Source organism: Oncorhynchus gorbuscha, linkage group LG04, assembly GCF_021184085.1.
Source record: "Oncorhynchus gorbuscha isolate QuinsamMale2020 ecotype Even-year linkage group LG04, OgorEven_v1.0, whole genome shotgun sequence".
In the NCBI taxonomy this organism is placed as follows: domain Eukaryota; kingdom Metazoa; phylum Chordata; class Actinopteri; order Salmoniformes; family Salmonidae; genus Oncorhynchus; species Oncorhynchus gorbuscha.
In genome coordinates this window covers 52,079,239-52,147,812 of record NC_060176.1, presented here as the reverse complement: position 1 = coordinate 52,147,812, position 68,574 = coordinate 52,079,239, and the positions used below count along the sequence as shown (strand labels likewise).

General features: G+C 43.0%; 2 protein-coding genes across 9 annotated transcripts; one reads left to right on the top strand and one right to left on the bottom strand.

Moving 5' to 3' along the window:
* The first annotated feature begins 14,810 nt into the window (after nt 1-14,810).
* Nucleotides 14,811-25,338, top strand: LOC124034251 (mitochondrial sodium/calcium exchanger protein-like). Of its 2 annotated transcripts, none has more exons than XM_046347169.1 (15): nt 14,811-15,357; nt 16,812-16,964; nt 17,513-17,565; nt 18,100-18,157; nt 18,495-18,600; nt 18,970-19,137; nt 19,347-19,481; nt 19,830-19,895; nt 19,995-20,125; nt 20,329-20,470; nt 20,570-20,691; nt 20,785-20,938; nt 21,060-21,140; nt 21,876-21,940; nt 24,807-25,338. In XM_046347169.1, the coding sequence occupies exons 1-15, from the start codon at nt 15,163-15,165 to the stop codon at nt 24,993-24,995; spliced, it is 1,818 nt and encodes a 605-aa protein (XP_046203125.1). In that variant the 5' UTR covers nt 14,811-15,162; the 3' UTR covers nt 24,996-25,338. The 2 variants fall into 2 exon arrangements, with proteins under 2 accessions (XP_046203125.1, XP_046203127.1); XM_046347171.1 differs by lacking the exon at nt 14,811-15,357 and adding an exon at nt 15,591-15,733.
* A 2,156-nt stretch (nt 25,339-27,494) lies between these two features.
* LOC124034250 (two pore channel protein 1-like) lies at nt 27,495-53,143 on the bottom strand. Of its 7 annotated transcripts, none has more exons than XM_046347163.1 (28): nt 52,465-53,143; nt 46,646-46,912; nt 46,278-46,414; nt 44,225-44,401; nt 43,993-44,106; nt 42,598-42,728; nt 42,270-42,358; nt 42,020-42,054; nt 41,847-41,905; nt 38,150-38,249; nt 37,825-37,941; nt 37,613-37,737; nt 37,480-37,528; nt 35,254-35,317; nt 35,101-35,145; nt 34,913-34,969; nt 34,682-34,735; nt 34,491-34,563; nt 34,263-34,370; nt 33,899-33,970; nt 32,656-32,745; nt 32,347-32,462; nt 32,185-32,231; nt 31,988-32,056; nt 31,807-31,903; nt 29,117-29,256; nt 28,884-28,964; nt 27,495-28,521 (listed from the first exon to the last, which is right to left on the bottom strand). In XM_046347163.1, the coding sequence occupies exons 2-28, from the start codon at nt 46,767-46,769 to the stop codon at nt 28,384-28,386; spliced, it is 2,508 nt and encodes an 835-aa protein (XP_046203119.1). In that variant the 5' UTR covers nt 46,770-46,912; nt 52,465-53,143; the 3' UTR covers nt 27,495-28,383. The 7 variants fall into 7 exon arrangements, with proteins under 7 accessions (XP_046203119.1, XP_046203118.1, XP_046203122.1 ...); XM_046347162.1 differs by having other exon boundaries at nt 46,646-47,491; nt 52,465-52,535; XM_046347166.1 differs by lacking the exon at nt 46,646-46,912.
* Between the last annotated feature and the right edge of the window lie 15,431 nt (nt 53,144-68,574).

Here is a 68,574-nt window from a genome sequence, read left to right as displayed (position 1 = left end):
CCTCTCACACCCTAGCCTCCTCTCACACCCTAGCCTCCTCTCACACCCTAGCCTCCTCTCACACCCTAGCCTCCTCTCACACCCTAGCCTCCTCTCACACCCTAGCCTCCTCTCTCTCTCTCACACACCCTAGCCTCTCTCTCTCTCTCTCACACCCTAGCCTCCTCTCTCTCTCTCACACACCCTAGCCTCCTCTCTCTCTCTCTCACACACCCTAGCCTCCTCTCTCTCTCACACCCTAGCCTCCTCTCTCTCTCACACCCTAGCCTCCTCTCTCTCTCTCTCACCCTAGCCACCCCTCTCTCTCTCACCCTTGCCTCCCCTCTCTCTCTCACCCTAGCCTCCCCCCTCTCTCTCACCCTAGCCTCCCCCTCTCTCACACCCTAGCCTCCCCTCTCTCTCACACCCTAGCCTCCTCTCTCTCACACCCTAGCCTCCTCTCTCTCTCACACCCTAGCCTCCTCTCACACCCTAGCTCTCGCTCTCTCACACCCGAGCCTCCTCTCGCTCTCTCACACCCGAGCCTCCTCTCGCTCTCTCACACCCGAGCCTCCTCTCGCTCTCTCACACCCGAGCCTCCTCTCGCTCTCTCACACCCGAGCCTCCTCTCTCTCTCACACCCGAGCCTCCTCTCTCTCTCTCACACCCGAGCCTCCTCTCTCTCTCTCTCTCACACCCGAGCCTCCTCTCTCTCTCTCACACCCGAGCCTCTCTCTCTCTCTCTCACACCCGAGCCTCCTCTCTCTCTCTCTCACACCCGAGCCTCCTCTCTCTCTCTCTCTCTCTCTCTCTCTCTCTCTCTCTCACACCCGAGCCTCTCTCTCTCACACCCGAGCCTCTCTCTCTCTCTCTCTCACACCCGAGCCTCTCTCTCTCTCTCTCTCTCTCTCTCTCACACCCGAGCCTCCTCTCTCTCTCTCTCACAACCGAGCCTCCTCAGCATGTTTGACCATGAATCTTGTTCTAGAGGCAGCTCTGTAGAGTGGTCACTAAGCTGGCACAGCCACCAAGTCATAAAATCTGATTTGACTCCTAACTTTAAATTAAAGCCAAAAAGCAAATTTGTTTTCATGAATTTTTACAATCTAGATCATTTTGACTTTGCAGCTGGCCCATCTAGCAGAAATCTTTCAGTTATGCCTCAAAGGCAAGTTTCATGACAGTAAACGTCAACATGCATCCTGTTCTCACAGTGTAGCCATGTGGTTTACCAGCCAGACTATTGAGGGTGTTTGGTCCTCCCAACGCCCTGGAGACTGAAGTACTTACTGGGTTTTATCAGTACGATTATCTCTTACGTCTCCTCAATACAACTATGTCCCTATTGTTTCTTCTTGCCATTGTGACATGATAGTTCAATGTTTTCATTTTGGTCTCAAAGGTGATTGAGTTCCTAGTTATCTAAAGTTCTCTGTTCATATTATTCAGTGGTCATGTTTCTTCTAATGGGTATTTTTAACATGTCAAGGAAACGTTTTATTAAATGGTGTATGTTATTGTCTGGTGTGTGTACTCTCATTTTTTTGTCTGTCTATATGGAGAAACAAATTGGGTTCCCAGACAACTGCACCGCTGGATTCAGAAATCATAGGCCCTGGGGCTTTTGATTTTTTTACATTTACATTTAAGTCATTTAGCAGACGCTCTTATCCAGAGCGACTTACAAATTGGTGCATTCACCTTATGACATCCAGTGGAACAGTCACTTTACAATAGTGCATCTAAATCTTAAAGGGGGGGGTGAGAGGGATTACTTATCCTATCCTAGGTATTCCTTAAAGAGGTGGGGTTTCAGGTGTCTCCGGAAGGTGGTGATTGACTCCGCTGTCCTGGCGTCGTGAGGGAGTTTGTTCCACCATTGGGGGGCCAGAGCTGCGAACAGTTTTGACTGGGCTGAGCGGGAGCTGTACTTCCTCAGTGGTAGGGAGGCGAGCAGGCCAGAGGTGGATGAACGCAGTGCCCTTGTTTGGGTGTAGGGCCTGATCAGAGCCTGGAGGTACTGAGGTGCCGTTCCCCTCACAGCTCCGTAGGCAAGCACCATGGTCTTGTAGTGGATGTGAGCTTCAACTGGAAGCCAGTGGAGAGAACGGAGGAGCGGGGTGACGTGAGAGAACTTGGGAAGGTTGAACACCAGACGGGCTGCGGCGTTCTGGATGAGTTGAAGGGGTTTAATGGCACAGGCAGGGAGCCCAGCCAACAGCGAGTTGCAGTAATCCAGACGGGAGATGACAAGTGCCTGGATTAGGACCTGCGCCACTTCCTGTGTGAGGCAGGGTCGTACTCTGCGGATGTTGTAGAGCATGAACCTACAGGAACGGGCCACCGCCTTGATGTCAGTTGAGAACGACAGGGTGTTGTCCAGGATCACGCCACGGTTCTTAGCGCTCTGGGAGGAGGACACAATGGAGTTGTCAACCGTGATGGCGAGATCATGGAATGGGCTGTCCTTCCCCGGGAGGAAGAGCAGCTCCGTCTTGCCGAGGTTCAGCTTGAGGTGGTGATCCGTCATCCACACTGATATGTCTGCCAGACATGCAGAGATGCGATTTGCCACCTGGTCATCAGAAGGGGGAAAGGAGAAGATTAATTGTGTGTCGTCTGCATAGCAATGATAGGAGAGACCATGTGAGGTTATGACAGAGCCAAGTGACTTGGTGTATAGCGAGAATAGGAGAGGGCCTAGAACAGAGCCCTGGGGGACACCAGTGGTGAGGGTGCGTGGTGAGGAGACAGATTCTCGCCACGCCACCTGGTAGGAACGACCTGTCAGGTAGGACGCAATCCAAGCGTGGGCCGCGCCGGAGATGCCCAACTCGGAGAGGGTGGAGAGGAGGATCTGATGGTTCACAGTATCGAAGGCAGCCGATAGGTCTAGAAGGATGAGAGCAGAGGAGAAAGAGTTAGCTTTAGCGGTGCGGAGCGCCTCCGTGATACAGAGAAGAGCAGTCTCAGTTGAATGACTAGTCTTGAAACCTGACTGATTTGGATCAAGAAGGTCATTCAGAGAGAGATAGCGGGAGAGCTGGCCAAGGACGGCACGTTCAAGAGTTTTGGAGAGAAAAGAAAGAAGGGATACTGGTCTGTAGTTGTTGACATCGGAGGGATCGAGTGTAGTTTTTTTCAGAAGGGGTGCATCTCTCTCTTTCTTGAAGACGGAAGGGACGTAGCCAGCGGTCAGGGATGAGTTGATGAGCGAGGTGAGGTAAGGGAGAAGGTCTCCGGAAATGGTCTGGAGAAGAGAGGAGGGGATAGGGTCAAGCGGGCAGGTTGTTGGGGTTGTTTTCTATTGGTTCTACAAGCATTAGTCTTTTTCAGCAATAGGCATTTGCTTTCCAAACTGCCTTTTTCCTGGCCACAATGCAACAAGCTGTAGGCTATATTTGGCAGGCATACTGCCCAAACGGCGTCCTTCCTGACTCTAGGCATACCGGTTACTGGCAAATGAAAGGAAACGAGGGATACAAAGTATACAGTTTATTCGGAAGGTATTCAGACCCCTAGACTTTTTCCACATTGTTACGTTACAGCCTTATTCTAAATATGTTTTTTATTTTTTTATTCCCCTGATCAATCTACACACTACCCCATAATAACACTTAAAACAGGATTTTAGAAATGTTTGTATATGTAAAAAAAAAAAAGTAATATCACATTTATATAACTATTCAGACCCTTTACGCAGTACTTTGAAGGACCTTTGGCGGCAATTACAGCCTCAAGGTTTTTTTTGGTATGATGCTACAAGCTTGGCAAACCTGTATTTTGGGAGTTTCTCCAATCATTCTCTGCAGATCCTCTCAAGCTCTGTCAGGTTGGATGGGGAGTGTTGCTGCACATCTATCCTGAGTGCACTGGAGTAGGTTTTCATGAAGGATCTCTGTACTTTGCTCTGTTCATCTTTCCCTTGATCTTGACTCGTCCCTGCTGCTGAAAATCATCCCCACAGCATGATGCTACTACCACCATGCTTCACTGTGCAAAGTTTCCTCCAGACGTGAAGGTTGGCATTCAGGCCAACGAGTTCAATCTTGGTTTCATCAGACCAGTGTCCTTTAGGTGCCGTATGGCAATTCCAAACGGCCTGTTATGTGTCTTTTACTGAGAAGTAGCTTCCGTCTAGACTCTACCATAAAGATCTGATTGGTGGAGTGTTCCAGAGATGGTTGTCCCTCTGGAAGGTTATCCCATCTCCACAGAGGAGCTCTGTCAGAGTGACTATCGGGTTCTTGACCAAGGGCCTTCTTCCCCGATTGCTCAGTTTGGCCAGATGGATGAGTCTTGGTGGTTACACACTTCTTCCATTTAAGAATGATGGAGGCCACTGTGTTCTTGGGGACCTTTAATGCAAAAAAAAAAAAAAAAGTGGTTCCCTTACACTGATCTGTGCCTCGTCACAATCTTGTTTCGGGGCTCTACAGACAATTCCTTCGACTTCATGGCTTGGTTTATGCTCTGACATGCACTGTCAGCTGTGGGAACTTTATATGTTGTACACAGGTGTGTGCATTTCCAAATCATGTCCTTTCAATTGAATTTACCACAGGTGGAATCCAATCAAGTTGTAGAAACATCTCAAGGATGATGAATGGAAACAATATGCACCTGAGCTCAATTTTGAATCTCATAGCAAAGGGTCTGAATTTATTTAAATATAAAAATGGTCATTATGGGATATTGTGTGTAGATTGATACTTTTTTGATAATCCATTTTAGAATAAGGCTGTAAAGTAACAAAATGTGTGGAAAGTCAAGGGGTCTGAATACTTTCCGAATGCACTGTATGTTATGGTGTGGGGTGCATTTTCCTGGCATGTTTAGGTATACTTGTAAAATATATATAATATAAAATATAAGGTGCATTGATGCTGTGCTTGCAACTCGTCGTAGCGCAACACCCTTTTAAGACAGTTTATGTTGGTGTTGATTTAATTTTGGCAGATACCTGTATGTGCTTGTGATAACTTCATCCACAGTTATTTTTTTATAAACTATTGAACATTGAGAGCGGGCTCCTGTGGTTTGGATAAATTATATATTAAAAAATGTTGCCTCCTGGGCCTGTCATGCCAAATAATGTCCCCCAGCCAAATAGTGTGCCCTTCTACGTCGTCATGGGATTCAAACTACTGGCATCCGTTACTATATCAACGGTGTGATGACCAAATGATTAGAATTTGAGATCATTACAGCCTAAATTACGTTATTTTCACCATCGCTATGCAAACAAGGCTTATTTCTGCTTTTGCTGTTTAAACAAGTTTTGTTTAGCTAATAAAATGAAAACGTTAATTGGGGAACTACTTTTGGATGCCTTGTTAACATTACAATTTGTTAACATTGTAAATGAGAACTTGTTCTCAACTGGCCTACCTGGTTAAATAAAGGTCAAATACATTTAAAAAAAACATGAAGTCCATGTCTTAAACATTGCTACGTTTCGGAAATACCTTGACTCAATTGACCAGTCACATGTATTTATTATACAGTTTATTGTAATTGTTTATATATATATATATATTACTGTTCAAAGAAGTTTGAGGTCACTTCCTTGTTTTTGAAAGAAAAATGCTTTTTTTGTCCATTTATAATAACAAATTGATCAGAAATACAGTGTAGATATTGTTATTGTTGTAAATGTCTATTGTAGTTGGAAACGGCTGAAGGGACCAAACAAGTCTTCTTATTATTGGTGTCCTTTAGTAGTGGTTTCTTTGCAGCAATTCAACCATGAAGGCCTGATTCACGCAGTCTCCTCTGAACAGTTGATGTCGAGATGTATCTGTTACTTGTACTTGTATCTGTTACTTGAACTTTGTGAAGCATTTATTTGGGCTGCAACTTCTGAGTTTGGTAACTCTAAAGAACTTATCCTCTGCAGCAGAGAACTCTTTCCTGTGGTGCTCCTCGTTATTTTCATTTTCCGCTTTGACTGACCACGTCTTAAAATAATGATGGACTGTCGTTTCTCTTTGCTTATTTGAGCTGTTCTTGCCATAATATGGACTTGGTCTTTTACCAAATAGGGCTATCTTCAGTATAATGCCCCTAACTTGTCACAACACAACTGAAGTTAAGAAATTCCACAAATTAACTTTGAACAAACACTGTTAATTGAAATGCATTCCAGATGACTACTTCATGAAGCTGGTTGAGAGATTGCCAAGAGTGTTGCAAAGCTGTCATCAAGGTAAAGGGTGGCTACTTTGAAGAATCACAAATAGAAAAAATATTCCGATTTTTTTAACACTTTGGTTACTACATGATTCCATATGTGTTATTTCATATTTTAAAATAAAGAAAAATCCTTGAATTATTAGGTGTCCAAACGTTTGATCAGTGGTGTAAAGTACTTAAGAAATAATACTTTAAAGTACTCCTTAAGTTGCTTTTTGTGGTATCTGTAATTTCCTTTCCTATTTATATTTTTGATTACTTTTACTTTTACTTCACTACATTCTTTTTTTAAAATGTTATTTTTACTCCATACTTTTTTCATTTTTGTTACATTTTGACAGGAAAATGGTCCAATTCACACACTTATCAAGAAAACATCCCTGATCTGGAGGACTCACTAAACACAAATGCTTAGTTTGTAAATGATGTCTCCGTGTTGGAGTGTGCCCCTGGCTATCTGCCAATAAATTGACAAATAAAATTGTGCTGTCTGGTTTGCTTAATATAAGGAATTTTAAATGGTTTATACCTGTACTTTTACTTTTCAACTTAAGTACATTTTAGCAATTATATTAACTTTAGATACTTAAGTATATTTAAAACCAAATACGTTTAGACTTTTACTCAAGTAGTATTTTACTGGGTGACTTTTACTTTTACTTGTCATTTTCTATTAAGATATCTTTACTTTTACTCAAGTATGACAATTAAGTACTTTTTCCACCACTGCTTTTGACTGGTACTGTATATGTTTGTTTTTTTGCTGCCTCTTGGGACACCCAGGGGCTTCAACCCCTGTAAGCCCCTGCATTAAACCGGCCCTGTGCACCACATGCATGGTTATTCATCAAGCTACACAAAGTCTAGAAGTCATAGGTATCCTGTGCCACATGTTGATTTTCATCTGAGAGATCTAGCTCTTTACTAGGGTAGACCGTCACTGTTATTTTATTTCATAAGCTATGTGTATTTTATGACCAAATGTAGTCTGGGCCTGCTTTTCTTCAGCAGGGACAGGGAAGATGGTTAAAATTGATGGGAAGATGGATGGAGCCAAATACAGGACCATTCTGGAAGAACCTGATGGAGTCTGCAAAAGACCTGAGACTGGGACGGAGATTTGTCTTCCAACAAGACAATGATCCAAAACATAAAGCAAAATCTACAATGGAATGGTTCAAAAATAAACATATCCAGGTGTTAGAATGGCCAAGTCAAAGTCCAGACCTGAATCCAATCGAGAATCTGTGGAAAGAACTGAAAACTGCTGTTCACAAATGCTCTCCATCCAACCTCACTGAGCTCGAGCTGTTTTGCAAGGAGGAATGGGAAAAAATTTCAGCCTTTCGATGTGCAAAACTGATAGAGACATACCCCAAGCGACTTACAGCTGTAATCGCAGCAAAAGGTGGCGCTACAAAGTATTAACTTAAGGGGGCTGAATAATTTTGCACGCCCAATTTTTCAGTTTTTGATTTGTTAAAAAAGTTTGAAATATCCAATAAATGTCGTTCCACTTCATGATTGTGTCCCACTTGTTGTTGATTCTTCACAAAAAAATACAGTTTTATATCTTTATGTTTGAAGCCTGAAATGTGGCAAAAGGTCGCAAAGTTCAAGGGGGCCGAATACCTTCGCAAGGCACTGTACTTACAGCCGTTTTTATCATTTAAATAATCATGTGTATATTCATTGATTCTTATAAATGTTGATCCTTAAACTTGAGTGTCGTTTCTCTACCTAGTTTTATAGCAAACCAAGTGCAAGGGCTGCCGTTTTGTTATTTTTCAAATCAAGGAGTAGGCCTTTAAATTTAACTAAAGAAATGCAGCTGCTGGTTTTGAAAATGATCAGTTTACTTGTCATATTTAGGCCAGTGACGTCTGAGCTCCTGGACCATGGCTTCGAGCCCACCAGACGCTGTTACCGGCTGTGTATTAGAATGTTTCGCTGCTGTCAAGCAGCAGTTCTGCAAGCTGGTTTAGCGGGGCCTGGCTTGGTCACCCCAAGATGTCACGGAGCAGAGGGGCAGCCAGAGTTCTCCCGTGCCTGGATAGGAGGGTTCTTCCAGGAGAGACCTGAACCCCTTCCTGGAGGACGCTCTGCTATAGGGATACCTGAGGAGACACCTGCCCAGTGAGGTGTGTGTGTATCCCATACTAATGTTTCAGAATGGATAAAACATTATGATGATGCTTTATCTGTTAGTCACTAATGTGATGGTGGTTTGTTCAGACATGTGTGTGTTTGGGGAGCAGTTGGTGCTTGGGTCGGGTTGGGAGTGAGGTCGGTTGGTGACCAATGATCCCTGGGGTTGCCATGTCGAATGCATCGTCACCTCCCCCGCCTGGCTACACATGAAGGACCTATCAGCACAGGAGGGGCTGGTCGCCATCAGATACGAGAGGACATACGTGGAGTGGTGTTGGGAGACACCTGACCCTTACACACCCTGAAACCTCACCTATTAACCCATCTTTTCCCAAACCTGTCCTGTGGACCCCAAGGGGTGAACATTTAGGTTTTTGTCCTCGCACTACACACCTGATTCCACTTATCAACTCCTCATCAAACCTTTATGGAATCAGGTATGCAATGCTAGGACAAAAACAAACATGCGTACCCCTTTGGGTCCTCAGGACAAGGATGAAGAAATGCTGCCCTCACTTGACGGTCACCAACACAGAGAATATGAAAACAGTAACCGTAATCTCAGAAGCTACTCATTGGAATTTTGTGACATGGCATTATGAAAATTCCATGCATAGAGAGTTACATATTCATAAACTAATGATGATGTTGTTCCAGTCAGGTATACCAGATGTGTAAGCTGTACCTGTACTCTCCCTCCTCTGGTCTCTACGCCTGTCCACTGACTATGACTGATGGAGCTGCCAAGGTTATACAGGTGTGTGTGTGTCTGTCTATCTTTTTGTCTGTCTGTCTGAATTTACTTTCATGGAACTGATTATTACTGCTCATGTTGGAATAGGTGATGTGGGTGTGAAATTGGGATTCATAAGCTTGTCTGTGTGTGGGGCAAGGCTACATCGAGGACACAGGACTACCTGCAATTCTCAGAGGTGCTCAGGTAGGTGATCACATGACACACATCTGTCTTTCTGAAGGCATACTTACTGGTTTACGTTATGGAGTAAATATGTTACTCTTAATGGATGAAGTGGTTTCCTACTCTCACTCTTTGTTACTCAACAACAACAGAGTGGCAATAGTAAATGTTAGTGTAAGAGTACCTTCTCTCTCTCTCTAGGTGTTGAGTATCTGGGAGGGGACCACTAATATTCTGTCTTTGGATGTGCGTCTCTCGGAGCTCAGGCCTCGTACTGCAGGCCTACGTCACACACATCCAGGTTAGGGGCCCTTAAAGGGATAAAGAGTCATTCAGAGCCATCTAAAATACATGTCTACTGAGTTTAGTTGTTAACTGACTATGACCATTGAAATCAGATTTTGGATAATTAAGTTAGTTTCCGCAGCCTTTGTCTAGTATCGTCTTCCTTGAACCAACAATGAATGGTAGCCAGGACAGACTGTTACTAGTAATACAATTATAAATGCCATTACAACCTCTGTTGATATAATTGCAAAACAAATTCTGACATTCTCCATCTAACTGCCCCCCCAGACCTTCCTGGCAGCAGCCTTCCTGTCTGTGAGATCAGTAGACCGCACCTTCTCTGGTCTGAGAAAGTTTGTTCAGGCCTCAGCTCTCAAACCACCTGGCATCACGAGACTGGCCATACAGCCTGGCACGCATCTATATGGGTACTATACACACAGCAGAGCAATTCATGATCATTTCTGAGCATTGGCATAACAGGAGTAGCACTTATAGCCCATCACCTGGCTTAACCATTGTCACAGTTAGCTTGCCCTGAGGATGTATTGTGACTCCTGCTGTGTGTGTTTTGGGTGCTCTGCTCATTGACCCTGCCTCATGGGAGGGAGCTTCTCACTCTGACATCTATGCTGCTCTCCGGTAAACAAAACAAAAACTTTCCTGGGCCAACACTTGCACCCGCCCCCCCCCCCCCACCACCTTCTAGCTCTGACTCTGCTGATAGCTACTTCATTGAGAAAAAGTGTACTTACTGGGACAGTGATATGTGCTTGTTCCACCTAACCATCTCAAGATTAATGCACTAACTGTAAGTCACCCTGGATAAAAGCATCTGCTAAATTACTAAAATGTAAATGTGAACACACATCAGTCCCCACTACCTGTCCTCACTAGTCCCTCGTCCTTACTTCTTGTAGGCTAATAGTTCTAGCAGTAACTGTGTGTGTGCAGTGTTAGGCGGATTACGTGAAAAATGTAATCCTTTACCGATTGTTATAGTTACATGAAAAATAATCTGTAAAGTAATAATTTACTCAAAAAGAGTAATGTAATCTGATTACTATTGGATTACTTTCATTTCTAATATTTAGGCTACTGATAGTTTGCCGTGTAATTAATATTAGTACATTTAAAGTCCTAAGCACCCACCTTGAATTGAAACCCTGACGTGAGTGCCCTTTGTTCAATATTTGTTGATAAATCCAATTCAGACCTACAGAAAGACCCTCTTCTCTTCTACAGTAAAATAGTGGTTCTTTAAAGACAGTGTTTTTTAAAATTTTGATTGAACCTTTATTTAACTAGGCAAGTCAGTTAAGAACAAATCCTTATTCACAATGATGGCCTAACAAAAGGCAAAAGGCTTCCTATGGGGACTGGGATTTAAAAAATAAATAAAATACAAAAATATAGGACAAAACACACATCACGACAAAAGAGACAACACAACACTACATAAAGAGAGACCTATGACAACAACATAGCAAGGCAGCAACACATGACAACACAGCATGGTAGCAACATGACAATAACAGTGTAGCAACACAACATGGCAGCAGCACAAAACATGGTAGCAGCACAAAACATGGTACAACCATTATTGGGCACAGACAACAGCACAAAGGGCAAGATGGTAGAGACAACAATACATCACGCAAAGCAGCCACAACTGTCAGTAAGTGTCCATGACTGAGTCTTTCAATGAAGAGATTGAGATAAAACTGTTCAGTCAGAGTGTTTGTTGCAGCTTGTTCCAGTTGCTAGTTGCAGCGAACTGAAAATACGAGCAACCCAGGGATGTGTGTGCTTTGGGAACCTTTAACATAATGTGACTGTGTTTTTCCCCTGGTTGCATTTCGTTTTTTATTGTGCAATCAGAAAGCATTTCTTCTTCTTCTTTTTTTACTATGGAGCACACAAAGAAGAGAGTGAAAGTGTACTGCTACAAAGCAGCAAGCAGGAACTCTGTGGAATACCAGAAGGCCAGGGGTAAATGTTTTGGAAGCCTTACCGTTTTGTTCAACCAGTTTGAATACAAAAGAAGCCATCCACACTTAATTGGCTATCAGGAGAACAATAGCATCTTAGAGAGCATGTGAGAGGACTTGAGGGTGAGCTAAATGACAGCAATGCTGACAAAGATATATCAGTTCTTCCTCTTTATATTAGATTAATTCGATCCCAAATGTAATCAACTGTTTAAGAATGTAATTTTAATCTAATTACAATCCTGGCTGATTACAGTTACTTCATATTTGTAATCTGTCTGTATCTGTGACTGTGTGTGCTGTGAGCAGGACTTGTGTTCAGTAAAGGGGGCCATAGGAGACTTTGCCCCTGGACACTGAGCCTACGAAAAGTCAATAAGGAAGTCTGCCATGCAGCCAGGGTCTTTGTGCCAATTTCAGAATGTGGTATGTGAACGTTTTTTTAATACGAGTGTCTTTATGTATTTGTACCTTGTAATTAGCCATTATGTATGAGTGCATGCTATGTCCTGACCTGTTGAAGAATAAAGACTTTCTGATGAAGAGATGAATCACCACCCAGACTCATTTCTGTTTGACCTGTAGCTGTCAGTGGGTTATCAGACAGTGAGAGCACACACACACACACACACACACACACACACACACACACACACACACACACACACACACACACACACACACACACACACACACACACACACACACACACACACACACACACACACACACACACACACACACACACACACACACACACACACACGGTGTCGGACTTACAGTACCATTAGGCAACTAATGCAATTGCCTGGGGCCTCATAACACAAGGGTGCCTTGTGAACTGGGCATCATTTTGTTTAATAATTCATTATTTTGGTTCTTCCTCCTTTGCTCCTCTGGCCCTCCTCCACTCGTGAGTCATCACCGATGACAAACCGATCTAATTTGTCTCTAGTTTTTGAACAGTTGGATCTATTAGTTATTACCCCATGCCGGAAAGCTATGACAAAACCGCAATAGAAAACGATGCAGATCTTTTTTCTACACACAATTATCTCCCTGATGTTTTCCCAAACTTTCCAATACCTTTCTGATGCAAATAAAAAAATAATTACACCTTTCCCATATTCAAGTCATTTGAAATATCTTATTAGTCTTATGAACATAGAAACCTGGTTGTAGTTTGTATCTGTGCTAGAATGGTTGAAAAGTTCATAAAATGAAATAATATATTAGTATTGGTCGATATTGCAAAGTCAATATCAGATAAAGGCCTGTATTGGCCCAGAATCCCTAAATCGAAAGTGTAAAAACGGATAGAAAATATGCAGGCTAGAAATGATAATGAACCTAGGACAAGGCTACAGTGCCTTGCGAAAGTATTCGGCCCCCTTGAACTTTGCGACCTTTTGCCACATTTCAGGCTTCAAACATAAAGATATAAAACTGTATTTTTTTTGTAAAGAATCAACAACAAGTGGGACACAATCATGAAGTGGAACGACATTTATTGGATATTTCAAACTTTTTTTAACAAATCAAAAACAGAAAAATTGGGCGTGCAAAATTATTCAGCCCCCTTAAGTTAATACTTTGTAGCGCCACATTTTGCTCTGATTACAGCTGTAAGTCGCTTGGGGTATGTCTCTATCAGTTTTGCACATCGAGAGACTGAAATTTTTTCCCATTCCTCCTTGCAAAACAGCTCGAGCTCAGTGAGGTTGTATGGAGAGCATTTGTGAACAGCAGTTTTCAGTTCTTTCCACAGATTCTCGATTGGATTCAGGTCTGGACTTTGACTTGACCATTCTAACACCTGGATATGTTTATTTTTGAACCATTCCATTGTAGATTTTGCTTTATGTTTTGGATCATTGTCTTGTTGGAAGACAAATCTCTGTCCCAGTCTCAGGTCTTTTGCAGACTCCATCAGGTTTTCTTCCAGAATGGTCCTGTATTTGGCTCCATCCATCTTCCCATCAATTCTAACCATCTTCCCTGTCCCTGCTGAAGAAAAGCAGGCCCAAACCATGATGCTGCCACCACCATGTTTGACAGTGGGGATGGTATGTTCAGGGTGATGGGCTGTGTTGCTTTTACGCCAAACATAACGTTTTGCATTGTTGCCAAAAAGTTCAATTTTGGTTTCATCTGACCAGAGCACCTTCTTCCACATGTTTGGTGTGTCTCCCAGGTGGCTTGTGGCAAACTTTAAACAACACTTTTTATGGACATCTTTAAGAAATGGCTTTCTTCTTGCCACTCTTCCAAAAAGGCCAGATTTGTGCAATATATGACTGGTTGTTGTCCTATGGACAGAGTGTCCCATCTCAGCTGTAGATCTCTGCAGTTCATCCAGAGTGATCATGGGCCTCTTGGCTGCATCTCTGATCAGTCTTCTCCTTGTATGAGCTGAAAGTTTAGAGGGACGGCCAGGTCTTGGTAGATTTGCAGTGGTCTGATACTCCTTCCATTTCAATATTATCGCTTGCTCAGAATAATTTTGCACGCCCAATTTTTCAGTTTTTGATTTGTTAAAAAAGTTTGAAATATCCAATAAATGTCATTCCACTTCATGATTGTGTCCCACTTGTTGTTGATTCTTCACAAAAAAATACAGTTTTATATCTTTATGTTTGAAGCCTGAAATGTGGCAAAAGGTTGCAAAGTTCAAGGGGGCCGAATACTTTCGCAAGGCACTGTATATATTTGAAAACAACTGAGCTTTTTCTGGCTCGCAAATTACTTTTGACTAAGAAATCTGTGTAGCTCTTCATTTAGTTTTAAAATCCCAATGTGGCCCTCAAGACGAAATTACATATATATATATATATTTTTTTTTACACTTTAGCAGATGCACTTACCTAGGGCAATTTCAGTAGTGAGTGAGTGCCTTATTGTACTTTTTCCCATACTGGTCCCCTGTGGGAACTAAACCCACAACCCTGACATTACAAGTGCCATGCTCTACCAACTGATCCACAGGGGACTCACCCCAATGCAAAGACCTTTACAAGTGTGATAATTTCAGTTAGTATTTTCATTCTTCTTTGTTCATCACAGAAAAGACCTGGCTCCGAACAGCTCTTCATTCAGTAGCCATGATTGCTTTAAATGGGTGGTTGTCTCACTGGCCTCTACCTGGGGCCTCCAAATCATCAAGTCCGCCCATTCACACACACACCCGAAGTCGTCTGTCTGGACGGCTCCTCATTAAAATAGTGGGATGGGTTTATATTTGGACGTCAGAGTTTAGTCTAACTGATGACGTACCCTTGGAGGAGTGACCGCGAGTCAGACGTTTTGGTACATATTGTTCACGGACGTTTCTGAAAACTAGAACTGATATAATGTCAACAACTAGAAAAAAACGAGCTTTCCGCGCTTATTTGTAGCGAGTAGCCTACAACATAAAGAGTTGGCTGTCACAAAGGGTTGGTCAAGCAAGCTCTGTTATGAATTATTGCTGATCAGGGTGCCTTCAATCTGTCATTGCAACATTTAGTTTACAGCAACAAGGAACACTTTCAATTCTCCAGTATTCTATTCTCAGGTCTAATCCAAACCACCAAACCGACCTCCCACCAGTCTGATGTGGCAAGGAATCGGAATGCATGTATTTCCTGGACGGAGTAAAATATGACATCTCGGGTTGTATTTATATCCGTGTTGCTGCTGTTGTGGTGTCACTGTCGCCATGTTTTGGGCTCCGGTGATTCTGGGACCGGGATAGTTCCGTCTCCAGACCGATCAGCCGACGGTGCTGATCTGCTCTCTATGGGGACCATGGTGGACACACACTCCGCGATGTTACGTCAGGGAAACACAGATGAGGTTAGACTGGTAACGAATTAGATTTCAACCTTGAATCTCAAGCTTTGTAACTCAATTTTCCCGACAGATGCACCCTGAAATATCTGATTTGCCACGTTTAGTGGTGTTGAGCAATAGCTGCACAACTGGCCAACTATTCAAGTAGGCAGGCATGCGCATGTTGTATCTGGTCTCGTGACCGTTGTTTGTGAGGTCAACCTTTTTGCTTTAAGTTCAATTTTATATTATTTTCCGAGTGTTTTAAATCCTTCTCTCATTTCCTTCATGTGCACTGCAATGAAATAACACATGACATCCACCATATTGTTATATTTCACGTTAACATTTGATATTTTAGTCATTTAGCAGACGCGCTTACCCAGAGCGATTTACAGTAGTGAGTGCAATCTTTTCATACTTTTTATTTTTTTCTCCGTACAAGTGTGTTCTGCTCAGTGCAGTAGATCATTGATGACGATGTATTTATTTGAAAGCTTCCCCTCTCTTCCAGTGTGATGTAGTAATTAAGTATTTGTGTGTGTGTCTTCCAGTGTGATGTAGTAATTAAGTATTTGTGTGTGTGTCTTTCAGTGTGATGTAGTAATTAAGTATTTGTGTGTGTGTCTTTCAGTGTGATGTAGTAATTAAGTATTTGTGTGTGTGTCTTTCAGTGTGATGTAGTAATTAAGTATTTGTGTGTGTGTCTTTCAGTGTGATGTAGTAATTAAGTATTTGTGTGTGTGTCTTCCAGTGTGATGTAGTAATTAAGTATTTGTGTGTGTGTCTTTCAGTGTGATGTAGTAATTAAGTATTTGTGTGTGTGTCTTTCAGTGTGATGTAGTAATTAAGTATTTGTGTGTGTGTCTTTCAGTGTGATGTAGTAATTAAGTATTTGTGTGTGTGTCTTTCAGTGTGATGTAGTAATTAAGTATTTGTGTGTGTGTCTTTCAGTGTGATGTAGTAATTAAGTATTTGTGTGTGTGTGTCTTCCAGTGTGATGTAGTAATTAAGTATGTGTGTGTGTCTTCCAGTGTGATGTAGTAATTAAGTATGTGTGTGTGTCTTCCAGTGTGATGTAGTAATTAAGTATTTGTGTGTGTCTTCCAGTGTGATGTAGTAATTAAGTATGTGTGTGTGTGTGTCTTCCAGTGTGATGTAGTAATTAAGTATTTGTGTGTGTCTTCCAGTGTGATGTAGTAATTAAGTATGTGTGTGTGTGTGTCTTCCAGTGTGATGTAGTAATTAAGTATGTGTGTGTGTGTGTCTTCCAGTGTGATGTAGTAATTAAGTATGTGTGTGTGTGTGTCTTCCAGTGTGATGTAGTAATTAAGTATGTGTGTGTGTGTGTCTTCCAGTGTGATGTAGTAATTAAGTATGTGTGTGTGTCTTCCAGTGTGATGTAGTAATTAAGTATGTGTGTGTGTGTCTTCCAGTGTGATGTAGTAATTAAGTATGTGTGTGTGTGTGTCTTCCAGTGTGACATTGTGATGAACCTGAGTGCTGCTGATCGATGTGCGTTTGTGAAGGCCACTCCAGACTGCAGTATGGAAGACAGCTTCATCAACTACCTCAAGATGGCCTTCTGTCTACTACCACCCAACCTAACACCCCTCACTATCACACTCTGCGTAAGCACACTGTGTGTGTTTTTGTGTGTGTGTGTGTGTGTGTGTGTGTGTGTGTGCGCGTGCGCGTAGACCATTATTACATGCGTTATTACAGGCATTATACACAAATTTGTCATTAGCAAGTGTTCTTAATCAGAATTACCTACATGCATTCAAATAAGGAATCTGAAGCAACCTCAATCGGGGCTAGTATCATGAACACGAATAAAAGCTGCCACTTCCCCTTGTTCTGAGTAGAGCTTCCTCAAACTGAGCCATGCAGTAAAACTCATGAGTCAGGGTTTAATTCAGGACTTCTTCTCACAGAGCTGAGTTAGTCTGGGTTACTTACTCCCCATAGGCCCATACTGTATTCACCTCATAGGCTCAATACTGCACACTTTACACTGTTCTTAGCCCATATACCTAGTCGTATATACTAGTGATTTTGGGGGGGAGAAAGAGACTCAATACCTGCTTGTCGATATGAAAGTTATTTTTATAAACACTGATATTTCAGCCATGTCAGAAAACTAATCTAACTAATCTCTTTCCCCACCTCTCTACAGATTATCTGGTTGTTAATCTTGTTCATAGTTCTCGGACTGACGGCGTCAAAGTTGTAAGTTTCTCTCACATGTTCTGTTTCCAACATATCTTTTCTGAACATGAGTTTTGTAACACTCTCTCTCGCTACCTGTACACTGGCTGTAAAGAGATAGGTATTGTTTGTAACTGTGTTCCGCTGACTGCAGTTACAACAGTGTTGTGTTCCGCTGACTGCAGTTACAACAGTGGTATCTCCAGCAGTTCACCCAGTAGTCACTTGACCACTAGAGATAAGTGTGTCATGGTTAAGGTGTGTGTGTGTCTTTTGTTTTCCTCTCAGGGACATAAGAGTTGCAGTGTTTCTGTTCACCTCTAATGTTTGTGATCAGGTCATGTGATTGATCACATGCATCACAGACAAAGCAGCTGCTCTTTGTGTTTGAACAGTGAAAGCAGAAGCAGTGGTATCAACCAATGAACAGAGCAGTGTTTGATTGAAAGTAAACGGCACAGAAATATTTGAACAGTGCTTGGACTCTGTCAGGGTGTGTTCTATGTTAGCTATTGATTGGTTGAAGGTGTATCTTTGTGTTTATTCTCTCTGCAGCTTCTGTCCCAACCTCTCAGCCATCTCCTCCAGCCTTCGACTCACACACAACGTGGCTGTATCCTTCTACAGGCCTCTCTCTCTCTCTCTCTCTCTCTCTCTCTCTCTCTCTCTCTCTCTCTCTCTCTCTCTCTCTCTCTCTCTCTCTCTCTCTCTCTCTCTCTCTCTCTCTCTCTCTCTCTCTCTCTCTCTCTCTCACACACACAACATATTTCCATGCAGTCTGCTTTAAATGTGCTTAAATTATCACCATTGTTACACACACACACACAACATATTTCCATGCAGTCTGCTTTAAATGTGCTTAAATAATCACCATTGTTACACAGACACACATACTCATGGACAAACTCTACTCCAGTACCAGAAGTGTTTTCCCTAAATGTGTGTGTCAGGGTGTGACGTTCCTGGCGCTAGGAAACGGAGCTCCAGATGTCTTCAGTGCCACTGTGGCCTTCTCCCGTCCACACACCGCTGGCCTGGCTATAGGAGCACTGTTTGGTACATGCACACACACACACTGCCTGGCTATAGGAGCACTGTTTGGTACATGCACACACACACACTGCCTGGCTATAGGAGCACTGTTTGGTACATGCACACACACACACACACACTGCCTGGCTATAGGAGCACTGTTTGGTACATGCACACACACACACTGCCTGGCTATAGGAGCACTGTTTGGTACATGCACACACACACACTGCCTGGCTATAGGAGCACTGTTTGGTACATGCACACACACTCACTGCCTGGCTATAGGAGCACTGTTTGGTACATGCACACACACACACACACTGCCTGGCTATAGGAGCACTGTTCCGTAAACACACACAGAGTTTAATCCCTCGCTCCCTTCATTCATAGGAGCGGGTATCTTTGTAACCACGGTGGTCGCCGGGTCTGTGTCATTGGTCAAACCCTTCACTGTAGCGTCCCGCCCCTTCCTGCGGGATGTCATCTTCTACATGGCTGCAGTCTTCTGGACCTTCATCATCCTCTACAGAGGAACTATATCACTGGGAGAGACACTAGGTACACAGACAGACAGACAGAGAGACACTAGGTACACAGACAGACAGTCAGTCAGTCAGTCAGTCCACATTCAACATTACCCTGGGAGCTAAACAACACCAGACGCTTCTTGATTCATAGACACTGTGTTCCGTGTACTTCAGAAGGTAGGAAGACTAGTCACGCTGATGGTTGGGGTGGAATAAGTGTTTGTCTGTTTCTCTCTGCAGGGTACCTTGGGCTGTATGTGGTGTATGTGGTAACAGTCATTGTGAGTGCCTACATCTATAGTCATCAGAAACACTCAGCAACTAGAAGTTCCATCCAGAGCTCAACACACGCACCAGCTGACACACACGTACCAGGTGACACACACACACATATTATGTTCTTATATCCACGTGGGGACCTAAATGTTATCCATTCAAAGTCCTATTTACCCTAACCCTTAAGCCTAACCCTTACCATAACTGTAGCCCTAACCCAAATGCTAACCCTAACCTGTAGTCCTAACCCTAACCTATCCCATAAGCTTAAAATAGCCTTTGTACTCATGGGGATGTGGGAAATGTTCCCCAGAGGGAGAATTTTCCTTGTTTTACTAACCTTGTGGGGACTTTGGGGGATTTTTAGGTCCCCACAAGTATAGCAGAACTAACACACACATACACACACCTACACCCTGTGTGTCTGACAGTTGATTCTCTCTGCAGAGCTCCAGACGTCTGAGTCAGACCAGGCTCCTCTTTTATCTAATGGCAGCATCCAGGAGGGCTATGGTAACAACCACAGTCACTGTGCACATTCCACTAAGTTATACATCTGGGGTGTGCTACGAGAACCAATTCAGTCGAGTGTGTGTGTGTGTGCGTATATAGACAGTGAGTACCGTCCCCTGCTCCCCTACTGTGAGTCGACCAGTTCCATCCTGCTGAATTCTCTAAACCCTGTGGACAACAGGACCTGGAGGAGGAAGACCTGGCGCTGGAGGACTGTGAAAATACTGAAGGTGTGTGTGCATGAATGTATGTGTGCGATTTGCTGGTTGCAGATCTGAATGTGTGTCTTTGCACTTTTCATTTGCAGATCTGTAGGAATGAGGGTTAAGGGTAAGGGGAATGGACAAGGGTTGGAAACAGAGCTAGAGCTTGACAGGAGCATCAGTGTGTGTTTGAGTGCGAGTGGTTTGCTGAGCTGCAGTTCCCCCCATAGATGCCACTGGAGTTGCTGCTGCTGCTGACTGTTCCAGTGGTGGATCCTGACAAAGAAGACAGGAACTGGAGAAGACCATTAAACTGCCTCCACCTGATCACTGCGCCGCTGGTTTGTGTGCTCACCTTCAGCTCCGGAGAGTGTGAGTCTGCACGCCTGTGGGGGTCAAAGAACCTTCATCTCTATTCCTCTCCAGAGGAAGTGTGTTAACTGACTGGACTGGTGTTCTCTCTCTCTGTAGACGGTTTGTATCTGATCGAGGGTCAGTTTCCTGTCTGGGCGTTGACTTTGCTCTTTGGCCTCTTCCTCTCCGCCATAGTCTTCCTCACCACTTCTAATGACCAGCCACCGGCATACCACTTAGTAAGACACACGGACTCATTCGTTCACTCTGTCAATGTTTTTGTTTCTGCTAGGTGTTGTGGTGTTTGTATAATGTGTGTTTCTTTTCAATAGGTGTTCTCTCTGTTGGGCTTTGTGGTGAGTGCGATGTGGATCAGTGCTGCAGCCTCGGAGGTGGTCAGTATCCTGCACATGCTCGGTGTGGTCCTTAGTCTTTCCAACAATTTACTGGGTCTCACACTGCTGGCCTGGGGAAATAGCATTGGGGGTGAGACACACGCACACTGCGGTTACCGCTGCCCTCACCTACTAAATATACAAAAGATATACAAAAGACAAACAGACTGCTTACTTATTGTGGTGTTGAATCTGTTTGTTTCGGTTCCTAGATTGTTTTTCTGACATCACCATCGCCCGCCAGGGCTACCCACGGATGGCATTATCAGCCTGCTTTGGGGGAATCATCTTTAGTATCCTTTTGTGTGCCTGCTGTGCAAGTTAAAAGCGAGTGTGTGTATGTGTCTACTGGATGTGTGTTTGTGCAAGTTAAAAGCGAGTGTGTGTGTTTGTGTCTGCTGGATGTGTTTGTGCAAGTTAAAAGCGAGTGTGTGTGTTTGTGTCTGCTGGATGTGTTTGTGCAAGTTAAAAGCGAGTGTGTGTGTGTCTGCTGGATGTGTTTGTGCAAGTTAAAAGCGAGTGTGTGTGTGTCTGCTGGATGTGTTTGTGCAAGTTAAAAGCGAGTGTGTGTGTGTCTGCTGGATGTGTTTGTGCAAGTTAAAAGCGAGTGTGTGTGTGTGTGTCTGCTGGATGTGTTTGTGCAAGTTAAAAGCGAGTGTGTGTGTGTCTGCTGGATGTGTGTTTGTGCAAGCGTGTGTGTCTGCTGGATGTGTGTTTGTGCAAGTTGCAAAAGCGAGTGTGTGTGTGTCTGCTGGATGTGTTTGTGCAAGTTAAAAGCGAGTGTGTGTGTGTGTGTGTTGTGCTGCGAGTGTGTGTGTGTCTGATGATGTGTTTGTGCAAGTTAAAAGCGCGAGTGTGTGTGTGTGTGTCTGCTGGATGTGTGTTTGTGCAAGTTAAAAGCGAGTGTGTGTGTGTCTGCTGGATGTGTGTTTGTGCAAGTTAAAAGCGAGTGCGTGTGTGTCTGCTACGTGTAGGTCTATGCAGTCATTTGTGCATCATGTTTCTGCCCTTGATCATGTTCCTTTCAGACATGCTGATTGGAGTGGGCATTGGCTGTCTGATACAGATGTTTAACAACGAGCCAGTGGTGACGGTACGTCTGCTCTTAGCTTCAGTACCATTCACCTCATATATGAACAAAAATATAAACGCAACATGCAACAATTTCTAATATTTGACTGAGTTCATATAAGGAAATCAGTAAATTTAAATACATTAATTAGGCCCTAATCTATGGATTTCACATGACTGGGAATACAGATATGCATCTGTTGGTCACAGATACCTTTATAAAAACAGTCAGTATCTGGTGTGATCACCATTTGCCTCATGCAGCACGACACATCTCATTCGTGTAGTGTTGATCAGGCTGTTGATTGTGGAATGTTGTCTCACTCCTATTCAATGGCTGTGCGAAGTTGCTGGATTTTGGCAGGAACTGGAACACGCTGTCGTACACGCCGACCCAGAGCATCCCAAACATGCTCAATGGCTGACATGTCTGATGAGTATGCAGGCCATGGAGGAACTGGGACATTTTCAGCTTCCAGGAATTGTGTACAGATCCTTGGGACATGGAGCCGTGCATTATCATGCTGAAACATGAGCAGTGGAGGCTGCTGAGGGGAGAACGGCACATAATAATGGCCAGAAGGGAGCAAATGGATACCATTCCACTGATTCCGCACCAGTCATTACCACGAGCCCATTCCCCAATTAAGGTGCCACGAACCTCCTGTCGGATGAATGGCATGGCAATGGGCCTCAGGATCTCGTCACAGTATCTCTGTGCATTCAAATGACCATCAATAAAATGCAATTATGTTCGTTGTCTGCCCATACCATAACCCTACCATCGAGCACCCTGTTCACAATGTATACATCAGCAAACCGCTCGCCCACACGCCGCCGTACACGTGGTCTGCGGTTGAGGCCGGTTGGCCAAATTCTCTAAAACAACGTCGGAGGCGGCTTATGGTAGAGAAATAAACATTAAAGTCTCTGGCAACAGCGCTGGTGGACATTCCTGCAGTCAGCATGCCAATTGCACACTCCCTCAAAACTTGAAATATCTGTGACATTGTGGTTTGTGACAAAACTGCACATTTTAGTGGCCTTTTATTGTCCCCAGCACAAGGCGCACCGTGTAATGATCATGCTGTTTAATCAGATTCATGATATACCACACCTATCAGGTGGATGGATTATCTTGGCAAAGGAGAAATGTTCAGTAACAGGGATGTAAACAAATTTGTGCAAAAAAAATGTGAGCAAAATTAGTACGTATGAAAAAATGTTGGGATCTTTTAGTTCAGCTCATGAAACATTGGACAAACATTACATATTGCTTTTATTTTTGTTATATTCTTGTTCAGTGTATATATACACAGTACCAGTCAAAAGTGTGGACACACCTACCCATTTAAGGGGTTTTCTTTCATTTGACTATTTTCTACACTGTAGAACAATAGTAAAGACATCAAAACTATGAAATAACACATATGGAATCATGTTGTAACCAAAAAAGTGTTAAACTAATCAAAAAATATTTAAGATTCTTCAAAGTAGCCACCCTTTGCCTTGATGACAGTTTTGCACACTCTTGGAATTTTCTCAACCAGCTTCACCTGGAATGCTTTTCCAACAGTCTAGAAGGATTTTCCACATATCCTGAGCAGTTGTTGGCTGCTTTTCATTCACTCTTCGGTCCAACTCATCCCAAACCATTTAATTTCATTTGGGTTGAGGTAGGGTGATTGTGGAGGCCAGGTCATCTGATGCAGCACTCCATCATTCTCCTTGGTCAAATAACCCTAACACAGCCTATAGGTGTGTTGGGTCATTGTCCTGTTAAAAAACAAATGATAGTCCCACTAAGCGCAAACCAGATGGGATGGCGTATCGCTGCAGAATGCTGTGGTAGCCATGCTGGTTAAGTGTGTCTTGAATTCTAAATAAATCACTGACAGTGTCACCAGCAAAGCATCCTGAAACCATCACACTTCCTCCATGCTTCACGGTGGGAACCACACATTCGTAGATCATCCGTTCACCTACTGCGTCTCTCAAAGACACAGTCTTTCGAACCTAAAATCTAAAATATTGTACTCATCAGACCAAATTACAGATTTCCACCTGTCTACAGTCTCCTCTGAACAGTTGATGTTGAGATGTGTCTGTTACTTGAACTCTGAAGCATTTATTTGGGCTGCAATTTCTGAGGCTGGTAACTAATGAACTTGTCCTCTGCAGCAGAGGTAACTCTGGCTCTTCCTTTCCTGTGGCTGTCCTCAAATTTTCCAGATTGTCTGACCATCATGTCTTAAAGTAATGATCAACTGTCGTTTCTCTTTGCTTATTTGATTTTTTCTTGCCATAATGCGATACCAAATAGGGCTATCTTCTGTATACCACCTCTACCTTGTCACAACACAACTGTTTGGCTCAAGTGCCTTAAGGAAAGTAAGAAATTCCACTAACTTTTAACAAGGCACACCTGTTAATTGAAATGCATTTCAGGTGACTACCTCATGCAGCTGGTTGAGAGAATGCCAAGTGTGCAAAGCTGTCATCAAGGCAAAGGGTGTCTACTTTGAAGAATCTCAAATATAAAATATATTTTGATTTGTTTTACAATTTTTTTGGTTACTACATAATTCCATGTGTTATTTCATAGTTTTGATGTATTCGCTATTATTCTACGATGTAGAAAATACAAATAAAGAAAAACCCTTGAATGAGTAGGTGTGTCCAAACTTTTGACTGGTACTGTATATAAGCTGTTTGTAACTGTCTGAAATAAGCATTTTGTAGAGGTAGTGACCAGAGAATTGAACTGATACTCCCCTCTTGCAACAGCTTGATTTTATTTGTGTGTTAAAATGTGCCAAAGGTTAGTTTCTAATTTATTTTCTCCACCCCCCCTCTCGCTCTAACCCCCACCCCTTTACACCACCCAGTTGGAACCAGAGGGTTTGTTGACCTGGGTTCTAGCAGGTTCTCTGGGTCTCTCTCTGGTCTTCTCCTTCATCCTAGTTCCTCTGCGTTGTTTCCACCTGGGCCGGGCCTATGGAATCTTCCTCCTGCTCTTCTATGCAGTCTTCCTCCTGATTGCGCTGCTCACAGAGTTCGGCTTTATCCACACCTGAAGCCTGTACGAGATGGTTTGGACCAGTCTGATAGAGCCACCTGTGAACACTGACCAGACGGGTTTGAGACCTGAGAGACTTTCCTCTTCCTGGGAGAGATGGAGTCACAGCCAATCACACTGTGCCTTAACGGAGTTGGAACCAATCAGACTGTGATTTAACTTTTGTCTGTTTACACTGACTATATTTTTTATATTTAGATCGCCATTAGCTGTTAAATAAGGACCAGCTTCTCTTACTGGGGTCCACACAAAACAATTACACACATATACAGAAATAACAGTAACACACAGTTTTAAAGTAACCCATGTACTGACAAGGAGTAAAAAAAATGAAAAAAAGATGCAGTAGCACTTTAAGGGAATTTTCTCCTTTCAATCAATGTGAATGTAGTGTCTCGTAGTGAGAAACACTGCTGTTTGGAATGGTTGATGTGAGTCAATTGTATAAAATGTGCTCTTTTGTGGGCCTCCCGAGTGACACAGTAGTGCTACCTGTGCCACTAGAGATTCTGGGTTCGAGTCCAGTTTCTTTCGCAGTCGGCCACAACCCGAGAGACCCATGGGGCGGCGCACAATTGGCAGGAATGTCCTTGTCCCACCGCGCACCAGTGACTCCTGTGGCAGGACGGGCGCAGTGCACACGGAGAAGGTCCCCAGGTGTACAGTGTTTCCTCTGACACATTGATGTGGCTGGCTTCCGGGTTATGTGGGCATTATTGTGTCAAGAAACAGTGCAGTTTGGTCGTGTTTCAGAGGACGCACTGTTCTCGACCTTCGCCTCTCCTGAGTCCGTACGGGAGTTACAGCGATGGGACAAGACTAAACTACCAATTGGGAAAATATTCCCCCCCCCCCTTCTTTAAAAAAAAAAAAATGCTATTTGCAACACATTAGATCATTTTGATTTCCTACTGAATTTTAAATAATATGGCTTAGAAACACCTACAGTGGGGCAAAAAAATATTTAGTCAGCCACCAATTGTGAAAGTTCTCCCACTTAAAAAGATGCGAGAGGCCTGTAATTTTCATCATAGGTATACTTCAACTATGACACAAAAGGAGAGAAAAAATCCAGAAAAATCACATTGTAGGATTTTTTATGAATTTATTTGCAAATTATGGTGGAAAATAAGTATTTGGTCACCTACAAACAAGCAAGATTTCTGCCTCTCACAGACCTGTAACTTCTTCTTTAAGAGGTTCCTCTGTCCTCCACTCGTTACCTGTATTAATGGCACCTGTTTGAACTTGTTATCAGTATAAAAGACACCTGTCCACAACCTCAAACAGTCACACTCCAAACTCCACTATGGCCAAGACCAAAGAGCTGTCAAAGGACACCAGAAACAAAATTGTAGACCTGCACCAGGCTGGGAAGACTGAATCTGCAATAGGTAAGCAGCTTGGTTTGAAGAAATCAACTATGGGAGCAATTATTAGGAAATGGAAGACATAAGACCACTGATAATCTCCCTCGATCTGGGGCTCCACGCAAGATCTCACCCCGTGGGGTCAAAATGATCACAAGACCGGTGAGCAAAAATCCCAGAACCACACGGAGGGACCTAGTGAATGACCTGCAGAGAGCTGGGACCAAAGTAACAAAGCCTACCATCAGTAACACACTACGCCGCCAGAGACTCAAATCCTGCAGTGCCAGACGTGGGCCAAAATACCAGCAACAGTTTGTGAAAACCTTGTGAAGACTTACAGAAAACATTTGACCTCTGTCATTGCCAACAAAGGGTATATAACAAAGTATTGAGAAACTTTTGTTATTGACCAAATACTTCTTTTCCACTATCATTTGCAAATAAATTCATTAAAAATCCTACAATGTGATTTTCTGGATTTTTTTTTCTCATTTTGTCTGTCATAGTTTAAGTGTAACTATGATGAAAATTACAGGCCTCTCATCTTTTTAAGTGGGAGAACTTGCACAATTAGTGGCTGACTAAATACTTTTTTGCCCCACTGTATATAGTTCCAACTTCTGAGAAGGGGAACCAATCGTGAAACAGCAAGGCACAGCTATTTAAATCATTTGAAGATGGCCCTAAACAAGCTACTTTATGCAGTTGCATCAAACAATGTTATACATTTTTATCAAGGAATTGCATTATTTTACTACTACAGATGTACGATAGCTATAGAGGTAGTACATTATCGTCCCTGATAGATATTTGCAGCTGAAATTGTTGCATATAAAAAGCACCTTTGGTAAAGGATTCTCTTGTTGAAGCTGTCTGGGCTGTGTGTGTATGCGGTGATATCAGGGTAAAAAGCACTTATGCATAGACTCATGTCTAGGTTCTGAGATGATGATTATTGTGTATTGTACTCGTTTAAGATATAAATTAAAACATACAAAATCCTTCCTGTAACATCCACACAGAGAATATGGTTAAAATACCATAGGTGTCTATAGCCATGTCTCAGGGCTAGTCTGAGCCCTGCCACTTTAAAGTAAAGGTAGCTACACAAATACAATGAACAATGTATTTAAATGATTCCTCATTTAATACACCAAATACATTATAATACACTTACAGAATAACAAGTTATAAAAGTAAAGTCTTCTCTTAGGTTTGTTCAAACGCTGGCTAGGAGATATAGCTGTAGGTTACTGGACATGTGCAGGGGTTTGAGGTGTGTGTTGGGTGGGTGGGTGGGGGGGGTGGGCATAGTGGCTGTTGAGGGGGGCTTAGCCTAGTGCTGGCAGACGGAGCTGGATCGTGTGAGTTTGTACGTATCTACAGGCAGCCTGGTATTCACCTACAGGTATGTGTCCTTTCACTGTCCAGACATGTGTCCTCTCTGTGGTCAGAGCAGTGAAGAAAAGCAGTGTGAAATTCCAAATTCTAGTGGCTCCTCGTACTCCGGTGTTGGCCTTGAACATTAGCTCTGTCTCACAGCTAGAGGGCCTAACTCTGACCCTTAAAACCCTGCCCGTTAACCCCTAAATCGATGCTCTGCTTCGACTGTCAATGCATCGGCAAACTAAGGTCCTGTCAGGGTTGGGGTTAGATAATGATGTTAAACCTGTTTGAACACAGATCCATTCAGATAGAGAACATGATTCATATCAACATAAATCCCTGCTGCATCTCAACAGGTCCAGGATCCAGGCTCTAGTTCAGTGACACCATCACATCTGTCCACATCACAACTGTCCGACCAAGCTGCTGGAGTACACTTCCTCAGGATGGGAGGAGGGGGAAGAAGGGAAGGAGACAGACAGAGACTTGAGGGGTTCTCGGTCTTGTCATTGTGGAAGACAATCACCATTAAGTTCACAGAGTGCTCTTTGACATGATGACTGAAGTTAAAGAGGTGTGTGTGTGTGTGTGTGTGTAAGAGAGAGAGAGCGAAACAGTGAGTGAGTGTTAGTTAATACTAAGTGGTCCTTGTGAGTTGGGTTGAGGTTCAGGGTCAGGACAGGGAGGAGGGATTTCCAGCTCACTTTCTCCGAGGCTTCGGTCTGACTGGGGTAGGTTCTCTCTGGAGTACTCAGCATACCACTCCTGTACACACACCAATAACACATTAATCATACAATCTTTCTTGTCACAGCTGACATCAGAAATATACAAATTTGTAATCCAATTTGCTAGACAGCAGAAGAAGCTGGTAGGAGGCACTATAGGTGGACCTGCTCATTGTAATGGAACAAAGTATATGTTTGATACGGGTCCATTCATTCCATTCCAGTCTTTACACTGAACCTGTCTTCCTAGTAATCGTTCCACCAGCCTCCTCTGATAAAAAGGCAAGATTAACATCACCTTTATAGCTAGGTCACGTTAGCTAAAGTCTTATTTAAAGTGACAAATCTAGCATTGAGCAGTCAGCAGGATTCTGGTTGTCATGGCAGCACGAGGCTCACCTGGATCTCTTCCTCATACATCTTCATGCTGAGGTCACTCTTGGTCCGCGACCTCCGACCCAGGTACACCAGAAACGAGCTCTACACACACACACACACACACACACACACACACACACACACACACACCAGTCTATATTTTTGAGAGTATAGGACGGGAAAGGTTTGTGAAGCTGTGTGAGTGAGTGTGTGTGTCTGTCTATTTGTGAGTGTAGGTCTGTGTGTGTTCCCACCCCGCTGCGGTCCATGGCCACCAGTACTCCCTGTAGAGAGTTGAGTGAGGAGAGTCCAGGGCACGTCTGCTTATAAAGCTCCAGAGTAGCCAACGCCTCGTCACGACTCACCTCTGCCTCAAACACTATACCGTTCTCATCTACAACACACAAACACACATCTCAAACACTATACCGTTCTCATCTACAACACACAAACACACATCTCAAACACTATACCGTTCTCATCTACAACACACAAACACACATCTCAAACACTATACCGTTCTCATCTACAACACACAAACACACATCTCAAACACTATACCGTTCTCATCTACAACACACAAACACACATCTCAAACACTATACCGTTCTCATCTACAACACACAAACACTATACCGTTCTCATCTACAACACACAAACACACATCTCAAACACTACACCGTTCTCATCTACAACACACAAACACACATCTCAAACACTATACCGTTTTCATCTACAACACACAAACACACATCTCAAACACTATACCGTTCTCATCTACAACACACAAACACACATCTCAAACACTATACCGTTCTCATCTACAACACACAAACACACATCTCAAACACTATACCGTTTTCATCTACAACACACAAAACACTATACCGTTCTCATCTACAACACACAAACACACATCTCAAACACTATACCGTTCTCATCTACAACACACAAACACACATCTCAAACACTACACCGTTCTCATCTACAACACACAAACACACATCTCAAACACTATACCGTTCTCATCTACAACACACAAACACTATACCGTTCTCATCTACAACACACAAACACACATCTCAAACACTACACCGTTCTCATCTACAACACACAAACACACATCTCAAACACTATACCGTTCTCATCTACAACACACAAACACACATCTCAAACACTACACCGTTCTCATCTACAACACACATCTCAAACACTATACCGTTCTCATCTACAACACACAAACACACATCTCAAACACTATACCGTTCTCATCTACAACACACAAACATACATCTCAAACACTATACCGTTCTCATCTACAACACACAAACACTATACCATTCTCATCTACAACACACAAACACACATCTCAAACACTATACCGTTCTCATCTACAACACACAAACACTATACCATTCTCATCTACAACACACAAACACACATCTCAAACACTATACCATTTTCATCTACAACACACAAACACACATCTCAAACACTATACCGTTCTCATCTACAACACACAAACACACATCTCAAACACTATACCGTTCTCATCTACAACACACAAACACTATACCGTTCTCATCTACAACACACAAACACACATCTCAAACACTATACCGTTTTCATCTACAACACACAAACACACATCTCAAACACTATACCGTTCTCATCTACAACACACAAACACTACACCGTTCTCATCTACAACACACAAACACACATCTCAAACACTATACCGTTCTCATCTACAACACACAAACACTATACCGTTCTCATCTACAACACACAAACACACATCTCAAACACTATACCGTTCTCATCTACAACACACAAACACACATCTCAAACACTATACCGTTCTCATCTACAACACACAAACACACATCTCAAACACTATACCGTTCTCATCTACAACACACAAACACACATCTCAAACACTATACCGTTCTCATCTACAACACACAAACACTATACCGTTCTCATCTACAACACACAAACACACATCTCAAACACTACACCGTTCTCATCTACAACACACAAACACACATCTCAAACACTATACCGTTCTCATCTACAACACACAAACACTATACCGTTCTCATCTACAACACACAAACACACATCTCAAACACTACACCGTTCTCATCTACAACACACAAACACACATCTCAAACACTATACCGTTTTCATCTACAACACACAAACACTATACCGTTCTCATCTACAACACACAAACACACATCTCAAACACTATACCGTTTTCATCTACAACACACAAACACACATCTCAAACACTACACCGTACTCATCTACAACACACAAACACACATCTCAAACACTACACCGTTCTCATCTACAACACACAAACACACATCTCAAACACTATACCGTTTTCATCTACAACACACAAACACTATACCGTTCTCATCTACAACACACAAACACACATCTCAAACACTACACCGTTCTCATCTACAACACACAAACACACATCTCAAACACTATACCGTTTTCATCTACAACACACAAACACACATCTCAAACACTACACCGTACTCATCTACAACACACAAACACACATCTCAAACACTATACCGTTCTCATCTACAACACACAAACACACATCTCAAACACTACACCGTTCTCATCTACAACACACAAACACACATCTCAAAACACTATACCGTTCTCATCTACAACACAAACACACCATCGTTACATCTCAAACACCATACCGTTCTCATCTACACCACACAAACACACCATCGTTACACACATCTCAAACACTACCGTTCTCATCTACACCACACAAACACACCATCGTTACACACATCTCAAACACTACCGTTCTCATCTACACCACACAAACATCGTTACATCTCAAACACTATACCGTTCTCATTTTACAAACATTTTTCATTGCACGCATGCACACACTTACCCTCAGGATCTAACAGTGGTTCTTTGTTCTTCCGGCTGTAGTTCATACGGAACACAAACGCATCCAGGATGAAGGCAACGATGATGGTCATCACCACCTAGAGGACAGAGAAAATTACACACACGCACGCACGCACACGCACGCACGCACACACGCAGGCACACACACACACAACTCTCACCATGGTGACAATGTAGAAGGTCATGAAGTAGAGGCGGCTCCAGTGAGTTGTCATGGAGGTCACTCCTTCCTGTTGGGTAGGGGACAGCAGCTGTGAATCAACCTCAGTAACTTGGACAAGCTTGACAGTCAGGCAGCAGCAGAAGTTTAATCAGACAGGTGACAGGCAGCATACAGTGTGAGAAGGAAGAGTCTTACCATGGTGATGTACCAGTTGTTTACCACAGTCAGCTCAAACAGAGTCACTGCAGAGAGAGAGAGAGAGAGATGCTGAATCCCACATCAAAATATATCCGTTTATTATATAACAAAATAGTATATAGGGAACTGCCTAGTATTGACGACTGTGTGTGTGTTTACCAAAGCTGCTGAGAATGTTGTCGAAGTTGTTGAGATAGTAGTAACCTTCATCCAGCATCGTCCTATTGCCTATGGTTACATTGATCTGCCTGTATGAATCTGCTACTGTACTGGTACTGTGAGTACGAGAGATAGAAGAGAGACAAACTGAAACCCACCCTGACCAAGGTGGCCGTCATATTACTGGAGCACCAATATCTTTTCTAGTATTCTTAGTCTGTGGTAGGCTCTGCTTCGAACAAAGTGTCAGGTTAGACTGACACGTTAGTGTGTGAGTGAACTGGGTGTAAGAGTATATGTGTGACTCACTTGCAGCAGTTAGGGTAAACTACATCAGCGAAGAACTCCATCCCCACAATGGCAAAGGAGTAGTAGAAGATGATCAATGTCAGCCCCAGGCTGAGAACACATACAAGTTTTTATTAAGTAGGTTCTTACACAAGGTTCATAGAGTTGAAGGTGGAAGTTCACATGCCAAATACATTTAAACTCATTTTTTCACAATTCCTGACATTTAATCCTTGTAAAAAAAGTCCCTGTTTTAGGATCACCACTTTATTTTAAGAATGTGAAATGTCAGAATAATAGTAGAGAGAAAGATTTATTTGAGCTTTTATTTCTTTCATCACATTCCCAGTGGGTCAGAAGTGTACATACACTTAATTAGTATTTGGAAGCATTGCCTTTAAATTGTTTAACTTGGGTCAAACGTTTCGGGTAGCCTTCCACAAGCATCCCACAATAAGTTGGGTGAATTTTGGCCCCATTCCTCCTGACAGAGCTGGTGTAACTGAGTCAGGTTTCTAGGCATCCTTGCTCGCACACGTCTTTTCAGTTCTGCCCACACATTCTCTATAAGATTGAGGTCAGGGCTTTGTGATGGCCACTCCAATACCTTGACTTTGTTGTCCTTAAGCCATTTTGCAACAACTTTGGAACTTCCTTCCTGAGCAGTATGACGGCTGCGTGGTCCCATGGTGTTTAGACTTGCATACTATTGTTTGCAGAGATGAACATACCTTCAGGCGTTTGGAAATTGCTCCCAAGGATGAACCAGACTAGGTCTACAATTTTTTTCTGAGGTCTTGGCTGATTTCTTTTGATTTTCCTATGTCAATCAAAGAGGCACTGAGTTTGAAGGTAGGCCTTGAAATACATCCACAGGTACTTCTCCAATTGACTCAAATGGTGTCAATTAGCCAATCAGAAGCTTCTAAAGCCATGACATTATTTTCTGTAATTTTCCAAGCTGTTTAAAGGCACAGTCAACTTAGTGTATGTAAACTTCTGAACCACTGGAATTGTGATACAGTGAGTTATAAGTGAAATAATCTGTCTGTAAACAATTGTTGGAAATATTACTTGTGTCAGGCACAAAGTAGATGTCCTAACCGACTTGACAAAACTATAGTTTGTTAATAAGAAATGTATGGAGTGGTTGAAAAATGAGTTTTAATGACTCCAACCTAAATGTATGTAAACTTCATACTTCAACTGTACATGTGTTGTATGTAAATATGGTGGGTTATCATTCAGGGGGAAAAGTTGTTACCTTGCCATCCTCGGGAAGAGTTCAAACATGGTGTCCAACACGTTACGATACCTCTGCTTTATCTTAAACAACCTAAGAGATAGTACACACACACACACACACACACACACACACACACACACACACACACACACACACACACACACACACACACACACACACACACACACACACACACACACACACACACACACACACACACACACACACACACACACACACACACACACTAATAGACGTGATGATCAACACAATATTTATGAATCTACATACCGGTAACACACATATATGCACCTAAACAAAATACCCACACAAACAAATTGCCCCGCTGACAAAATACGTGCGTGTTTTCGTGGTAACCCACCTGAGTAGCTGCAGTGGTCTGAGCACCACAATGAAGTAGAAGGGCTCCATGTCGAAGGCCAGAGCAATCAATCCCAGAAAGGCAAACACCGTCACAAAGAAGTCAAACCTGGTGAGGCGAACACAGAGACACTGATGGCTGTTATGCTACTGAATAAACTCATTGGACAAGTTAAGGGTTGAGGGTTAGGGTTAAGGCTTTATTAAGGGTTTAATGGTCAGTACTCACAGGTTCCAGCCGGAGCTGAAGTAGGCCAACGGTCCCATGCCTGTTACCTTCAACAACACCTCCACCCCATAGACTAGAGATTGAAAAAGAGCGAGACAGAGAAAAAGAGAGCGAGCGGAGTAAAAATGTGTGTTCTCACTAGTGACGAAAAGGATGTGGCTCTCTGTGTATCTGTATCTGCGTGATCTTACTGGTGAGGAAGACAATGTAGCTCCAGGGGACTATTCTGGACGAGGAGAATCCACCTGCAGAGGGAGGGGACAGAGATCAGAAACAACCTTACTGTTCAACTTTTTGGCCTCTACTTGACACTTAGGGACGATTTCCTGAACCCAGATTAAGCCTAGTCCTGAATTAAAAATCATGCAAAATAGGGAATCTGCATTAAAAGTACTTAATAGTCTGGGAATAGGTTTAGTTACTATTCAACATGTAGGTTTCTACGAGGATCCACACTCCGTTGACGGCCACCACCACATCTACAGAGGAGAGAGAGGAGAGTTAAATGTGTCCTAGGGTTAGTCCCGTCCAAGAGTTAGGTTTGGTCCTAGGTTTACAACCCAGATGATAGTACTATAGCTAATACTACTAATAATGGATGTCCACTTACACATGGTGTACTGGAAGGATTTAGACTTGACCAGCAGGTTGATGCCTGGTAGAGACAGAAACAGAAGGATGTCAGTCAGTCTGAGTCACCTTAGATAAGAGGAGAGGACCACAGCAGTGGATGCGATGGAAGAAAGGGAAAAATACAAGTCACCTTTGAAGATAAGAAAAGTAGTGTGTGGAAGATCATCAAACCAGTGTTCCCCGCTCCGCCGTGCCTACAGAGTACAATCACACGCACGCAGGCACATATCAGTGAGGTGTATATTTACATACACATATATACATATATATACACACACTCCCCTACATATTTATTTGGACAATGGAGCTAAAACTTTTCATTTGGCTCTATATTCCAGCATTTTGGATTGGAGACCAAAAGTTTCATACATACAGTTGGAGGTGGAAGTTTACATACACCTTAGCCAAATACATTTAAACTCAGTTTTTCACAATTCCTGACATTTAATCCTGGTAAAAAATTCCCTGTCTTCGGTGAGTTAGGATCACCACTTTATTTTAAGAATGTGAAATGTCAGAATAATAGTAGAGAGAGATTTATTTCAGCTTTGATTTCTTTCATCACATTCCCAGTGGGTCAGAAGTTTACATACACTCAATTAGTATCGGTAGCATTGCCTTTAAAATGGTTTAACTTGGGTCCAACGTTTCGGGTAGCCTTCCACAAGCTTCCCACAATAAGTTGGGTGAATTTTGGCCCATTCCTCCTGACAGAGCTGGTGTAACTGAGTCAAGTTTGGAGGCCTTCTTGCTCGCACAAGCTTTTTCAGTTCTGCCCACACATTTTCTATGGGATTGAGGTCAGGGCTTTGTGATGGCCACTCCAATACCTTTACTTTGTTGTCCTTAAGCCATTTTGTCACAACTTTGGAAGTATGCTTGGTGTCATTGTTCATTTGGAAGACCCATTTGTGACCAAGCTTTAACTTTCTGACTGATGTCTTGAGATGTTGCTACAATATATCCACATTACTTTCCTTCCTCATGATGCCATCTATTTTGTGAAGTGCACCGGTACCTCCTGCAGCAAAGCACCGTGCTTCATGGTTGGGATGGTGTTCTTCGGCTTGCAAGCCTCCCCCTTTTTCTTCCAAACATAACGATGGTCATTATGGCCAAACAGTTCTATTTTTGTTTCATCAGACCACAGGACATTGTTCCAAAAAGTATGATCTTTGTCCCCATGTGCAGTTGCAAACCGTAGTCTGGCTTTTTTATGGCGGTTTTGGAGCAGTGGCTTCTTCCTTGCTGAGCGGCCTTTCAGGTTGTGTCGATATAGGACTCATTTTACTGTGGATATAGATACTTTTGTACCCGTTTCCTCCAGCATCTTCACAAGGTCCATTTCTGTTGTTCTGGGATTGATTTGCACTTTTCGCACCAAAGTACGTTCATCTCTAGGAGACAGAACGCGTCTCCTCCCTGAGCAGTATGACGGCTGCATGGTCCTATGGTGTTTATACTTGCATACTATTGTTTGTACAGATGAACGTGGTACCTTCAGGTGTTTGGAAATTACTCCCAAGGATGAACCAGACTTGTGGAGGTCTACAATTTTTTTCCCTGAGGTCTTGGCTGATTTCTTTTCATTTTCCTAGGATGTCAAGCAAAGAGGCACTGAGTTTGAAGGTTGGCCTTGAAATACATCCACATGTACACCTCCAATTGACTCAAATGATGTCAATTAGCCTATCAGACACTTCTAAAGCCATGAAATAATTTTCTGGAATTTCCCAAGATGTTTAAAGGCACAGTCAACCTAGTGTATGTAAACTTCTGACCCACTGGAATTGTGATACAGTTAATTATAAGTGAAATAATCTGTCTGTAAACAATTTTTGGAAAAATTACTTGCGTCAGGCACAAAGTAGATGTCCTAACCAACTTGCTGACCTCAACCCCATCGAACACTTTTAGGATGAATTGGAACACCGACTGCGAGCCAGGCAAAATCACCCAAAATCAGTGCCAACCTCACTAATGCTCTTGTGGCTGAATGGACGCAAGTCCTTGCAGCAATGTTCCGACATCTAGTGGAAAGCCTTCCCAGAAGAGTGGAGGCTGTTATAGCAGCAAAGGGGGGACCAACTCCATATTAATGCCAATGATTTTGGAATGAGATGTTCGACGAGCAGGTGTCCACGTACCTTTGGTCATGTGGTGCATGTATGAAAACACCCCAGAATAAAAGGAGAAATTCATTTGAAACATTTGATCTCAAATCCAAAATGCTGGAGTATAAAGCCAAATGTAAAAATGTTTACTTCACTGTCCAAATAAATAGGGGAGAATAGATATAGGTAAATCCACACAGAGACATATGCGAACTGTGTATTTGTGTGTGTGTTAGGCTTACCTTCCATTTGAGGCCAATTACTTCATAGAATTTATAGAAGTCATCTAGGCTGCAACAGAACATCACACACACCTCTTTAAAAAAAAATACTTCTAGTATGTGTGTGCTCATACACTATGTGTGTGTGTGTTACCTGAGCATGGGTGCTCCTGCAGTGTTTAGGGCCTTGTATGTGAGGAAGCGGTCTCTGGCAGACATACGGGGTCTGTAGAAACGCATTAGACCATCAAACTGCTTCAGAGACAGACCCATTGGCCTCTAAGGAGCAAACACACATGCACGAAATGCAACAGTTATACATAAGTTACAACAGCTTACCGACACTACCTGGGTGTGTGTATGTACCTGTCTGCTGACCAGCAGTTGGAAGGCATGGTCGATAGCGGAGCGTTTGTGGAGCATCAGAGATTTAAACTTCATCTTCTCAACACCGTTAAACGTATCGAACACCACTGCCAGAAGCTGCAACACAAACACACTATCAAACCATGGCCAAAGGGTAGACAGGGAGGAAACAACAGCGTGTGTGTGTGTGTGTGTGTGTGTGTGTGTGTGTGTGTGTGTGTGTGTGTGTGTGTGTGTGTGTGTGTGTGTGTGTGTGTGTGTGTGTGTGTGTGTGTGTGTGTGTGTGTGTGTGTGTGTGTGTGTGTGTGTGTGTGTGTGTGTGTACCAGGTTCATGATGAAATAGAGTTCAATGGAAAGGTAGACAATGAAGAAGACACAGGACCAGCGGTTCCTCGAGTATGCTGGCATCATCACGTCTGGGAAGCTAGAGGAAACAGGACACCAGCAATCTCATTAGGTACTATACTGTCTTGAGAGTAATACAATCTCAGCAAGCACTATGCTGTTCAGTGGTGTAAAGTACTTAAAAGGAAAGGTTCACCCATTTTGAGTGATGTTCTATCGATGCCCTGGGTCATTTCATGTTTTCATGAGTATCTGAGTTATTGCCATTCAAACAGGCAGAAATCCGGCTGGTATGACATAGCACCGTGATAAAGTTGCTCTCACTACACTGGAAGTTAATAGGAATATGACTTTTAGATTGCAAAAACGTCTATCATACATGTCAGATTTCAATACTGACTCATGTCATAACTCTGATGTCTTTTCTCGAATGAGCCATTGATCATATTTTTGTGATATTCCTACCTCGAGAAATGTGTCATTTAATGGAGTCCAGGATGCATTGCATGATGCCATTGCCAAAGATATTAAAGAAAGAAGATAGGAATCTAATGGCTGAAGGAACGTATAACGCCCCAACCAGTAGACTGTCGACCAATCGCACTCACATTGTCATGCTGTGCCACGCGGTTGCTAAGCTCATCGTCAAGCAATCCCTTCTCAAAGTTAGTCTATATGTTGAGAAACGTGGCTATTTTCCTTGAAAGTACATAATGTCACAATTCCAAAGCTATAAGATACTACAGATAGCAAGTTAATTATCTCACATCTCTTTGCAATGTCTTACATTATGTTGACGAAATTTGTGCTAATGTTGTGTTTTTGAGCTAGCGCCCATAGACTCCCATTCACTCTGAAGGAGAGAGCTCCTTTATGGGATCAATATTAGAGGTCGACCGATTATGATTTTTTTCAATGCCGATACCAATACCGATTATTGGAGGACCAAAAAAAGCCGATACCGATTAATCGTCCGACTTTTTACAATTATTTGTAATAATGACAATTACAACAATACTGAATGAACACTTATTTTAACTTAATAACAATAAAATCAATTTAGCCTCAAATAAATAATGAAACATGTTCAATTTGGTTTAAATGATGCAAAAACAAAGTGTTGGAGAAGAAAGTAAAAGTGCAGATGAAAGCTGGTGGTTCCTTTTAACACGAGTCTTCAATATTCCTAGGTAAGAAGTTTTAGGTGGTAGTTGTTATAGGAATTATAGGACCATTTCTCTCTATACGATTTGTATTTCATATACTTTTGGACTATTGGATGCTCTTATAGGCACTTTAGTATTGCCAGTGTAACAGTATAGCTTCCATCCCTCTCCTCGCTCCAAACCTGAGCTCGAACCAGGAACACATCGACAACAGCCACCCTCGAAGCATTGTAAGAGCAAGGGGAGCAACTAAGCCAAGTCTCAGAGTGAGTGACGTTTGAAACGCTATCAGCGCACACCCCGCTAACTAGCTAGGCATTTCACATCGTTTACACCAGCATAATCTCGGGAGTTGATAGGCTTGAAGTCATAAACAGCGCAGTGCTTGAAGCACAGCGAAGAACTGCTGGCAAAACGCACGAAAGTGCTGTTTGAATGAATGCTTACGAGCCTGCTGCTGCCTACCATCGCTCAGTCAGACTGCTCTATCAAATCATAGACTTAGTTATAACATAACACACAGAAATATGAGCCTTAGGTCATTAATCTGGTCGAATACGGAAACTATCATTTCAAAAACAAAACGTTAATTCTTTCAGTGAAATACGGAACCGTTCCGTATATTATCTAACGGGTGGTATCCCTAAGTCTAAATATTGCTGTTGCATTGCACAAAGGAATTTGAAAATGTATATACTCTTATTTTTATACTATATAGGAAGTTTATTTCAAACCAAATACTTTGAGACTTTTACTCAAGTAGTATTTTACTGGGTGACTCATTTTCTTTTAAGGTATCTTAACTTTTACTCAAGTATGACAACTGGGTACTTTTTCCACCACTGATTCTGTCTGGAGAGAGTATTACAATCTCAACAGTCACTATGCTGTCTTGAGAGAGTATTACAATCACAACAGTCACTATGCTGTCTTGAGAGAGCATTACAATCACAACAGTCACTATGCTGTCTTGAGAGAGCATTACAATCACAACAGTCACTATGCTGTCTTGAGAGAGTATTACAATCTCAACAGTCACTATGCTGTCTTGAGAGAGCATTACAATCACAACAGTCACTATGCTGTCTTGAGAGAGCATTACAATCACAACAGTCACTATGCTGTCTTGAGAGAGCATTACAACCACAACAGTCACTATGCTGTCTTGAGAGAGCATTACAACCACAACAGTCACTATGCTGTCTTGAGAGAGTATTACAACCACAACAGTCACTATGCTGTCTTGAGAGAGCATTACAACCACAACAGTCACTATGCTGTCTTGAGAAAGCATTACAACCACAACAGTCACTATGCTGTCTTGAGAGAGCATTACAATCACAACAGTCACTATGCTGTCTTGAGAGAGCATTACAACCACAACAGTCACTATGCTGTCTTGAGAGAGCATTACAATCACAACAGTCACTATGCTGTCTTGAGAGAGCATTACAATCACAACAGTCACTATGCTGTCTTGAGAGAGCATTACAACCACAACAGTCACTATGCTGTCTTGAGAGAGCATTACAATCACAACAGTCACTATGCTGTCTTGAGAGAGCATTACAACCACAACAGTCACTATGCTGTCTTGAGAGAGCATTACAACCACAACAGTCACTATGCTGTCTTGAGAGAGCATTACAACCACAACAGTCACTATGCTGTCTTGAGAGAGCATTACAACCACAACAGTCACTATGCTGTCTTGAGAGAGCATTACAATCACAACAGTCACTATGCTGTCTTGAGAGAGCATTACAATCTCAACAGTCTCTATGCTGTCTTGAGAGAGCATTACAATCTCAACAGTCACTATGCTGTCTTGAGAGAGTATTACAATCTCAACAGTCTCTATGCTGTCTTGAGAGAGTATTACAACCACAACAGTCACTATGCTGTCTTGAGAGAGTATTACAATCTCAACAGTCACTATGCTGTCTTGAGAGATATCTACTGGGTGAAATTCCACAGTGTGCCATCACAGCAGCAAGATTTGTGACCTGTTGCCATGAGAAAAGGGCAACCAGTGAAGAACAAACACCATTGTAAATACAACCCATATTTATGCTTATTTATTTTATCTTGTGTCCCTTAACTATTTGTACATTGTGTATATATATATATATATATATATATATATATATAATATGACATTTGTAATGTCTTTACTGTTTTGAAACGGTTGTATGTGTAATGTTTACTGTTAATTTTTGTTGTTTTTCACTTTATATATTCACTTTGTATGTTGTCTACCTCACTTGCTTTGGCAATGTTAACACATGTTTCCCATGCCAATAAAGCCCTTGAATTGAATTGAATTGAGTATTACAATCTCAACAGTCACTATGCTGTCTTGAGAGAGCATTACAATCACAACAGTCACTATGCTGTCTTGAGAGAGCATTACAATCACAACAGTCAAAGAGCATGAAACATTTCAGATTATTAGAGACACAGGTGTATAAAGTAGGAGTTATGGTGTGTGGTAGATGAGCAAGTCTTACTTTGCGGTGGTCAGTAGTACAAAAAGACTAACGATGCTGTTCTCCAGAGTGTTGAAGTACTGAGAAGAGAAAAGCCAGACAAAACAGTATGAGACAGTCCCCTTCAGTTAGCACAACTAGCAGTCTTCAGAGGCACAACATACTGAAAATGTCAGTCAAACTGTTTCACTTACTGGATCAGAAGTGTTAGGGGAGAACAGACAGAAGCCTGTAAAGAGAGAGAACAGATCCATACTCAGACAGGCATAATAGAACATCATTGAATTTAGATTTTGTTTTAGATTTCAAGGTACAGTTGTTTGTAAGATCATAGAATTTCCACTGTTGTCCAATGTTTTTGGAGGCTCTTCGAGGATTGTAATTTAGGATCAATGTCATTATTAACTTCGATGAACAGCCAAGATGTGTGTTTGTGTGTCTCACCCAGGATGGCGAAGATGACCATGAAGAAGAGCAGCAGCAGCAGGATATCTATAAAAGGGGGAAGGGACTGGAAGATTTGACGCAGGTTTCTGATTGGACAAGAGGGTGACAACAACAGTTATTCATACTTTGGAAACAACAAAGCAGTGCGAGGTAATACAGGTAAAGGTGTGTATGTGATGTATCTGCGGTGTGTGTGTGTGTGTGTGTGTGTGTGTGTGTGTGTGTGTGTGTGTGTGTGTGTGTGTGTGTGTGTGTGTGTGTGTGTGTGTGTGTGTGTGTGTGTGTGTGTGTGTGTGTGTGTGTGTGTGTGTGTGTGTGTGTGTACCTGCGAACGGCACCACAGTATCTGCAGTCCACCAGGAAAATGGGTCTGAGAGCTCTGGTCACACGCAAGTGTGACGTCTGCCGGATCAGAACCACTATGGCCTCCACAAACTGGAGCAGCAACACACACGTCTACACACAGGAGAGACCAGCTGTCAGTCATACGAAATGGTGAAACTATAACTGTTTGTAAACCATCTAACTGACAGGCAATAATGTGTCACTCTTGTGAGTATGCAGGGTCTCACGGGGTCCCTCTGGGACCACTCTTGTTTGCAATCTATATGCACTGCTTGGGATGCTCCTATACAGTTGTGTGTATGTACTAGAGGTTGACCGATTATGATTTTTCAACGCCGAAACCGATACCGATTATTGGAGGACCAAAAAACCCGCTACCGATTAATCGGCCGAGTTTTTAAAAATGTCTTTGTAATAATGACAATTACAACAATACTGAATGAACACTTATTTTAACTTAATATAATACCTCAATAAAATCATTTTAGCCTCAAATAAATGATGAAACCTGTTCAATTTGGTTTAAACAATGCAAAAACAAAGTGTTGCAGAAGAAAGTAAAAGTGCAATATGTGCCATGTAAAAAAGCTAACGTTTAAGTTCCTTGCTCAGAACATGAGAACATATCAAAGCTGGTGGTTCCTTTTAACATGAGTCTTCAATATTCCCAGGTAAGAAGTTTTAGGTTGTAGTTATTATAGGAATTGTAGGACTATTTCTCTCTATAACAATTGTATTTAATATACCTTTGACTATTGGATGTTCTTATAGGCACTTTGGTATTGCCAGTGGAACAGTATAGCTTCCGTCCCTCTCCTTGCCCCTACCTGGGCTCGAACCAGGAACACCCTCGAAGCATCGTTACCCATCACTCCTCAAAAGCTGCGGCTCTTGCAGAGCAAGGGGTACAACTACTCCAAGTCTCAGAGCGAGTGATGTTTGAAACGCTATTAGCGCGCACCCTGTTAACTAGCTAGCCATTGGCTTCTTGCTGCCCTCACGTAACAGGTTGTCAGCCTGCTACGCAGGCGCCTCGTGGAGTTTAATGTAAGGCAGGTGGTTAGAGCGTTGGGCTAGTGACCGAAAGGTTGCAAAAACGAATCCCCGAGCTGACAAGGTAAAAATCTGTCGTTCTGCCCATGAACAAGGCAGTTAACCCACCGTTCCTAGGCCGTCATTGAAAATAAGAATGTGTTCTTTAACTGACTTGCCTAGTTAAATAAAGGTGTAAAAATAAATATATAAATAAATATATATATTTTTTAATTGCCCACATTCGGTGTCCAAAAATACAGATTACTGATTGTTATGAAAACTTGAAATCGGCCCTAATTAATCGGCCATTCCGATGAATCGGTCGACCTCTAGTGTGTACCTTCACCATGGTCCTCTTGTGTCTGATGAATGTGTGGAAGCCGAGCCAGCGCAGCTTCATGCAGAGTTCAAACGCCACCATAACCAGAGCCAATAACTCCAGAGTGGCGTGGACCTACAGAGACAGAACACATCCTTTAGCCTTTCACCCCTAACCTCTGACCCCTAACCCAGCAGGTCCAGAGTGGTGTGGATCCGTGGCAGTGTGTGTGGCAATGGCAGTGTGTACGTACATAAACATCCAGGCGTAGTGATGGTACAGCGGGAGCCTCAGAGAGAGAGAGCACCATCAGTAGGAGTCCTGTTAGCAGCTCCATCATGTAGAACAGGTGGTTGTGAGCAAACAAGTATGCTGCCAGCGCCTTTGGATTCCGAGGATGTGTGAAGAACTTATCATTGTTCTCTCCTTCCTATGGACCGACCACACACACACTTGCATCTGAATTCTGTTTAATAATACAAGTGTGAAAATAATACATTTGTTCTACAGCTCTCTACCATTCACCTGAGCTATACCTATAGCTACAAATAAAATGTACTGTCATAACTCTCCTGTGACCATCTGAAGAATCAGTTTACAGTGGGTCTGCTCTACAGCGTGCTCTCTCTCTTAGAGGGGGAAGTTGGCTGTTTTATGGTCGGTCATAAAATACGCTGCCCCCATGCTCCGTAGTGTTCGAGATTGGAATGTAAACTGTGGAACACAGAGAGACACTTGGACATCGAAAGTTTGAGTAATTAAATAATATTTATATATATTTGAGAGAAGGTGGGAGTGGTCCGTGGACAATTAAAAGAGAGTCATGACAAGTGTGTTTCATTTGGTAATCTCATGAAGACAGGAAACACACATAACTGTATCTCTTAGTGTACATTTCCCAGCTATCAGGTTTACATCTAAATATTGTGAAACGTATGTGATTAAACATTAAACTATTTGTGAAGAGATGTAATGTGATGTTAACCTTCTAAATGAGAAAACATGGGTTTTTATATCAAGTTAATTAAATCAATGGCCACGCCCCCATGAGCATAGACATTACGTCAGCATCATGGTCTGCCTTTTTCTCAGAAGTTTATAAAACCCACTCCTGACTAAATGTACATTTGAACATTTGACCAGAAAATATGAAGCTGACGCTACATGTTGAAATGGTTAAGAACTACAACGCTATAGGCCACAGAGACCATACAGATGTAGTTTTGCCTACACGGCTGGAAATGGTTAAGCTCTGAGACTATCAATCACTACAGAATAAGAGTAAGTCCTAGACGTATAATTACTAGTCTGCAGCTGGAAATGACGAAAGTCTAGTATGAGAATACCGACAACCGCGGAAACATCTTTACTATGCAACGACCATCTGTAGGCCTGACGTATCCATTACAACAGACACTATCCAGAGCCGCGGAGAAAGCTACAACCACAAAGGACATTATGACTTCTGGAGAAGTTAACCAGACTCTGATGAACTGACTCTCCAGCAGATGGACCGGTGAAATATATACATTGCAATTATGTGCAAAGGATTAGCATTTCAATGAATATTATAATTATCAACTGTGTGGAGTGAATCCATTTTGTCTTTCCCGCTCTTTCTCAGTCTCCACCCCTTTGTCTAACAAGCTGTCATATCGGCTTCGTCCGCTAGGGACTTTTTATTTGTGTCACGTAGTAACCCAAATATCTACTCTTTGTTTGTTATATATTTCTGTAATTATTTAGTTAGTTCGTAAATAAATAATTAAGCAAATTTGTATATCACTGATTCATCATTTAGGCTAGGGTTCGTGCAGATATCCAAGGGTTTGCGACGTTCAGTAATGAGAACTGATGAGGTAATATTAATTCATTAATAAGCGACTGTTTTGATAAGATATGAAAATATCTGAAGAGTCGATTCGGGAAATAGAGACTCTAAACATTTTCCCGTGGTGCCCCGACTTCCTAGTTAATTAAAGATGACCTGATTAGCTTAATCACATAATAATAATTACACATAGAGAATTGATTTGATAAAATAACAGTCTTCACATTTAATGGTAGTCATAGACATGACAGTACACAAAAGGTTTAGCACACAAACTCACATGATCTACCTGTCACAAGATGCTGATGTGTCCCACCATAGCTAGGCTTTCTTACAGTCAGCTTACAACTCATAACATTACAATGTAGCTCATCATTACCATCTAACTTTTAAAGTAAATACCAAGCAGACTGTAATATAGTCTAGCTAGCCAACATGCCAAAATGGCTGTGTGTGTGTGTGTGTGTGTGTGTACCTGTAGATAGATGGCTGCTTCCTGGTAGTTAATCTCCCAGCTTTGTTGAAGTGAGGCATTGTGTGAACTGTAGTTTGGTGGTGGCCCCGGTGTTGGTATCACCTGGTTATTCACTATGTCATACCCTCCTCCTCCATCTACACAGAAGAAACAACCACAACATTATTAATTTGTTAATACAAAATAATTAAAGAGCCTCCAAAACCTGACAGATATATTTAGTCATTTCCTATACTATTACGGAGCTAATACACACTAGAGTAGACAAACTGGTGGGACAACTTCAACAGCACTGTATCCTGCATGTTCACAACATATCCTACACGCAAGCACACACACACAACACACCCACACATACCCACACATACCCACGCTATCTAGCTGTAGCTCGGTGCAGAATGAGGAGATGAGGACCGGACTCTCCTCCAGGGTCAACTCTGCACTGTTGTCATGGATACCAGGAGTCTCCGTCTGCACTGCCGAACACTCCATGGCTCTGCTAGCTACCAGTGGTCCAGGAGTTTGAGTGTGTTTGGGTGTGGGGACGTGGTCCACTAAAGCAGTGTGTGTGTCATTCACAGTTCACAGGTCCAGCGTCCTCGCGCCTCCAGGGACACGCACGGGCTAACATTCCACTGCACACGGACACACGTCAGAGAGACAATGTAAAAACAGATCCCCCACAGGGATCCCCAGACAGAAGTTCACCACAGCTCAGAGTTCCAGACACGCGCAGAGAGGGGGTTCACCCTGTGTTCTTAGAGACAGGTATGTCCTCTGTCCCAGGAACAAACAAACCATTCAATGAAAAACAAATGTTGCTGGAGCGTCCGATGACAACTGGTGGACAGATGAACCATCCAGAGTGTCTCTCTTCAGTCAAAGGGCTAGGGTAGGATCCCACAGCCTCTGTCAGCAGCCTACCTCAGCCTGGGAGACTAGGCAGTCCAGAATGCAGTCACACTCTCTGCAGTTACAACTTCTCTTACCCTCTTTCGCTTCTCTTAACCTCGTTTTCCCTTCCTCTCTCCCTCTCTGGGCTCCTCCCTCTCTCCGCTCAGTGCAGTTTCACCTTTGAACTCAGTTCTGCTCTCTGTGCACATGGCTCACTTTTATAACCGGCAACGCCGCTCTTCACTGATGTTAGATTGAGGAGTGGCCTTCAAGTTATAGGCAGGAAGTTGGGTCACCTCCTAATGATGAGAGACACCAGACTGAGAATGAAGAAGGTCCTGATTAGATCCGTGCGATGTCTGGTTTGACTGTCTGGAGCAGGCTGAGGAAAATCTAAACTACCGTCTTAAACTTACCCTAAGTACTTACAATATCACTTCAGTCTCAGACACAACGATATAAATAATCATTCAAATCAACCCAACCCATATTTGAATCCAACTTTAAGTCATGCTTACTAAAGATAATATACAACCAGCTAACCATTGACTCTAAAAAAAATCTTCATAAAACCAAGCAGTAATGTCTCCTCCTCTCTTTAGGAATTACAGACAGACATCTGTGATCACTGGATCTAAGTGCCAAGTAGGCAGGAGTCATCGATATTATGCCAGCCAGCTGTCAGCCAGTCGGATCCTGCACACCGAAGCCAATTCAGGTACTGTGACAGTAGCGTGTTCTGAGCTCAGTCTGCTGCTGTGTAGGGATCAAACTCCAGTTGAGTGATAATAATCCTGGTGAGGCTCCTGTTCTCTCAGGCCTCTGGCTACGTGGTGATAATGAAGTGGCCTAGTATCTGCTGTTGTTCTAATAGCACTGTGTCTGTCTGTGGGTAAAGTCCCAGCCACTCGTTTGTTTTTCAGAACAATAAAACATTCAGAGCTCCCGTCAACAACGAACTGAGGTCAGGCCCCGTGCCTGCCTGTGGCTCCACAGGCCCATACAAACACACACAGGGCAGTCCTGATCAGTCCTCTGGGCTAAGAGGAAAATAGTACAGAAATACTCTCTTTCCTCCACAGTGGCTTCTCCAACTAGGCTAAATCACAAGAACAAAGCCAGCAGCTGGATCATGTCCTGTCGTGAGCCTGAGTGACGGTCTGCTCAAGGCTGTGTGTTTTAGAGCAGGCCTCCTTTTGCTGTGTCCTGCTCTCTACTGCCTGTGGAACAATCTTCTCCTCCCAGGCCTCAGGGTAGTCAGCCGTCCTCCCACTCCAGATATCCTGGAAAAACACCAGTCCTTTTCCTGTCCACTTCCAGAGGAGCTCACACACACACACACACACACACACACACACACACACACACACACACACACACACACACACACACACACACACACACACACACACACACACACACACACACACACACACACACACACACACACACACACACACACACACACAGAGAGAGGCCCGGGGGGGCCCTAGAGAGGAGACACACACACTGCCCCGCGTGCGCTGTGGGTGGGCGGAGGGGGGGGGGGGGCACACGCAGAAGTATCTGCCTTTGCTGATGCTGCTGTTTCCAGTGTGTATGTGAGAGGCAGTCTGCAATGTGTGTGTGTGTGTGTGTGTGTGTGTGTGTGTGTGTGTGTGTGTGTGTGTGTGTGTGTGTGTGTGTGTGTGTGTGTGTGTGTGTGTGTGTGTGTGTGTGTGTGTGTGTGTGTGTGTGTGTGTGTGTGTGTGTGTGTGTGAGGTACAAAGGCTACAGGATTACTGAAGTGGAGACGCACACAAACACGATCTCTGGGTCAGGGGGACACATCTCTCTTCTAATTTAAAGCGACAGAGGAGCAAGCCAGCTCTGCGTTTATCTGCTCTGATGACAATCAGCAGAACCTCCCAAACTACTGTACCCTCAAACTGTACCGCCGTCAGCCAAAACCTAACCTCAGCGTGCAGAGAAGCTGCCTCTCTGGTGAGTGTCCTAGAAGGGGTTATGATATTTTATCTTCAAATAATGTACAGTCACTGTTCAAGTAGATGCCTTTGGATGTACTCTTTGGTTCATGGTCGTTGCATATGATTTAAATCACTTTCTTACTGCACACCTTTATATATGAATGAATCCTTTCATACATGTTTGCCCATGGTAAGTGGTCAGAAAGAGATTTTGCTCAAAGTACATCCATTTTGCATACCCCACCCCACATCCATGTCTTCATCACTGAAAAAGATAAACGTTTGAGTTTGAATTCATTTGAAAGCTTACAAACAGGGTTGTCAAACAATTTGATAATTTCTTCAAAATGTTTTTATTTTATAGCCATTTTAATGCCAATTACCTAAAAACATGTGAACTCAGATTGTTCTTATTTTCACATGTTAGATCATGAGGTGATTTTGTTGTGCCCTTATCGGTTGAGACACAGCATATTCTTAAATACAAGGGTGGGTGTCAATTTAATCATAGAAACAGAATTCATAAAATGGACCTATCCCATTTGAGTAATTTTGCAGACGCTCTTATCCACAGCAACTTACAGGAGCAATTAGGGTCAAGTGCCTTGCTCAAGGGCAAACAGATTTTTCACAGTCGGCATGGGGATTCAAACCAGCGACCTTTCAGTTACTGGCCCAATGCTCTTAACTGCTGGGCTACCTGCCATCCCTTCAGACCACTGCAATTTATCTGCTACACCATTGAAAATTAATTGAAATTCATCGAGTGACAAATTTAATGGGAATGCCTATTCTATTACCAATACAGTGCATTCGGAAATTATTCCGACCCCTTGACTTTTTCCACATTTTGTTGGATCGGTCAGGTTGGATGGGGAGCGTCGCTGCACAGCTATTTTTCAGGCCTCTCCAGAGATGTTCGATCGGGTTCAAGTCCGGGCTCTGGCTGGGCTACTCGGGGACATTCAGAGACTTGTCCCAAAGCAACTCCTGCATTGTCTTGGCTGTGTGCTTAGGGTCATTGTACTGTTGGAAGGTGAACCTTCACCCCAGTCTGAGGTCCTGAGTGCTCTCATCAAGGTTTTCATCAAGGATCTCTCTGTACTCTGGTCCGTTCATCTTTGCCTCGATCCTGACTAGTTTCCCAGTCCCTGCCGCTGAAAAACAGCCCCACAGCATGATGCTGCCACCACGCTTCACCGTAGGGATGGATGGTGCCAGGTTTCCTACAGATGGGACGCTTGGCATTCAGGCCAAATAGTTCAATCTTAGTTTCATCAGACCAGAAAATCTTGTTTGTCATGGTCTGAGAGTCCTTTAGGTGCCTTTTGGCAAACTCCAAGTGGGCTGTCATGTGCCTTTTATTTAGGAGTGGCTTCCATCTGGCCACTCTACCATAAAGGCCTGATTGGGGGAGTGTTGCAAAGATGGTTGTCCTTCTGGAAGGTTCTCCCATCTTGGCGGATCCAAACTACTACCATTTAAAAATGATGGAGGCCACTGTGTTCTTAGGGACTTTCAATGCTTCAGAAACGTTTTGGTACCCTTCCCCAGATCTATGCCTTCCCACAACCTCGTCGCGGCCCTCTACGGACAATTCCTTCTCTGACATGCACTGTCAACTGTGGGACCTTTTACAGAAAGTTGTGTGCCTTTCCAAATCATGTCCAATCAATTGAATTTACCACAGGTGGACACCAATGAAGTTGTAGAAACATATCAAGGATAATCAATGGAAACAGGATGCACCTGAGCTCATTTTCGAGTCTCATGGCAAAGGATATGAATACTTAGGTAAATAAGGTTTCTGTTTTTTTATTTTTAATACATTTGCAAACATTTCTAAAAACCTGTTTTTGCTTTGTCATTATGGGGTACTGTGTGTAGATTGATGAGGACATTATTATAATCTTTTAAAACCTATTTTAGAATAATGCTATAACGTAACTTAATTTGGAAAAGGGGAAGGGGTCTGAATACTTTCCGAATGCACTGTATTTCTATAATAAATATCAATTACATTTCAATCGTGCTTTTCATAATCTCAAAGCGATTCAAAAGCAAAAAAACAAACAAGCATCATCATGAGTAGCCTAGCTACTGTATAGCAGCGGCAGGTAGCCTAGTGGTTAGAGCATTGGACTAGTAATCGGAAGGTTGCTAGATCGAAACCCCGAGCTGACAAGGTAAATGGCCTAGGAACCCACTGTTCCTAGGCCATCATTGTAAATAAGAATTTGTTCTTAACTGACTTGCCTAGTTAAATAAAGGTTTTAAAAAAATAGTTAGGTCAACCAATACATAATCATGAGTAGCCTAGCTACTGTATAGTTAGGTCAACCAATAATTGATGCCAAGTTGTTGAGTGCATCCAACCTCCAAAGATGGAGGGACAGTTCATGGCTTGATCAGAGGAAGGCCCTAAAAGTTGTCAGACTCCAGCCACCCTAATCATACTGTTCTCGGCAAGCTGTACCAGAGCGCCAAGTCTAGGTCCAAGAGGCTTCTAAACAGCTTCTACTAGCCATAAGACTCCTGAACATCTAATCAAATGGCTCCCCAGACTATTTGCATTGCCCCTCCCCCCTCTTTTACACAGCTGCTACTCTGTTGTCATCATCTATGCATAGTCACTATAACAACTCTACCTACATGACTCTGTACTGGTACCCCCCTGTATATAGTCTCGCTATTGTTATTTTACTGCTGTTCTTTATTTACTTGTCCGTTTTTTTGTTAACTGCATTGTTGGTTAGGGGCTCGTAAATAAGCATTTCACTGTAAGGTCTACTACACCTGTTGTATTCGGCGCATGTGACTAATACAAATTTGATTTGATCATCAACCAACAACCCCCAAACAGGACAGGTCACCAAAACAATAAGGCTCTGAACAGTTCATAGCTGTTCCGTATAATCCGATTTATAAAACAATATTTAACTAGGCAAATCAGTTAAGAACAAATTCTTATTTACAATGACGGCCTAGGAACAGTGGGTTAACTTCGCAGAACGACAGATATATACCTTGTCAGCTCGGGGCTTCGATCTAACCACTAGTCTAGTCTGAACATTATAAATAATAGAATATAATTAGTAGACTGAAGCTAAGCGCCTAGCAAGTAAGCTAATGATCATTATGAGACAAGAAAAGTTAAAACAGATTACAAGACAAGTCCTAAAAATGACGATAGCCATTATGAATATGCTGTGCTAAATGCAATTAGATTTGTCACGGGTTGCAGCCACCTTTGACTTTGATATATAACGTTTACTAGCTGGGTCAGCTAGCAACGCAGTAAAATGTGGATGTAAACAAAAACTTACTCTCGTCTCCCCTCTCTGTCTCCTCGCTCAACAGACCGCTGGTAGCATCATCCCAGGTCAGGATGAGGGGCACGTCGTCATCGGTACCCTCCATTCTCCCGGACTGGCAAGATTAAATCCACATGTAAAAGCAACGTAGTACCCCCCAAACTAGCTAGCTAGCGTTTTTAGCTGATAATTCCTGCTAGCTAGACTAGCCCTTATCTACTGGCTAATGCTATGGTCAAAACATAAACGACATAGCTAGCATAACGACGCATCGTGCTAGCTAGATGACATTAGCTACCTCTTGCTACCTGGATAACTAGCTAACTTTCCACGTGACTCCACTAAACTAAGAGTGCTCGAAAAGCACCCGATAAACGAGCTTATCTTCATTAACAGTCGTCTATTAGTCAAATGGCTAGATACTGCTGCTTGATTTATCCCGAGTTGACATCTGTCATTGACCAGTAAACTATGCTATTCTAACTCATCGATGTCCAGTCCATCAGCATTAACTGCCTACAAAAATATTTGCTAGCGGAAAGACTGAGAATAGTTTTGTAAACCATGACTCATAAGCATTTTGTTGGTACCACCATCAACTAAGGTTTGTATCCAAAGTCGAAATAAATATGAGATATTTTCAAATAACGGTATCTCCATCCAAATAGAGCCCCACAGCAAAGGTGTCATAATAACCATAAAACCTAGCGGTCATACAGGGAAATGGTTCCAATCGTTTTTCACCCATTCATTTTTTTTCCATAGGGAATTTTAGAACCCTTAAAATAAGGGCTTTGTTTCGTGAAGGCTTACCCTGGGGGGACGTTTTGATTACCTTTATAAATCTCTCTCGAACAAGGTGACTTCTATCAATATATTCAGCTCTCCTATTCGAAAATGCTAATTAGCATCAAAGTAGACATCATGTAAGACTACAAATCCCTGCAAGCTTCTGCATGTCATCTATAGTTACACCTTTGCTAACAGGTATTGTGTCAATATAAAACTTGCACAAGTCAGTTCAAATAATGTTCAATTTAAATACATTTACCAAATGTATTCATTACTAAATTTAGCTAACATTAGATAGTTAATCCAGAGATTCTTACATTTGCCTCGATTCAACAGTCTCGTGCAGATCATAATGGCATTTATAGTTCTTTATGATAGCTACATTAGCAGCTAATCAGCGTTTCATTTTTGGGGGGTAAATACAGACAATTATATTGATAAAATTCACCTTCTCCTTGAGAGATTTACACAGTTATCAAAACATCATGCCAGGGTAAACCTACATGAAACACAGCCCTTATTTGAAGTATTTCTAAAATCCTCTATGGGAAAATTTAATGGTGGAAAAATGATTGGAACCATTTCTGTGTTTAACCTCTATGTTTTATGGGTATTATGACTCATGTGGCACTCAATAGCTTGCACAGTAGGCTGTACTATTCACTTTACTACAACGCCACTGACGACCAGCAGTCCTTGTTTTTCAAAATGAGAGTTGTGGCTTGAAATTCTAAAGTTTATCCATCAGATTGGCTGCCATAAGCCGGACTTTAATAATGTTTTTTTTTTTGTTACCCTAATTGAATATATACAGTGGGGCAAAAAAGTATTTAGTCAGCCACCAATTGTGCAAGTTCTCCCACTTAAAAAGATGAGAGAGGCCTGTAATTTTCATCATAGGTACACTTCAACTATGACAGACAAAATGAGAAACAAAATCCAGAAAATCACATTGTAGGATTTTTAATGAATTTATTTGCAAATTATGGTGGAAAATAAGTATTTGGTCACCTACAAACAAGCAAGATTTCTGGCTCTCATAGACCTGTAACTTCTTCTTTAAGAGGCTCCTCTGTCCTCCACTCGTTACCTGTATTAATGGCACCTGTTTGAACTTGTTATCAGTATAAAAGACACCTGTCCACAACCTCAAACAGTCACACTCCAACTCCACTATGGCCAAGACCAAAGAGCTGTCAAATGACACCAGAAACAAAATTGTAGACCTGTACCAGGCGCGGAAGACTGAATCTGCAATAGCTAAGCAGCTTGGTTTGAAGAAATCAACTGTGGGAGCACCAAGGTACGTTCAACTCTAGGAGACAGAACGAGTCTCCTTCCTGAGCGGTATGACGGCTGCTTGGTCCCATGGTGTTTATACTTGCGTACTATTGTTTGTACAGATGAACATGGTACCTTCAGGCTTTTGTAAATTACTCCCAAGGATGAACCAGACTTGTGGAGGTCTACAATTTGTTTTCTGAGGTCTTGGCTGATTTCTTTTGATTTTCCCATGATGTCAAGCAAAGAGGCACTGCGTTTGAAGGTAGGCTTTGAAATACATCCACAGGTACACCTCCAATTGACTCAAATGATGTCAAATAGCCTATCAGAAGCTTCTAAAGCCATGACATCATTTTCTGGAATTTTCCAAGCTGTTTAAAGGCACAGTCATCTTTGTGTATGTAAACTTCTGGCCCACTGGAATTGTGATACAGTGAAATAATCTGTCTGTAAACAGTTGTTGGAAAAATTACTTGTGTCTTGAACAAAGTTAATGTCCTAACCGACTTGCCAAAACGATAGTTTGTTAACAAGAAATTTGTGGAGTGGTTGAAAAACGAGTTTTAATGTTTCCAACCTAAGTGTAATTAAGCTTCCGACTTCAACTGTATATATACATTTAATGTTGATATTGTGAACCTATGTTTTATTTTTTTACCTCCTGTTTCAGGAAGTGATGTCACTGAGTACTCTCCATTTATAGAACGTTTCACCCCCACCTGGGGTATGGATGCCTGATGAAGACCTAAGGGTTGAAATCTTATAATAAAATCACATGGGAGCATGAGCAGCAGTGTGCAGCATTTTCCTTTTTATGTGTCATCTAATACAACTATCTAATGAGCCTAAATAACATGATCATGACCATTATTTAACCCCCCCCCCACACACACACCTCTTAGTAACTGTGTTGTAAAACCTTATCTCTTCAGTAAGTATTCATACCATTTGACTTATTCCAAATGTTGTAGTTTTACAGCCTGAATCCAAAAAGGATTAAAGAGGGGCTGGCATTGAGGCTGCTGGAGTGCAGGGGGTATTGTTAGAGAAACTGATGACCAGCCGGCTGAGGAATGTGAAAGAACATGCTACATGCAGGTGTCACCTCGCCATGACACCAACATGGATGTAACGTTCGTCGTTGGGAGAAAGAGAGGAGGACCAAGGTGCAGCGTGGTAAGTATTCATTATGCCTTTTAGTGAAAATGATTACTCGAATAAAACAATGATAAATGAGAATGACACGAAACTAAACAGTCCTGTCTGGTGACATACTCAAAGACAGAAAATAATCACCCACGAAACACAATAGAAAACAGACTACCTAAATATGGTTCTCAATCAGGGACAACGATTGACAGCTGCCTCTGAGAACCATACCAGGCCAAACACAGAAAGAGCAAATCATAGAAAAACTAATATAGACAACTCACCCAGCTCACGCCCTGACCATACTGAAACAAAGACATTACAAAAGAACTAAGGTCAGAACGTGACACTGGAGCTGGTTGCAACACTGGAGATGGAGGTCGCTGCCGCCATCGAAGACAAGATGCAAAGGTGCCGATATATACAGTTATCATTATACTACTGTTATTACACCCGAGTTTAGTCCTTGAAATATTTAACCCATTCTCCAACCGCTGAAACACACTTTTCAAAGTGGCGAGATGACCAGACCAAGTAGACGAATGAATCACCACATCGTCAAGGTAAGCAGTACAATTTGGCACATCCACGAACACAATGTTAACTTGACGCTGAAAAGTAGCAGGTGCATTACACATTCCTAAGGGCATCACAGTGTATTGTACAAAGTGTATCAAATCAAATCAAATTTTATTTATATAGCCCTTCGTACATCAGCTGATATCTCAAAGTGCTGTACAGAAACCCAGCCTAAAACCCCAAACAGCAAGCAATGCAGGTGTAGAAGCATGGAGGCTAGGAAAAACTCCCTAGAAAGGCCAAAACCTAGGAAGAAACCTAGAGAGGAACAAGGCTTTGTGGGGTGGCCAGTCCTCTTCTGGCTGTGCCGGGTGGAGATTATAACAGAACATGGCCAAGATGTTCAAATGTTCATAAATGACCAGCATGGTCGAATAATAACAAGGCAGAACAGTTGAAACTGGAGCAGCAGCACAGTCAGGTGGACTGGTGACAGCAAGGAGTCATCATGTCAGGTCGTCCTGGGGCACGGTCCTTGGGCTCAGGTCCTCCGAGAGAGAGAAAGAAAGAGAGAATTAGAGAGAGCATATGTGGGGTGGCCAGTCAGTGTATTGTACATAACAAAAGCCAAGATGTCGGAAGCTCGAGAGGTCAGAGGCACCTGCCAATAACCTTTTAGCAAATCTAACTTACTAACTTAAGCAGCAGAGCTACTTCTATCAATGTAGTCATCTAAGCGAGGTAGAGGAAAGGAATCAGACTTTGTAACGATAGTCTGTACATAAGCGGGACCATCAGGCTTAGGAACAAGAATACACGGAGTACTCTAGGAGTTGTTACTGGGTTTTGCCATGTCATTCTGTAATAAATAAGCTACCTCACTTTTCATGAACTCTTTCTTTGCATTAACCCGGTAAGGATGCTGACATATAGGAGCAGCGTTCCGCACATCCACATCATGTTCCAAGATGGACGTGCGACTTGGAACGTCCTGAAACACATTGAGAAAACTATCAATAGGATAAGATCATTAGTTTGATCGTTGTCCAAATGTTCCATTTGAGAAGATAACTTTTTCAGCATCTCTGAATTACATAAGCGTGCATACTGCTGTAACATATGGCATAACTCCAAACCGTCCTCCTTATCCTCCTCTAGGTCCCAGCCAGGCTTTAGCACCACCGCAGCCACACTGGAGACGGCGGGCTGGCCCGGCTTACCTGAGGAACTGTTGGGAGAATCACGCACATAATATGCTTTTAGCATATTGACACACACGGGAAGAACGCCTCCGATCTGGGGTCTTTATCACATAATTGGCGTCACTGAGTTTCTTTTCCACAAGATATGGCCCAGAAAAAACGTGCCGACAGAGATGAGCCAGGGATTGGCAACAAAACTACAACTTGATCCCCTGGTGCAAAAGAACAGCCAACAGCCTTTTTGTCATAATGAAACTTCATGCGTTTTTGAGACGAGGAGATAGACTTTTGGGCTAACACACATGCGGCGTGCAGTCTCTCCCGCATCTTACTGCCATAATCCAACACATTTTTAGGGACGCTACTGGGTGTAGGAGATAAAATATGCTCCTTCAAAACGTTTAGCGGACCCCGTGGGGTGTGTCCAAACACAAGGCCAGTAGGGCTGAACCCTAAGGACTCTTGTATTGTTTCCCTAATAGCAAATAGGACAAAGGGCACCCCCTCATCCCAATCGGTATTGGTATCCATGCAATACTTGCGTAGCATCGGCTTCAGCGTCTGATACCAGCGTTCGAGAGCCCCTTGTCTCTCTGGATGATACGGACTGGAGACCTGATGGGAAACACAGTGTCTTTAACACATTTGAGAATAGTTGACATAAAGTTGGATCCCTAAACTAATCAGGGATCCAACTTTATGTCAACTGTTCTCAAATTACTTTAGGGAGTCCAAACGTAGAGAAGAACTTCACTAGTGCCTTCACCACAGTCTTAGCCGTTATAGTACGGAGAGGAATAGCCTCTGGGTATCGAGTAGCACTGCACATTATTGTTAGTAAGAACTGGTTACCTGACCTGGTTTTCGGCAACAGACCTACCCAATCGATTATCACTCTTTCAAACAGTTCCCCCACCACAGGAATCGGGCAGAAGAACTGCCTGATTCACTTTCTCAGTGAGTTGACATACATGACATGTTTTACAGAATTGGACCACGTCCGACTTCAGACCTGGCCAGAAAAAAATGTTCAAGGACTCGGTTATAAGTCTTTGTGATCCCCAAATGTCCGGACCACGCCTGGTCATGGGCGAGTGACAGCACCTGCTGTCGGAACGGTGTAGAAACAACCACTTGACACACTTCACCAGTCACTAACGGTGTCACGAGAAGCCCATTTACGCATCAAAACTCCTGCTTCCATAAAGTAGGCGGTTTCTCTAGTTTTAGCTTCCTCAATGGAAATGACCGAAGCATAACACTTGCGAAGGCTGGTGTCTCATTTTTGACATTCAATCACCTTCTCCTTTTTGACATTCAATCACCTTCTCGGGGGTGACAGACAAAAGAATGTCATGTAATGGGGTCGCGATTTCGCTTTCCCCTGCCTTAGTTTTTACAGGGGTAAAAACTGTCAGCCTTGCAGAAGGAATACTCGGTGCATTGTGTTCTACCTCAACATTCTCAAAAATGGAACTAGACAAATCCACCACATCTCCTAGCTTGCGAGATTGTGCCCTCGTTAACACACAAGCAGGAAAAACATGGGGAAATGCTTGAACCAATTTCTCATCTGTAGTTTTGATTTCTGGGTTGTCTACTACCTCTAACACAGGAGTGAGGTTACCACCAGCGATATCATTCCCTAGTAGCAATGTGACTCCTTTTACTGGTAGTGTAGACACTACACTAACATGGAAACGTCCTGATACCAAGTCTGACACTAAGTGGACCCAGTGTAATGGTACAGGTACTGTTTTGTCTCTATCCCCTGTACTGTAATATGACATGCGAGCCACAATACGTTTCAGGAGACTAGGGTAAAGCATCAGTAACAATTACTGACTGTGCCGCCCCGGTGTCTCGTAATATTTTAATGGGCTTTTGATCCTCTTGTTCTCCAGTTAAGGAAACACAACCAGCAGAGATAAACAGAGCATAGACACGATCCGGTTTCTCAAATGCTGAATCAATAACTCGGTCCAAAGGGAGCCAAAGACTTGACTAAACCCACACTTTTCATTTTAGGGGACGTTGACAGGGACTGTTTCTGGGCCAATGTCGCCACGTTCTGTTCATTTAAATGAACTACAATTATATCAGGGAGGTTGCTTTTAAAATCCTCCAACAGCATTAACTCCCGAATATCAGCAAAGCTAGAGGCGTACATAACATATATGGTCTGATATACCACAGCTTTCAGCCAATCAGCATTCAGGGCTCGAACCAGGTTTATAATTGTAAATAAATCCCCTTTGCACATGTGCATAACTAGAGATAAATCCGACAGGAGAGTTTGACTGAAGTTGGACAGAGGATCTCGAAATCTCTGAGCAAGAAACAATTGGATGGACATAAAAAACAAATGTTATCCTATTTTCTAGCAATTGTGCTGTTATGTGCCAGATGTTAAGACTACAAACCGTTATAAATGGCCCATTTGCGAGATTAACTTGTCATTTCAATAGGCATAGGCTACAGGGTTTATGATTAGAATTACATTTTGCCATAGTTTCTTAGATAAAGATAGGTAGCTTATAGACCCTGGTAGGCCTACATCTTATTTCAGATTGTCTACAGTAGCCTAGACAAGATGTAGGCAAGGTTTAGCAGTTTGCTTAGTTAAAATTAACATACTAATTTATTCAACATGAATAGCAAGGCAATAAGAAGTGCTTGTTTTCCCAATAGCCCGCTGGAATGAACTACAGATGATGGGGTCATAATTTCAATCACTAAATTAAATATTAATAATATGTATAACAACTGAATATGCTTGTCAACAACAGCCAGTGTTTATTTTATTGCATTTGTTTTACCAGTAGCTTAATCTGAATACTGTTACGGCCAATCTAATGCATTCACAATAACACAAGGTCACAACAACAATAACCTGAAGTTATATGCTATTTATTAAATTGGTTTGCCTGTCTCCAATGATATCATCATTTCAACATATTTATTGTATCAAATGTTGGCCTACAATAGCATATACATTAATAGGCTAATTGATGGCCAACAGAGGCACATGTATAATTTTCCACACTTAGCCTAATGTCAGTTTCATTGAGGACTTTCCCCCATAAAAAGAACCAGACGAGGAAGTTCCATAATGTCCATTTCAAATTTCCACTTGGGCAGCCACCGAGACCCAAGAAATGAGCATGCGTAAAGCACTTTATACATTTTACTCTTTGAGAGTGATAGTTAGCAAACCAGGCTAAAGACCCCTCAGAGACTCCTTAGATGGCCCACAAGAATGGAATTATCTACCATATCAAAAGCTTTGGCCAAGTTAAAAGAAATAGCAGCACAATATTGCTTAGAACCAAGAGCAATGGTGACATCATTTAGGACCTTTAAGGTTGCAGTGACACATCCATAACCTGAGCGGAAACCAGATTGCAAACCAGCGAGAATACTATAGACATCAAGAAAGCGAGTCAGTTGATTATTGACACGTTATTCAAAACACTTTTGATAAACAGGGCAAAATAGAAATTGGTCTATAACAGTTAGGATCAGCTTGATCTCCCCTTTAAATAAAAGATGCACCGTTGTTGCCTTCCAAGCAATGGGAACCTCCCCAGCGAGGAGAGACAGGTTAAAAAGGTCAGCGATAGGGTTTGCGGTGATAGGGGTAGCAACCTTAAAGAAGAAAGGGTCTTCTCTAAAGCATCTGACTGAGCTGTTTTTGGGGGGTCAAGTTTAAGGAGCTTCTTTAGCACCTCGGACTCAGTGACAGCCTGCAGGGAGAATCTTTGTAGCGGGACAGGGGAAAAAGAGGAAGAAGGATTGGGGCTAGTCACGTTAGAAGGGTAATGCGCTCTACTGCGCCCCAAGTTGTTTTCCAGTGCTTTGTCTCCATTATTTCTTGATGTGCATCACTTCTAGAGTATGAATATGTTTTTATGGAAAATGGTTTGGAAATAAGTGTCTCCATAATGGCAATCTAAATAGCCTACCTACAGCTTGTCAAAAGTTGTCACAACGGGTGCACGTGCTGTTCGCTCCACTGTTCTCTCTCCTCACACTCACGTGACTCAGCCAATAACTGTAGCTCTCTCAACACACACACACACACACACACACACACACACACACACACACACACACACACACACACACACACACACACACACACACACACACACACACACACACACACACACACACACACACACACACACACACCTCCAGCCCTCCCCACCACTCACTCGCTCAGCAACAGTTAGGCAGTGAAATAGATATTTAAGAGAAATGCCATTGCGGCTGCGGAACAACTTAGAAATAGCCCCAAAACCCGCGGCCAATACATTTTCACCCGCGACATCGTTTTCAAGTAGCCCAATTTGTCAGGAAAATCATGAACATGGCACCACTGCCGACAAGCAGGGCGGATAAGATGCCAAGACCTCAGAGCGGGCCCGCATGCAGCAGGAAGCCAATAAGCTGAGTTCAGTTTAACAACCTGGGCCCGGTTTCCTGATAGCGATGGAACTTACATACTGACCACACCAATTGCGATACATGCGCGATAGTTGCAAAATAAATGTACACATACATGTTATTCAATCATTTCATCCAAACTGCTCAACAAGTGTCTGCATAGCCAGGCACTAAAATAGTGCTTGGTTCTATTTTTGACACTTGATGCGCTGCAAGTCCTGTCTCTCCCATCTCCTCCTTGGCTTTTAGGAGCATATACCCGCGTGGGTGATTTAAAGATAAACTGAGGTCCACACTCTAGGCCAGTTGGTGGTGGTAATACCGCGTGGGTGATTTAAAGATAAACTGAGGTCCACACTCTAGGCCAGTTGGTGGTGGTAATGCACCTTAAAGTTGGTTGCGAACCGCCATATAAAGTCCACAGAAGAAGATGATGATGAAGAAGAAGAAGAAGAAGAAGAAGAAGACTGAAGGAGAAGAGAATACTAGAAACTGACTAGGTTTCCCTTTTTATCTGTGGTTTAATTGTCAGAGTAGAGAACACACGATTTTGTGTGACAAAAAATGGGTTAAAATTCTTAAAAGATCAAGAAAAAAAGACCTTGTGCATTTCAGGTAAAATAGCAACCGAATGTTTATATTAGCTAGCAACAGTAAGCTAGCTAGCTAAATGGCCATGGCCATTTTTCATTTTTCCCCAAATTAATATATTTGGTTCAGATTTCTTTTGATATTTCAACCTGCGTGTCCTGATCAACTTTCTCCATTCAAATATTTCTTTAACATACAAATTATTTCCAAATACTGATGATGGGATCAGCTCCTAGAGAGACATTATCATATATTGAGGCGGCTTATTCAAATGCTTGCCCAAATAAAAATGCATGTTAGGCTACACATCATGAAATATTGTAATGTGTGTACACATTTGAACGTCTGTCAGCACATAATGTTATAACAAATTAGTTGCTGTACGTGATGATGCTGGGGCATGTTGAGAGTTAGTGAGTTTTGAGAGGCACCTATGTGCGTCGGGTTAGTTCTGGGGTGCACTGTGTTCATCCAAATAAACAACAACTTGATTATTTCATTGGAAATCATCATCCTAGACTGTTTATGTTAGTTAACTAACTATGTGTGAGTTTTGATGGCCTTACAGGCTGGTTACAAATTGGTGGCATGTCAACTACTGTCACGAATCCCGTTTCCTGAGTCTGTTTTTTGCCTGTGTTCTGTCCTGGAGTGTTTTTTCTGGCGTCCTGGAACGCACCCTGTCTGGTTGCCGGGCAATGTAGCCAGTTGGGAGTTCTGATTACCCACACCTGTATCCCATCAGCTATCTGCACACCTGGTCCTGTTCATCATCTCTCCTCTTCATAAGGCCGGACCTGACATCCATTCCCTGCCGGATCGTTAGCCATGAACAGTATGTTGTGCCATAGTATCAGCCTCAAGTCGGATAGAATTTGTTTTGTTGTTTTTTACGTATTGCTTGCCTTAAACTTACCCCCGTTTGTTCTGTCTTCAGTTACTCACCCGGATCATTTACCCCATTCCCGCCTGGTCGTCGGAGGATTCCGCAACCCCATTGGATCCACCTATTTACTCCCATCAACTCACCACCGCTGCCCGCTACGCCACCTGGATAGATCTACCCATTCACATTCACTTGTAAATAAATACTCACCTTCTTCCTACTCTCCTTGTCCTGGTCTGCTTCTGGGTTCGATTTTGAAAGAACGTGACTGAACGATCCGGCCAAGGATGAACCCAGCGGACCTGGACTCCGTTTGCCATGCCATTACCCAGCAGGGGAAGACATTGGGACAACACAAGATGGCGCTACAGGAGATAGCGGGTTCAATCCAGAACTTATCTGCTAGCTTGACACAAATCCAGGATCAGCTCAGTTTGCCGGCGATTCATTCACCACCTGTTTCACCCATCTCACCTGCCGTGTCTGGTGCGGTTTCCTTCCGTGAACCCAAGGTATCGACGCCTGATAAATATGAAGGGGATTTGGGAAGATGCCGTTTGTTTCTTATGCAGTGTGGGTTAGTGTTTGATCTGCAGCCCCATTCTTACGCCACTGACAAGGCTAGGATAGCCTTTGTTATTGAACTGCGGCGTGGAAGAGCTCTGGAATGGGCTTCAGCCGTTTGGGAACGACAGGAGACCTGCATGGCTTCATACCAGGACTTCACGGGAGAGATGAGAAAGCTTTTTGACCATCCAGTCCGAGGTAGGACGCAGCTAAACGTTTGTTCACTCTTCGCCAAGGAGCTCGCAGTGTGGCAGACTTTATGATCGAGTTCAGGACATTGTCTGTGGAGGGTGGTTGGAATGAGGAGTCACTACAAGCAGCTTTTTACCAGGGGTTGTCGGAGCAACTCAAGGACGAGCTGATATCCTATCCAGAGCCTAGTGACCTAGACAGCTTGGTCACTTTATCTATTCGGGTAGATAATAGAGTCCGAGAGAGAAGGAGGGAGAAGCAGTGGGGCCCATCCAATCAATCAGGGACTCGGTTACCATTCGGTTCAGGAAGTGAACCAGAACGTATTGATCGTTATTCCCCACACGGGATTAGTGGAGGGGTCTTGCCACCAGATCCTGAACCAATGCAAGTGGGGCGACACGGGCTAACTAAGGAGGAGCGCCAACGTAGACGTGAGACCAACAGCTGTCTCTACTGTGGTAGCTCGGGACATTACATTTCCGCTTGTCCACAGCGCCCGTTAAACTGCCCGGCTCGCTAGTTTTGGGAGGTATTTTAGCGAGCCAGTTTCAACCTCTCAAAGATCCTGTCAGACCCCGTTTTCCTGCGACCCTTATGAATAAGGATCAGAGCTTAGAGATGAACGCTTTTATCGATTCAGGTGCCGATGGCAGCTTTATTGATGCCGACTTGGTGGAACAGCTGGGGCTTTCCAAGGAGCAATTGCCGGAAGCCATTGAAGCAACCACTCTGAACGGCAGTAGTCTGGCACGGATCACTATGAGGACTGAACCGGTTAAGATGTTGTTGTCGGGGAATCATTCAGAGTTGATCTCCTTCTTCATTCTTTCCTCGCCCCATGTTCCTCTGGTTCTTGGTTACCCCTGGCTGAAGGAACACAATCCCTCGTTTGATTGGGTGACGGGTAAGGTAACTAGTTGGAGCATTGATTGTCATGCTAACTGCCTTAGGACTGCCTGTTCTCCTGCCGTTTCCAGTCAGGTCAGTGACTCTGCTCCTCCTGATTTGTCCCTGATTCCAGAAACATATCACGAGTTGGGTGAAGTATTCAGTAAACAGAAGGCTCTGTCCCTTCCTCCCCACCAACCTTATGACTGTGTGATTAATCTGTTTCCTGGAGCTGCCTTTCCCAAGGGACGGTTATACAGTATCTCTCGACCTGAACGTGAGGCCTTGGAGACCTACATCAAGTAGTCTCTAGCTGCAGGTCTCATTCGGCCCTCGTCATCACCTCTGGGAGCAGGATTTCTTTTTGTGAACAAGAAGGATGGCTCTCTCCGACCGTGTATTGATTATCGGGGTTTGAATGATATTACGGTCAAGAACAAGTATCCCCTGCCCTTGATGAGCTCGGCTTTGGATTCTTTACAGGGTGCTACGGTTTTTACGAAGCTTGATTTACGTAATGCTTATCATTTGGTTCGGATCAAAGAGGGGGACGAGTGGTTGACTGGGTTCAATACTCCGATGGGACATTTCGAGTACCAGGTGATGCCGTTTAGACTAACCAACGCTCCTGCTGTGTTCCAAAGTATGGTGAATGACGTTCTGAGAGATATGATTGGTATTTTTGTGTTCGTTTACCTGGATGATATCCTCATCATCTAGAAGGAGCTTTCTAGCCACGTTCAGCATGTCAAGCAGGTCCTGCAGCGGTTATTGGAGAACCGTCTGTTCGTGAAGGCTGAGAAGTGTGATTTTCACGCCCACACGACGTCCTTCCTCGGGTACATCATCTCCAGGGGAGAGATCAAGATGGACCAAGAGAAGGTTCTGGCGGTTCGGGATTGGGTCCAGCCCGGTACGAGATTGCAGCTCCAGAGATTCCTGGGGTTTGCAAATTTTTATCGGAGGTTTATCCGTGATTACAGCCGGGTGGCCGCCCCTTTAACTGTACTGACGTCTTGCACCAGAAAGTACTGTTGGTCTTCTGAGGCAGACCGAGCATTTCTAGATTTGAAGAGCCGATTCACCAATGCCCCGATTCTCTCTCAACCTGACACTTCCCGTCAGTTCGTTGTGGAGGTGGATGCGTCTGATGTGGGGGTGGGCGCCATCCTGTCCCAGCGTAGCTCCACTGACGGTAAACTCCATCCCTGCGCCTTCTACTCTTGTCGTCTTTCTCCAGCTGAAAGAAACGACGATGTGGGTAACCGGGAGCTTCTCGCTGTGAAGCTTGCCTTGGAGGAGTGGCATCACTGGTTGGAGGGAGCGGAGCAACCGTTTGTGGTCTGGACTGACCACAAGAATCTGGCTTATGTGCAATCGGCTAAACGTTTCAACTCCCGTCAGGCGAATCGTCGCCATATTCCTGCCCCCGCTTATACCGTCGGAGATAGGGTTTGGTTGGCTACACGGGATCTTCCTCTACGGACTGAGTCGAGGAAACTGTCACCGAAGTTCATTGGTCCGTTTGTAGTGGAGAAGATCATTAATCCTGTTGTGGTCCGACTCAAGTTGCCTGCTACACTAAGAGTACATCCCACCTTTCATGTCTCCTGCCTCAAGCCGGTTCTCCTCAGTCCTCTGTTGCCCCCTCCTCCTCGTCCTCCTCCTCCTCGGATGATCAGAGGTGGTCCTGTCTACACGGTGCGCCGCATCATGGACTCCAGATGGCGGGGTCGAGGGTTCCAGTATTTAGTGGATTGGGAAGGATATGGTCCTGAGGAGAGGATTTGGATTCCTCGGCGTCAGATCCTTGACGATGACCTGCTTCGTGACTTTTACCGCCTCCACCCTGGCGCTCCGGGTAGTCCCCCCGGTGGCGTTCGTCGGAGGGGGGGTACTGTCACGAATCCCGTTTCCTGAGTCTGTTTTTTGCCTGTGTTCTGTCCTGGAGTGTTTTTTTTCCGGCGTCCTGGAACGCACCCTGTCTGGTTGCCGGGCAATGTAGCCAGTTGGGAGTTCTGATTACCCGCACCTGTATCCCATCAGCTATCTGCACACCTGGTCCTGATCATCATCTCTCCTCTTCATAAGCCCGGACCTGACATCCATTCCCTGCCGGATCGTTAGCCATGAACAGTATGTTGTGCCATAGTATCAGCCTCAAGTCGGATAGAATTTGTTTTGTTGTTTTTTACGTATTGCTTGCCTTAATAAACTTACCCCCATTTTTTCTGTCTTCAGTTACTCACCCGGATCATTTACCCCATTCCCGCCTGGTCGTCGGAGGATTCCGCTTCCCCATTTGATCCACCTATTTCACTCGTAAATAAATACTCACCTTCTTCCTACTCTCCTTGTCCTGGTCTGCTTCTGGGTTCGATTTTGAAAGAACGTGACAACTACTGTATATAGCTAACAACAACTAGCTAGCTTGGCTAACATTGGCTGGCTAGCTGAGTGGGAAAATGGAGGGAGAAGTTGAACAACCCGAGAACAGCAATCAACAACCACCGACCGACAGCTAGGGTTCATGCCAGAATCTTTTGAGGGTAAACGAAGGCAAATTGACTGCTTGGTTTGAACACTTTGAGTTAGCAGTGCAAGTGAATGGCTGGCTCTCTGCATCTTTCTTATGATTTTGCTGAAGGGAAATGTGCAGCGATTTTGCAGTACTTTCCCTCATGATACCAAGAACGATTACAACAGCTTGAAAGTGGCTTTGCAGCAGCATTTTAAGCCACTGGAGCATTCTGACTGAAATCATGCATTTTCTCAGGACAGAAAACATAACGTGCGTGAGTGTATTCGTGACTTTGAACATGATTTAACTTAAGCAGGCTAGCTTCAAAGGCTGACAACGAGAGCACACGTGATTTGCTGCATGATACCCTTTAATTACATACATTGGATACAGTGATCTTCGTATGCACAGGCAGTGCCAAAAATGTTGGAAGAGGCAATTAGCACTGCTACAGAGCTTGATCAGATAAGGCAGCTAGAATTACTGGAAAGCAAAGACACTACACACTACAAAGTGTGCAGTTAGTTTCAGAATGGGTGGCAAGGAATAAGTTAGTCATAAATATCTCATAAACTTAAAGCATTGTATTTGAGACAAATCATTCATTAAACATCAACTAAATCTAGTAAAAAATCATGTGGAAATTGAGCAAGTTGAGATGACAAACTGCTAGGAAGTGACCCTGAATTGTAAACTGTCATTGTCAAAACATTGATACAACAGTAGCTAAGATGGGGAGAAGTCTGTCCCCCCAAAAGGTGATGCTCTACCTTCTGAACAGCACTATCAACAAGGCAGGTCCTACAGGCTGTAGTTTTGTCGCACCTGGGCTACTGTTCAGTCGTGTAGTCAGGTTCCACAAAGAGGGACTTAGAAAAATTGCAATTGGCTCAGAACAGTGCAGCACGACTGGCACTTGGATTTACACAGAGAGCAAACATTAATAATATCTCTCCTGTCTCAAAGTAGAGGAAATATTGACCTCATCACTACTTTTATTTATGAGAGATATTGACATGTTGAAAGCACCGAGCTGTCTGTTTAAACAACTAGCACACAGCTCAGACACCCATGCATAC

Excerpts from the sequence above, each read along its gene's own strand:
- LOC124034251 (XM_046347169.1), top strand. The coding sequence starts at position 15,163 with ATGACATCTCGGGTTGTATTTATATCCGTGTTGCTGCTGTTGTGGTGT. Across the intron at positions 19,138-19,346 it reads ATCACTGGGAGAGACACTAG|GGTACCTTGGGCTGTATGTG; the intron begins GTACACAGACAG and ends TTCTCTCTGCAG. Across the intron at positions 19,482-19,829 it reads AGCTGACACACACGTACCAG|AGCTCCAGACGTCTGAGTCA; the intron begins GTGACACACACA and ends TTCTCTCTGCAG.
- LOC124034250 (XM_046347163.1), bottom strand. The coding sequence starts at position 46,769 with ATGGAGTGTTCGGCAGTGCAGACGGAGACTCCTGGTATCCATGACAAC. Across the intron at positions 42,359-42,597 it reads TACTGTGGTGCCGTTCGCAG|AAACCTGCGTCAAATCTTCC; the intron begins GTACACACACAC and ends TTGTCCAATCAG. Across the intron at positions 42,055-42,269 it reads GGTCATCTTCGCCATCCTGG|GCTTCTGTCTGTTCTCCCCT; the intron begins GTGAGACACACA and ends CTCTCTTTACAG.